Genomic DNA, 72,089 nt, shown 5'->3' on the forward strand with positions numbered 1-72,089 from the left:
CAATGTACTTTTCAATAAGATAAATTCTGATTTGGCTTACTTTGATGTGTCCTGGTCCAAGAATTGAAGGTTTAGAAAAATCCAATGAAGAAGGTCTTTGAGACTTCTTGCTACTCATCAAATACTCTTCTTGAATTTTTGCCAAACCAAAAGACTCATTGAGATTCTTTGGATTAAGCATTTTCATAGGTAGCCTGACTTCATCTTTAAGACCACTAAGGAAACAACTCAGTTTATGGTTCTTTGACAAATCCCTAATTCTGTTAGAGAGAGCTTCAAATTGCTCCTTGTAATTAACCACATTACTTGTTTGTCGCAACTTGGTTAGAGCCTCCATTGGATCCCCATAAGTAGAAGAACCAGACCTTATCAACAATGCTTCCAAAAAGCTCTCCCAACCGACGAACACACCTGTTGCTTCACAATCTTGAAACCAAATTAAAGCATCACCATCCATATGGAAAGAAGCCATCAGAAGCCTCTCATTAAGTGGAGTTTGATAGATATTGAAATACTGATTAGCTTTGTACACCCAGGCTACAGGGTCATCTCCTCTGAACCTAGGAAATTCAAGCCTCACACTCTTTGACAAACTTGGTAATGGCAAAGTAACAGCATGAGACATTAGGGATGACTTTGGTGATGGAGGTTGCTGTGTCTTTTCTTTAGCTTCAGTTAGCTTCTACAAAGCGAGGCTAATGGCATTCAATTGTTGGGTGATTTCTTGAAGAGAATGGGCATGGTGGTTAGTGGTAGTTCTTAAGGAAGCAATGGATTCATTGATGTATGAAGTAGATCGTGTTTCCATCATGGTCATAGGAAAGAGGGCTCTGATACCAATTGTTAAGAGCTTAGCTAAACCAGAAAATGGAAGAAAGGAAGAAGATGATGGATATGGAGATTAGAGAAAAGAAAGAGTGTTGTTTTGAGGGAACTACCTCCAGAACAGAGCAGGGGTTAAGGAAGAGAAGAGGAAGTTACTGAAATGTTCTTTCTTACCCTTTCTCATTCATCAATTCAGCTACATACAGTGTACAATCAATCCTCATAAGCTGTCAGTAACTAACTACCTCCTCCCTTAACTAACTCCACGTCATTAGTACTATCTAACTAACTAACAGACTTAACTACCCAATAGACTTGACAACAAACTTGAGATACAACACCAATACTACACCACAGGTTACATTACAACTAAGAACACACTAAGCACCATACAATCAGGATCCTAACAAAAACCCATACATATAAACACATGAATATCACTTCCAAAGCTCATAAATCACAAGAATATCATTATCAAAGCTTAGATTAAAAGAACCCTAAGGAAAAGCATAAATCCCATAAAAAAGATTAGAAATCTTTACCTCAAATAAAAGGGATGAAGATGCTTAGAGGTTCTTAAGGATTTTTTGGTGATCTTGATAGAAAAATGATGGTGGATATGGTGGTGTAGAGTGTACTGGTGGGAGAAAGTGAGGGAATGAGAGGAGTGTTTGAAAAAAAAAAAAAAAAGAAGAAGAAGAAGAAGAAGAGAGAAGAAGAAAGAAAGAAAGAAAGGTGAATGGCACTAGCAGACCTCTCTAGTAAATGGATAATTGGCTCGAAGCCCGCTGCACGAATGTGGGCCCTTATATCTATAGTAAGGACCCTATACCATACCGCCACACAGTTAATGTTTCCCCTACCTGAAAATGGGGGCAAAGTCTGCAAAAGGATGAAAATAGGGTGCTGTATTTGTATTTGGATAAGAAATAGATGAAACGAGAGTTAAAATAGGGTTCCTGACTAGTAACATGTGCACGCAAGCTTGTGTCTACATACACAGGAACTAGGAATGCATACATACATTGGAAAACGTGTACGCATAATCTCAAGAATAGATACGCGTACACATGAACAGGTCTGCATATGCATAAATCCTGGCCGCACACACATGAATGCAAGCTACATACACAAGCTCAAGTCCACGTATGCATGAACATAGACAGTAGGTCATTCTTCAACATTTTCAAGCATGCTTAAATCAAAAATCATCCTAAACATGTTCCTACCCCTCCTAAGGTATCAAGTTTTCATCTAAACCCATCCTATAGTAAAACCCAAGTATTTACATGTCCAAAAATGGATTAAAACAAAAGATCAAAGGAAAATGAGAAAAGTTTGAACAACTTACTAATCTGGTCCTTACACCCTCTAAAAGATGATCTTGTGGCCTATATGTCAACAGAGGGGACTCATTCAGCCTCACTGCTCCATTCCAGCGTGTGAGGTTGAAGGCATTGCTAGAAAGCACATAGGAGGTTTTCTTGGACTTAGGTGCCATGGACAAAATGAGAGAGCTTGGAGGGGGAGAGAGTTGCAGATGAGATGATTGAAGAGAAATGAGTCAGATTGTGAAAGGAAGTGAGAGGGAGGTCAAGTGTTTTTTAGAGAGGAAAGATGGAGGTTAGAGAGATGGAGAGAATGTGAAGAGAAGAGGGAGATAAAGAGACAAAAGAAAAGAAACGGTTGGTAATCGTTGGAGAAAAATGAAGTGGCGAGAACACATCTAGTGGCTAAACTACATGTAGTTTAGGCCCCCACTAAGCTACATGTAGTTTAATAAAAAATACTTTAAATATCCCCTGTGGGTTCCCAGAAGGTAGGAAATAGAAAAGACAAATTCAAGAGTGCGCCAAAATGATGGAAATACCCTCAGTTGGGTAAAGGACACAAAGACCCTTAAAGCATCTCCAATGAAGGGAAAGTATCCAAAGTATCCCTTAGTGGATCAGAAGTTACCAAGGAAACACCGCCGTGAGTTTAAATCATCAATTCCCTAGTAAAGTACAATATCATGGAGGGACTCCCCCGTGGGTCCGAGACATGAAGACAACCCTTTCGTGAGTTGTGAAGAAATTTCAACATGGAGTAGATAGGACCTCCCGTGGGTAGAATCAACACAAGTTCCCCAATGAGCCATGAAGAAAAAAAAAGAACAAGAATTTTCCCCCAGTGGACCATGCATTACCAAAGACTTCCTTGTAGGCCGTAACCACCAACATGGTTCTCAGCAACTTACCATACCTAGTAAGCTACATACCAAGGAGGCTCCCCCGTGAGTCACCAAAACTTCTCAAAAGATCATACTCTCCAATGAGTCTTTCATCATCCTCAGTGGATTCTTCACTTGAGACTCCTTTGTTGGTCGGAACAGCAAGGCCACTCATGCACACATCCTACAGGAATTCAGACATACGAATCCCATGCGACTTTGCGGATTTGCACCCGCCCCATGTATGCGTGCTATGTGCCGTGTGTGTGGGTTGGGCCTGAGGTGTACGTCAAAACAAAATGTTTTGTCTCTTATTCTTTTGATTCCGTTAGCGAAGTTCACTAATCAAAAGAGGGGTATCTGTAAACACCGCATTTTGTACCCCTTACGACTGGGGCCTCCATTCCCCAATGATGCCGAAATTCTAAAGGCTAAGGTTGGTTTAGGGCCCAATCAAATTACAAATTGATTTGAGAGGTGTTAAAATGGAAAAAATAACTTTTTATGAGCAAATAAATCTAGTTTTGGAAAGTAAAATGCCAAGGAAACCCTCGGCCTATGTATACAGGTCTAATGTATGCGCATGCATCAGTCTAGTAATATGTCCAATATGGGACTCAAAACTCATATTTCATTAATATCCAATCAATCTAGGATATCAGAAGGGGGTATTGGGTCTCTGTCAAGTGTGAAATGTTTTATGCCTCCATGGAGCGGAAGTATTGTTTTGAAGGAGAAAACTATATTACCGCATCTTGTATTTTTTTTTTCCCCATGAATAGTAAAATTCTTTCAACTCTATGAACGTAGGCAAATTGCCGAACTACATAAATATTGTCTTGTGTGATTGTTTTTCTTTGGTGCATATTTTTTTTAATCTATTTTTGCACCTTACAGATCTGAGAATTTCGTGTATATTCCTTATATAATCTATATCCTGTTTCTTGAAATTTAGACCCACACGTGAATGTGACTTTGCATATTTGTGTTCATATAGTAAAGGCTGTACCGATTTGTACAACAGTACCTGAATTTGTCTCAAGAGCTGTTGTACATAAGGAGTTGATGTTATGTTTAACCAGCCGCCTTAATATCATAATCGAAGTAATCAGATTCGAATCTATTGTTTTTATTCCTCTTAATTACAATCTGAAATAATTAAACTTAAGTTTCCAGAGAACATGGTTAGTGCATTGTATCAAGAACTTTGGGCTGTAAGATTCAGTGAATGGCTTTGCTTTTAATTATATTTTCAATATCATACACCCTTGCATGGTTACAATTATAGCTTTAAATATAATATCAAATCACAATTAGCACAATAAGATCCAGCCTTCTCTTAATTAGTATTAATATGTCCTCCGTTATTAGAACATGGTGGTCATTGTTTAGAAAAAGAGATGCTTTTTCTTACTACACTCTAAACTAAACCAACACCTTTAAATTATTGTTGATCCTCAAAATAATTATGCAAATAAAAAGAGTTTAAAATCCTCCCGCCATGTATACCTTAAAGTAATTTACTAGTTCTAAGAGTTAATTAAGTCCATTCTCAAAACATGGTGGTTTCACCACCACTTTTAAGTTTTATTTTAATATTCAAAACCCACATTCACACGAGAAAAGAAGACTTGCTTTTACTACTCTCTAAACAAATCAACAGTTCGAAACTATAGTTGCTCCTCCAAAATAATGGTGCAAATAAAGACGTGTGAAATGCTCGGACCACATCCTCAAGTAATAAAATAAATTGTAATAAACTTAGTGACAAAATATTTTACAATTTTTACACAAATATTTATGTGATCGATTATGAATCTATGATAGGTGGATAATAAAAATAGCATGGTGTTTTGTTTTTTAATTTTAATTTTTTTTAATTATTATGCAGGAAAAATAGCATTGTGGCAAGTTATTATAAACAGATATTATTTTAATAAGGATAAAGTATAGCTACAAAATTGGTTGTAGTCTAAGGTTACAATCTTACTCAATGTCACACCCCGAACCCAAGTAAGAGCTAGGCACGTGACAACAGTCACACACTTATAAAGTTTACACCCTACAAGTGTGTAAGGCCCTCTTAAACAATTAAAGAATTATCCTCAAGAAAATTTCATCAATAAATTTAAAAGTATCCTCAATAAAGAAATTCTCAAAAGATCTCCAAATAATAATCTTCCAACATCAAATAAAAATAAACTAAATCCTTTAAGTCTGAAGGATTACACAAATGGTAATCTTAAAACATAAAAGTTCAAACCTTATTCCATTGATTTCCTAAACTTCACTCATGCGCACATCCCAGCAGAAGCCCAAACATATGCTACTCTTCCTGATCAAAATCTAAAAGGAGAAAGAGGGGGGGTGAGTTGATGAAAGTTCAAATTGTAAAAACACCTTTGAATATTTAGACCCCCAATTTACAAATTAACCAATTCAAGCTTTATGTCAAACAACTAGTGTGCGGAAAATGAACAAAAGCTATAAAACAAAATTGGAAAACAAGCTAAGCCAATTTAAAATCACAACCCACAGCAGATAATAAAAGGCAAAGATAAAAGGGAAGGAAGATGCAAACACAAGGATAACACGCGATGTGTTATCGAAGAGGAAACCGAAGCCCTCAGCGTAAAACCTCTCCACCGCCCTCCAAGCGGTAAGTAATCCACTAGAAAATGTAGTTGGGATACATGGACAACAATAGACCCTCCAAGCCTAATCTACCCAGTGCACCTAAGCCCTCCAAGCTTCTTGCTCCAACAAGGTTACGCCGAACCTATTTCTTTTCTAGCTTCCCGGATTCCGCTACTTGACCATAGAATCAACCAATGTAAATTGGTTCCTTCCTAACTGCTTCCCAGAACACCAAACAGCCCTCTCACAGTAATGGATATGGTGAGAAAAGGTTTTGGTAAAATGCCTCTCAAGGGTTTAACAATGGAGGGGAAGAGAGTTGAGGAATTTGAAGAGACTCTTATGTAAAAATTGTAGATGAATCAATCTTGTTTTACTCTAGGGTTTCTCTCTCAAAATTCTCTCTAAAAGCTCCCATTCTTTTGTGGGTATAAGGGGTATTTATACTGGGGTGAGAAAAGAATGTGAAACGTCAGGTTTTTCAAAACAGGGGTGGCTCGCGGCTTGACTAAGTCGCGAGATCCAGCCGCACGATAACAGAACGGCCAGTTGTCCTATTTTGTCCTGTAGTGCTCTAGCTAGCATGACGCTTCAACTTCTGGCATGTTTGGCACGTGTGCTGCTTCTGGCGGCTTGCAGCCGCGAGTCACCTGCGAGATCCAACCACAAGACTCTGTTTTCTTGCACACTCTTGAGCATTCAACACTCTATCTCACTCACTACCCTTACAACAAGCCCACCTAAATACAGGGTTACTAATTGCTGAAATACAAGCAAATTTGGCACGGAATAAAGTCAATAAAATGGTTGATTAAATTCAACCTTACAGTTGACAACTCAATAAGTAACCAAAATTCGAATAAGTTCTATCCAACAATAGATCTGTAAAGTAATAACATGTAATATGAATCTTCAAAGGTTATACTATGCTATGGGTTTTCAAAAATAGCTAAAGAAGTTTCATGATCTTAAAATAATACTTTGTAAATAGATTACATATTTTAATCTTACAATTATATCATAGATGGTTTAGGAAGTAATTAGTTTTCCATATATCAAAAGTTATAACTTACAATAGGGTCCAAAAATACATAAGCAGTTTTAATGACTCAAAATAGTTAAATATTCAAACGTAATTCATATTATTCACAATCTTATGACTATGGTCACGCTATATCCCCGTGACTGGGCATCAAAGTACCAATGAACAACCCTCATTGGTTTGGGTATCAGAATACCAATGAACAACCCCCATTGGTTTAGGTATCAGAATACCAATGAATGACCCCCATTGGCTGGGTATCAGAATACCAATGAATAACCCCCATTGGTTTGGGTATCAGAATCAATTCATAGTCAATTTGTCCATAATCATATATATGAAATCATAGTTTCTAACAAAAATATATCTTATTCAAGTACATATATATACATATATAATCATATTTTCAGTATTCAAATATATTTGTGATATTTCTATATTCTATACTTTAAATCAATATAGCTAAAGAAACAATTAAATAAAATAAATCTTATATTCAATGCCCATATTTATTTGTGGAATTTCTCTATTCTTTACTTGAAATCAGTAATACAATAGAAATAAATAGTAACAACTGTAAACAATTTTCAATAGTTAAATTATGCAGAGATAAAACTGTAAGGTTGAATTTATTCAACCATCTAATTGGTTTTATTCCGTGCCAAATTTGCTTGTAATTCAGCATTTAGTAACCCTGTGTTTAGGTGGGTTTGATGTAAGGGTAGTGAGTGAGATAGAATGAAGTTTGCTCAAGAGTGTGCAAGAAAACAGAGACTCGCGGCTTGGCCTCGCGGGTGACTCGCGGCTGCAAGCCGCCAAAAGCAGCACACGTGCCAAGCATGCCAGAAGGTGAACAGTCATGCTAGCTGGAGCACTACAGGACAAAACAGGACAACTGGCCATACGGTTATCTCGCGACTGGATCTCACGACTTAGTCAAGCCGCGAGGTCAAGCCTCGAGCCACCCCTGTTTTGTAAAACCTGACGTTTCACATTCCTCTCACACTCCAGTATAAATACCCCTTTTACCCACGATTGTAAGAGAGCTTCCAGAGAGAATTTTGAGAGAGAAACCCTAAAGAAAAACAAGATTGATTCACCAACAATCTATATATTAGAGTCTCTTCAAATTCCTCAACTCTCTTCCTCTCCATTGTCAAATCCTTGAGAGGCATTTTACCAAACCTTGTTCTCACCATAATCATCACTGTGAGAGAGCTGTTTGGATTTCTGGGAAGCAGTTAGGAAGGAACCAATCTTCATTGGTTAATGCTACGGTCTAGTAGCGGAATTCAGGAAGCTAGAAATGAAAAAGGTTTGGCGCAACCTCGTTGGAGCAAGAAGCTTGGAGGGCTTAGGTGCACTGGGTAGATTAGGCTTGGAGGGTCTATTGCTGTCCTTGTATCCCAACTATATTTTCTAGTGGATTGTTTACCGCTTGGAGGGCGGCGGAGAGGTTTTACGCCGAGGGCTTCGGTTTCCTCTTCGATAACACATCGCGTGTTGTCTTTGTGTTTGCATCTTCCTTCCTCTTTATCTTTGCCTTTTTATTATCTGCTGTGGGTTGTGATTTTAATTTGGCTTAGATAGTTTTACCAATTACATATTTTAGCTTATGTTAAGTTTCCGCACACTAGTTGTTTGACATAATGCTTGAATTTGTTAAGTTGTAATTTGGAGGTCTAAACGTTCAAGGGTGTTTATACACATATTTGAACTTTCAATTGGTATCAGAGCAGGTACACTTGTTGTGGTTTTATTACCTAAGTGTGATCCTAGACCCCTGTGTTGTGGTAGCTGTTATGGAAAATACCATGCTGAATTATAGCTTAATTATTTGTGAAAATGACTCTATGCATATATTTGAAGGGTGTTTTACTAATGATCTTGTAGAGTTGTTAAAAACTAAGAAACATGCTAGAGTATTTGTTCACATGCTGGAATATTTTGAAAATCAGAATCATGTCTTACACAATAGCATATCTGAATCTAAATCATTGATTAAGAAATATAAAAGAAAGAATAGAATGTTGTGTGAGATGATTGAGAGTCTGAAAATGAAAAGTCAATCTGAAAGAAGCATGAAAACTGATAATGAATTTGTGTTTGAAGGTCAAAAATGTTTGTCACATGTGAGCTTATTTGTGCATACCTCATTGAAGGTGTTTAATGCATGTTTGTGGTATCTTGACAGTGGGTGTTCTCACCATATGACAGGGGATAAGTCATTGTTTAAGACACTAAAAGAAAAGGTTGGTGACTATGTGACCTTTGGTGATGGAAGTCATGCTCAAGTCATAGGCAAAGGAACCATTGAGATACCTGGTTTACCGCTATTGAAAGATGTGTTGTACATAAAAGGGCTGAAAGCAAATCTGCTGAGCATCACTCAAATTTGTGATGATGATTTCCTGGTACAATTCTCTAAGAAGGGATGCTTGATCATCAATGAAGATGGGATTCAGGTTTTGGAGGGAAATCGTACTACAGATAACTGTTATGGAATAGTTCCCACGGCACCCATGTCGTGTAGAAGTGCTCGTGTGGATATGTTGGAGCTGTGGCATCACAGATTTGGGCATGCCAACTTCAAACAAGTAGCAAAAGTGTCCAAACTTGAAGCAGTTGAGGGACTTCCTAAGTTTGGAAAGGTGAAGAAGACCGTTTGTGGTGCATGCCAAATGGGGAAGCAAACAAAGGCAAGTCATCACAAGGTGAATGTGATTGCCACTTCTCGGTGTTTGGAGTTACTTCATGTTGATCTAATGGGGCCTACCAAAACTAAAAGCCTAGGGGGGAAGAGATACATTATGGTCATTGTGGATGATTACTCAAGATACACTTGGGTTGAATTCCTTAGAGAAAAATCAGAAGCATGTGAGAGGTTGGAGATTCTGTGCAAGAAACTACAAAACGAAAAAGGGGTCCCTATTGCCAAAATTAGAAGTGATCATGGGAGGGAATTTGAGAATGCAAGATTCGAGTCCTTCTGTGAAAAGAATGGAATCAAAAGAGAATTTTCAGCCCCCAAAACTCCACAACAAAATGGAGTGGTAGAGAAAAAAAATCGAGTGATTCAGGAGATGGCAAGAGTCATGTTGCATAACAAGCAAATACCTCAAAAATTTTGGGGAGAAGCTGTCAACACCTCATGTCACATTGGCAATAGAATATTTTTCCGAGTAGGTACAAAGAAGACCGCCTATGAGATTTGGAATGGAAAGAAGCCTAGAGTGAAGTATTTCCAGGTGTTTGGAAGTAAATGCTATATCCTAAATGATCGGGAGAATCTTGGGAAGTTTGATGCGAGAAGTGATGAGAGTATTTTTCTTGGGTACTCTACTACGAGTCGAGCGTATAGAGTTTTTAACAAGAGAACTAAGACTGTGATGGAGTCCATAAATGTCAAGATTGATGATGCCTTATCTAAGGTGGAGATGATTGATGATGCAGAAGGGCCGAGCACCAAAGAGCCCGATGTTGAGGTAGATGCTCTGGATATAGAAGGTGAAGAACCTACACCAGAAGTAGAATCGACTCCCATCAACCCAAGAATGGAAACGAGATCGATGTCTAGAACATCAAGTCCTCTTACTCCTCCGGAAGTTCATCCTCCTATCTCTCGAAGTGATGAAGTCTCCACAGCAAAGAAGCCATCTTCAAGAGTAATCAAGAACCATCCGGAAAGCAACATCATAGGGTCTCTAGATGAAGGTCTTCGCCTCAGAAAAGGAAACATCCTGTTAGCCAATCATGTAACATATCACTGCTATCTTGCGCAGTTTGAACCAAAAAGGGTTGAAAAGGCTCTTCAAGATGAGAATTGGGTTGAGTCAATGCATGAAGAGCTGAATCAGTTTGTGAGGAATGATGTGTGGGAACTTGCTTCAAGGCCTGAAAACGTTCATGTTATAGGCACAAAATGGATTTTTAAAAACAAAACTGATGAAGATAGAGAGATAATTCGAAACAAATCTCGGTTAGTAGCTCAAGGATACACTCAAGTAGAAGGAGTAGATTTTGATGAATCTTTCGCTCCTGTGGCAAGACTCGAATCCATTCGAATCCTCATGTCCATTGCATGCACTTTGAATTTCAAACTCTATCAAATGGATGTAAAGTGTGCGTTTCTGAATGGATATCTAAATGAAAAAGTGTTTGTTGAGCAAGCAAAAGGATTTGAGGATCCTCACTTTCCAGATCATGTATTGAGATTGAAGAAAGCCCTTTATGGCTTAAAACAAGCGCCTAGAGCCTAGTACGATCGGCTTACACATTACCTTCTAGATAGAGGATTCAAAAGAGGATATGCCGACCGAACTCTGTTTGTCAAAAATGATGAAGATTATCTCCTTGTGGCATAAGTTTATGTTGATGACATAGTGTTTGGGGCAACCATTGAAGATCGTGCCATTGAATTTTCTGAGGAGATGAAGAAGGAATTTGAGATGAGTATGGTGGGGGAACTCACATTTTTCTTGGGTCTTCAAATCAAACAACAGAAGGAGGGTATATTTGTATCACAAGAGAAGTATGCTAGAAACATTGTCAAGAAGTTTGGACTAGACTCCAAAAAACATGCCTCCACTCCCATGAGCTCATCCACTAAACTGAATGTTGATTCTTCTAGAGTAGAAGTAAGTCCTACCTTATATAGGAGCATCATTGGGAGTTTACTCTATCTTACAGCCAGTAGACCGGACATTGCATTCAGTGTTGGCGTTTGTGCCAGATATCAAGCTAATCCGAAGGAATCTCACCTGACTGCTGCTAAGAGAATCATTCGATATGTGAATGGTACTTCAAACTATGGTCTATGGTATTCAAAAGACTCAAATGCTTGTCTTGCCGAGTATTCAGATGCTGACTGGGCTGGCAGTGTAGACGATCGGAAAAGCACTTCAAGCGGTTGTTTTCTATCTTGGTAACAATCTTGTCTCGTGGATGAGCAAGAAACAAAATTCTGTGTCTCTATCTACTGCTGAAGCAGAATACATCGCCGCTGGAAGTTGCTGTACTCAGCTTCTTTGGATGAAGAAATTACTTCATGACTATGGAATTCCGCAAGAAACGATGTGTGTCTTCTGTGACAATACCAGTGCCATCAATCTTTCCAAGAATCCTGTCCAGCATTCAAAATCTAAACACATAGAGATACGTTACCATTTCATTCGGGATCTGGTAGAGGAAAGAGTTGTGTGTCTTGAGTTCATACACACCGATAATCAAAAGGCGGACATCTTCACCAAGCCTCTCGATGGTCCACGATTTGAATCACTCCGTAAGACCATTGGTGTTGGTACAATTCCTTGACTCTCTTGTGTGATGTGTGCTTCACATATTTATAATATGATAAGCTTGTTTGTGTTGGGGCACACACTACTTTGTTAGCTCTTTGTGCAGCTTGATTATTGTTTGTTTGTCTATTTGTGAATACTGTTGCTCCTTATTGTGTTTATTCAATTTTTTTCTTTTATGTCAAAAATCCAATTATCACATAAAAATTAGAAAATCAAAAAGTTTGATTGACATTGTTGAGCTTTTGTCTCAAAACTTGTTTTGCCTTGTACCTTTGTGCTAATGGCTTTGTGCATTTTCGAGCATTGTTTGTTTCTTTGCACTCATATCACTGTGGGAAAAATCTTGAAATCTATGTGATTGTTGTAAATAGATCTTCAAACTTGTCATGAATGATTAGTGAATGGTTATGATGATCTTGAAACATGCATAGACTTGTGTCTATATATCTTCCCACTCTTTATTTTTGTTTTTGCTACAAAGAGCTCACCAAATGTAAATCTCCAAATGAAAAGAGATATTGAGCTGCAAAAGCCTGTCGCACATTCTAGTATTCGACTAGGAAAAAGGGTAAGCGACCTTATATTAAAGTGAATGTTTATTCAAAAAGCCAAAGGCTTGTTCTTTAAAGTGAAATGTCATATATCACTCTCACAATGAGAGATGATTGTCTCAACAGATCAAAATGATCAAATGTTATGTTTGAAAGTGGAGTCAAATGTAAAGCTCCAAGATATGTTATCAAGTTTTGTGGGAGGTCATATATACATATTTCTATAATTGAGATGGGTCACATGATCTAGTGCTAATTGTGTATGCCTTGGTTGAATTGATCATTGAAGCTTCACATTAGACTAAGGACTATCTCATTGTTGATATCCACACACAACACACAAGTTTATGTTCAATAAATGTCATATTCATTTGTGTGATTGTACTTGATGAAATGTGTTTTCACATGCTCAATCTTTGTTAATTCAAGCACAAAAAGATTTTTGAGTGTTTTAGGTGTTTTTGGAAAGTATTTTTTTTGAAAAATCTGAAAATTTCAAAAATCCAGTTTCGCCCTGTTTTGGCGATTCAGTCGTGGGTATGTCAAGTCGCGGGCCTCAGTCGCTTCTTCGCGGGTCTTTTTTGGCGACTTGTTCGCGAGTGGAAAGTCCAGTCGCGAGGGTTACTCAGAGATTTTCGCGGCTCAGCTCTCGACTCACTCGCGGGTAGACCTTCTAGTCGCGAAAAACACTTAGAATTTTTTTTTCAAACTTGTGTCTTTGAGTGTTTTGGCGGCTTGAACTGGCGACTCAATTCAGTCGCGAAAAACGCGTGTTTTGGCAAAAATAGGGACAGTTTTTTAAATTTTTTTGTTTTTCCCTCGACCTTTTTGTGACTGTTCATTGTCTCTCTCATCTGCTCTTACCCATTCACACCGTGCCTCCATTCTTAATCTCCATTTTTGCCTCTTTTCAGCTCAAAATCCTCAAGTAACAGGTATGGGTTTTCTGTCTTGAACTCTATTATACTTGTTTTTGTGGTTTTCCCTCTGGATTATCTGCATTTGTTTGTGATTTTGAGATGGGTTTTTAGCTCGGCTATTACTCTTTGTCCATGCTTCGCTTATGGAACCTTTTGTTTTTGTTTTGAGCTATATTAAATTGTTGGTTTTGTTATTCATCATGTGCTTAGCTAGGGTTTCCTATTTGTTGGTTTCTCATATTGTCTGATCCGCTATTGTTGTGTTGATTCAAAATGATCCTGTGTTGAATGTGTGTTTTTTTTTTCTTTCCTCTCAGCTGATTGTGTGGTTTTATTCTGACCCTCTCTACTGTGTAGCTACATTTGGGCATTTTTGTCCCTCATTGCTATTTTCTGGTCATTTTCATCTAGCTATTAGGGTTTCTTCATTATCCCTAAATTACCACTAACCCACTGCTAATAAAGTCTGTTGGATTGTGTTCTATTATTTCCTCTATTCATGATTCAGACTAGCCATGTCACCATTCAAGAAAGCAGCTGTGAAAGGAGGTAGTTCCAAAGGGAAGGAACCCGTCATTGATGTTGATGATTACCCACCTCAAACAAAAGAGACTCGTTCTTCATCAAAGAGATTCGATCCCAACAAGTTCAGATCCTATGCAGCCTATCAGTCTCATGAGAATTATTTTCAAAATGCTACACCATTACTAGAAAGAACTGTGGATCAATCATCACTTCATGACACTGACATTCTGAAATGGTTTGCTCACAAGGACTGGAATTATCTTCTCTTTGATCTGGATGACGCGTATGAAGATTTGGTAAAGGAATTTTATGCCAACGCGATTGTGGAAGAAGATGAACTTAAGTGCTGGGTTAGGAAAAAGAGCTTTTCAGTCTCTCCTGCATATCTGGCAGAAATCCTTCACATCAATAGACCAATATTTCGACACTCACCGGTCTATGATGATCTTTGTCCTGATGAGGAGCTTCTCAAAGAAAGTCTTGGACAAGACTTGGAGTTCTCACCCAATGGAAAATCCATCAGTGTTTCCTCTCTTCCTCCAAAACTGAGAGTGCTTACAATTGTGATGTTTCACAATTTGTACCCTTTATCAAGCACTGGGTATATGAACCTCGGACATGCTTTGTTTCTTCATGATCTAATATCTGATGTAGAAATTGACATCTGTGCTCATATCTTTCATGTTCTGCACAAAACGGTTCTACGAACTGAGTCTCGAACATGCATTCCTTTCTGCTGTCTCATTTCAAGAATCTTGAAGCTCAAGGGAATTTATCCAACGGCAGATGAATCTCCTCTCTCGAAACCGAGTCCAATCAACATGCGTACATTCAATGCAAGCATTGGACATAGTCGGAAGAGAGCCAAACCAGAAACTTCTGCATCTCATAGTGGCTCTCATTTCAGCACTCTCTCCCTTGATGAAAAACTTGATCACATTGTATCCTCTGTACACGAGTTGAATACAAAGATGTCCAGACTCACAGCTACTCTACACCATCACAGCACTCGATGGGATATGAAGTTTACTTCACTTCAAACTCAATTGGATCAAATTCAGAGAAAGCTGGAAGAGGATGCATAGCCTATTCCATGACAAAAAGGGGGAGTGATAAGCCTGATCAGAGGGGGAGAATATTACCTAAGGGGGAGTGTCTTTGCATTCTTTTTCAGTTTAAGTTGATATATTGTGTTTTTGTAAACTGTTATTTTGTGGTTTGTACCCATGTGCTTTTGTAAGCTTTTAGGGTTAATGTTTTATGCATATTATGTAGGCTTTATGGTTTGTACCTTGCTTAATGCAGCCTTTTATGCTATGTTGAAATCAGTACTTACATCTAAATGTTTTGCATTTTGATTTATGTACTGTCACTCTTGTACCCTTGTAGGATTGTTCCTAGATGCATATACTTAGTGAAAGTTCAAAAACGTGTACAAAAACACTTTTGAACGTTTAGACCCCTAAAAACCAACTTAACCAACACAAGCAATATGTCAAACAACTAGTGTGCGGAAACTTAACATATGCTATAATACGGAATTGGTTAAACAACTATCTAAGCCATAACAAAATAAACCACAGCAGATAATGTAAAGGCAGAGATAGAGAGGAAGGAAGATGCAAACACAGAGATAACACCTGATGTGTTATCGAAGAGGAAACCGAAGACCTCGGCGAAAAACCTCTCCGCTGCCCTCCAAGCGGTAATCAATCCACTAGAAAATACAGTTGGGATACAAGGACAGCAATAGACCCTCCAAGCCTAATCTACCCAATGCACCTAAGCCCTCCAAGCTTCTTGCTCCAACGAGGTTGCGCCGAACCTTTTTCTTTTCTAGCTTTCCGGATTCCGCTACTAGACCGTAGCATCAACCAATGAAGATTGGCTCCTTCCTAACTGCTTCCCAGAACTCCAAACGACTGTCTCACAGAGATGATAATGGTGAGAACCAGGTTTGGTATAATGCCTCTCAAGGATTTGACAATGGAGAGGAAGAGAGTGAGGGAATTTGATGAGACTCTAAGGTAGAGATTGTGGGTGAAACAATCTGGTTTTTCTTTAGGGTTTCTCTCTCAAAATTCTCTCTGGAAGCTCTCTTTCAATCGTGGGTTAAAAGGGTATTTATACTGGAGTGAAGAGGAATGTGAAACGTCAGGTTTTTCCAAAACAGGGGTGGCTCGCGGCTTGACCTCGCGGCTTGACCAAGTTGCGAGATCCAGTCGCGAGTTAACCGTATGGCCAGTTGTCCTGTTTTGTCCTGTAGTGCTCCAGCTAGCATGACTGTTCATCTTCCAGCATGCTTGGCACGTGTGCAGCTTCTGGCGACTTGCAGCCGCGAGTCCACCCGCGAGTCCCAGCCGCGACACTCTGTTTTCTTGCACACTCTTGAACAATCTTCACTCTATCTCACTCACTACCCTTACAACAATCCCACCTAAATACAGGGTTACTAAATGCTGAATTACAAGCAAATTTGGCACGGAATAAAGCCAATTAGATGGTTGAATAAATTCAACCTTACAATCTCCCCCTTTGGCTATTCCGTGACAAAACCCTAAAACAGACTCTAGACTTAACATGTGAGTTGGGAACAGTTGAACAAAACTCACTCACACCTAACTCTAGAAGCTGTGAAGCACTTGAATCATATGAACATAAACTCCTGAAACACAACAATACACCATGATCATTGTAAGCAGAAAATTATAAATGCATATGAAACAGGCAATATGAGATCAAGCAAAGATGGAGTTAATAAACAAACCATGGCTTGATCAACCAAGTGAACACCACAAGGTAGTGATCACAGTGCTCATTCACACTTGGAATGAACACAAGGACATACAAGTTAACAAGCACAAGGCAAGACACTTGTATGCTCAACACTCAACCAATGCATAGCACACAAGGCATATGCATCTAGGAACAATCCTACAAGGGCACAAGAGTGACAGTACATAAACCAAAATGCAGAACATTTAGATTAAAGTACTGATTTCAACATAGCATAAAGGCTGCACTTAAGCAAGGTACATACCATAAAGCCTACAAACTATGCATAAAACAATAACCCTAAAAGCTTACAAAAGCACATGGGTACAAACCAACAAATACCTGAATAACAGTTTTACAAAAACACAATATATCAACTTAAAGAGAAGAAAGAAACAAAAAAAATTAAAGACACTCCCCCTTAGATAAAGACGCTCCCCCTTAGGGTAATATCCACCCCCTCTGATTATGCCTATCACTCCCCCTTTTTGTCATGGAATAGGCTAGTCATCCTCTTCTAGCTTTCTCTGAATTTGATCCAACTGAGTCTGAAGAGAAGTAAACTTCATATCCCATCGGTTGCTTTGATGGTGTAGAGAAGCAGTGAGTCCAGACATCTTTGTATTCAACTCGTGGACAGAGGAAACAATGCGATCAAGTTTCTCATCGAGGGAGAGATTGCTGAACTGAGAGTCACTGTGAGATGCAGAAGTTTTTGGTTTGGCTCTCTTCCGACTATGTCCAACACTTGCATTGTATGTACGCATGTTGATCGGACTCGGTTTGGGGATAGGAGACTCATCAGCCGTTGGATAAATTCCCTTGAGCTTCAAGATCCGTGAAATGAGACTGCAGAAAGGAATGCAGATCCGAGACTCACTTCGAAGAACCGTTTTGCGCAGAACATGAAAGATATGAGCACAAATGTTGATTTCTTCATCAGAGATTAGATCATGAAGAAACAAAGCACGCCCGAGATTCATATACCCAGTACTTGATAAAGGGTACAAATTGTGAAACATCACAATTGTAAGCACTCGCAGTTTCGGAGAAAGGGAGGAAACACTAATGGATTTGTCATTGGGTGAGAACTCCAAGTCTTGACCAAGACTTTGTTTGAGAAGCTCCTCATCAGGACATAGATCATCATAGACCGGTGAATGACGAAAAATGGGTCTGTTGATGTGAAGAATTTCTGCCAGGTATGTAGGAGAGACAGAAAAGCTCTTTTGCCGAACCCAGCACTTAAGTTCATCTCCTTCCACAATTGCGTTAGCATAAAATTCTTTAACCAACTCTTCATACACGATATCCGGATCAGAGAGAAGGTAATTCCAATCCTTGTGAGCAAAACATATCGGAATGTCAGTGTTGTGAAGTGAGGGCAGATCCACAGCTCTCTCTAGTAATGGTGTGGCATGAAGAAAAAAATTCTCATATGACTGATAGGCTGAATAGGATCTGAGCTTATTGGGATCGAATCGCTGTGATGAAGAGCGAGTCACTTTCGGGAGAGGTGTGTCTTCATCAACATCAATTATGGGTTCCTTCCCTTTGGAAGAACCTCCTTTCACAGCAGCCTTTTTGAATGGAGACATGACCAGTCTGTATTATAAACAAGGGAAATGACAGAACACAATCCAACAGACTATATCAGCAGTGGGTTAGTGAAAATTTAGGAACAATGAAGAAACCCTAACAGCTGGATGAGTATGGTCAGAAAGTAACAATGAGGGACACCAAAGGCCCAAATTAGAACTACACAGTATAGAGAGATCAAATATAACCACATAATCAGCTGAAAAAGAACCAAAATCAACACCACATCAACAAGATACCAGACAAGATCAAAGTGAAACATGATAGCAACAGCAGATCAGACAAAAATTTGCTAACCCTAGCTAAGCACATGATGAAGAACACAACCAACAAAATAAATTAGCTCAAAACCAGAAGCACAGGCTACCATAAGCTAAGAAAGGACAACGATGACATCACAAAACCCATCACAAAACCACAAGCAAAAATGAATAATCCAGAGGGAAAACCAAGACATTAGGAAAATTAGAGTGCAAGACAGAGAACCATACCTGTTAGTCGACGATTTTTAGCTGAGAAGAAGCAAACAATGGAGATCGACAATGGAGGCACGGTGTGAAAGGGAAAGTGCAGAAGTAAAAGACAATGAACAGTCACAAAAAGATCGAGGGAAAACAGAAAATTTTAAAAACTGCCCCTGTATGTCCAAAACACGCGATTTTCGCGACTGGATTAAGTCGCCACATAGTCGCCAGCTCAAGCCGCCAAATCACTCAAGAACAAAATTTTGAAAAAATTTTCTAAGTTTTTTTCGCGACTGGAAGGTCTACCCGCGAGTGAGTCGCCAAAACAGGGCAAAACTGTATTTTTGAAATTTTCAGAATTTTTCAACAAAACACTTTCCAAAAACACCTAAAACACTCAAAAATCTTTTTGTGCTTGAATTAACAAAGATTGAGCATGTGAAAACACATTTTATCAAGTACAATCACACAAATGAATATGGCATTTATTGAACATAAACTTGTGTGTTGTGTGTGGATATCAACAGTGAGATAGTCCTTTGTCTAATGTGAAGCTTCAATGATCAATTCAACCAAGGCATACACAATTAGCACTAGATCATGTGACCAATCTCAATTATAGAAATATGTATATATGACTTCCCACACAACTTGATAACATAACTTGGAGCTTTTCATTTGACTCCACTTTCAATCATAACATTTGATCTTTTTGATCTTTTTGAGGCAATCATCTCTCATTGTGAGAGGGATATATGTAACATTTCTCTTTGAAGAACAGGCCTTTGGCCTTTTTGAATGAAATTTCACTTTTAATATAAGGTCACTTACCCTTTTTCCTAGTCAAATACTAGAATGTGCGACAGGCTTTTGCAGCTCAATATCTCTTTTCATTTGGAGATTTACATTTGGTGAGCTCCTTTTAGCAAAACAAAAATAAAAAGTGGGAAGATATATAGACACAAGTCTATGCATGTCTCAAGATCAACATAACCATTCACTAATCATTCATGACAAGGTTGAAGATCTATTTACAACAATCATATAGATTTCAAGATTTTTCCCATAGTGATATGAGTGCATGAAAACAAGCAATGCTCGAAAATGCACAAAGCCATTAGCACAAAGGTACAAGGCAAAATAAGTTTTGAGACAAAACTCAACAAAGTCAATCAAGCTTTTTGATTTTCTAATTTTTATGTGATTTTTGGATTTTTTGACACAAGAAACAAAAATGATTGAACAAACACAAAAATAACCAGCAGTATACACAAAAGAACAAACAAACAAGAAACATGTTGCAAAACAAAATGTGTGCCCCAACACAGACAGATTTAACATATTATAAAAATGTGAAGCACACAACACACAAGAGAGTCAAGGAATTGTACCAACACCAATGGTCTTACGGAGTGATTCAAACCGTGGACCATCGAGAGGCTTGGTGAAGATATCCGCCTTTTGATTGTCGGTGTGTATGAACTCAAGACACACAACTCTTTCCTCTACCAAATCCCGAATGAAATGGTAACGTATCTCTATGTGTTTGGATTTTGAACGCTGAACAGGATTTTTGGAAAGATTGATGGCACTGGTGTTGTCACAGAAGACACACATCGTTTCTTGAGGAATTCCATAGTCATGAAGTAATTTCTTCATCCAAAGAAGCTGAGTGCAGCAACTTCCAGCAGCGATGTATTCTGCTTCTGCAGTAGATAGAGACACTGAATTCTGCTTCTTGCTCATCCACGAAACAAGATTGTTACCAAGATAAAAACAGCCGCCTGAAGTGCTTTTCCGATCGTCTACACTGCCAGCCCAGTCAGCATCCGAATACCCAACAAGACACGCATTTGAGTCTTTTGAATACCACAGACCATAGTTTGCAGTACCATTCACATATCGAATGATTCGCTTAGCAGCAGTCAGATGAGATTCCTTCGGATTAGCTTGGTACCTGGCACAAACGCCCACACTGAAAGCAATGTCCGGTCTACTTGCTGTAAGGTAGAGCAAACTTCCTATGATGCTCCTATACAATGTAGGACTTACTTCAACTCCTGATGAATCCACATTCAGTTTAGTGGAAGAGCTCATGGGAGTGGAGGCATGTTTTTTGGAGTCTAGGTCAAACTTCTTGACAATATTTCTGGCATACTTCTCTTGAGATACAAATATACCCTACTTCTGTTGTTTGACTTGAAGACCCAAAAAAAATGTGAGCTCCCCCACCATGCTCATCTCAAACTCCTTCTTCATCTCCTCAGAAAATTCAGTAGCACGATCTTCGATAGTTGCTCCAAACACTATGTCATCAACATAGACTTGTGCCACAAGGAGATAATCTTCATCATTTTTGACAAATAGAGTTCGATCGGCGTACCCTCTCTTGAAACCTCTATCTAGAAGATAATGTGTAAGACGATCGTACCAGGCTCTAGGCGCTTGTTTTAAACCATATAGTGCTTTCTTCAATCTTAATACATGATCTGGAAAATGAGGATCCTCAAATCCTTTTGGTTGCTCAACAAAAACCTCTTCATTTAGATATCCATTCAGAAAAGCACACTTAACATCCATTTGATAAAGTTTGAACTTCAAAGTGCACGCAATGGACATGAGGATTCGAATGGATTCGAGTCTTGCCACCGGAGCAAATGATTCATCAAAATCCACCCCTTCTACTTGTGTGTATCCTTGAGCCACCAACCGAGACTTGTTTCGAATTATCTCTCCATCTTCATCAGTTTTGTTTTTAAAAATCCACTTTGTGCCTATAACATGAATGTTCTCAGGCCGTGGAGCAAGTTCCCACACGTCATTCCTCACAAACTGATTCAGTTCTTCATGCATTGACTCAACCCAATTCTCATCTTGAAGAGCCTCTTCAACCCTTTTTGGTTCAAACTGTGCAAGATAACAGTGATATGTTACATGATTGGCTAGCAGAATATTTCCTTTCCTGAGGCGAAGACCGTCATCAAGTGATCCTATGATATTACTTTCCGGATGATTCTTGATAATTCTTAAGGATGGCCTTTTTGAAGTGGAAACTTCATCACTACGAGAGATAGGAGGATGAACTTCTGGAGGAGTAAGAGGGCTTGAAGTTCTAGACATCGATCTCGTTTCTCTTCTTGGGTTGATGGGAGTCGATTCTACTTCTGGTATAGGTTCTTCACCTTCTATATCCAAAGCTTCTACCTCAACATCAGGCTCTTCGGTGCTCGGCCCTTCTACATCATCAATCATTTCCACCTTAGGTAAGGCATCATCAATCTTGACATTTATGGATTCCATCACAGTCTTTGTTCTCTTGTTAAACACTCTATATGCTCGACTTGTAGTAGAGTAGCCAAGAAAAATACCCTCATCACTTCTTGCATCAAACTTCCCAAGATTCTCTCGATCATTTAAGATATAACATTTACTTCCAAATACCCGGAAATACTTCACTTTAGGCTTCTTCTCATTCCATATCTCATATGCAGTCTTCTTTGTACCAACTCGAAAGAAAATCCTATTGCCAATGTGACACGAGGTGTTGACAGCTTCTCCCCAAAATTTTTGAGGTATTTGCTTGTTAAGCAACATGACTCTTGCCATCTCCTGAATCACACGATTTTTTCTCTCTACCACTCCATTTTGTTGTGGAGTTTTGGGAGCTGAAAACTCTCTTTTAATACCATTCTTCTCACAGAAGGACTCGAATCTTGCATTCTCAAATTCTCTCCCATGATCACTTCTAACTTTGGCTATTGGAATCCCCTTTTCATTTTGTAATTTCTTGCACAGAATCTCCAGCCTCTCACAAGCTTCTGATTTTTCTCTAAGGAATTCAACCCAAGTGTATCTTGAGTAGTCGTCCACAATGACCATAATATATCTTTTTCCCCCTAGGCTTTCAGTTCTGGTGGGCCCCATCAGATCAACATGAAGTAACTCCAAACAACGAGAGGTGGCTATCACATTTACCTTGTGATGACTAGCCTTAGTTTGCTTCCCCATTTGACATGCACCACAAATGGTCTTCTTTACTTTTCCAAACTTAGGAAGTCCCTCGACTGCTTCAAGTTTGGAGACTTTTGCTACTTGTTTGAAGTTGGCATGCCCAAATCTGTGATGCCACAGCTCCAACATATCCACCCGAGCACTTCTACACGATATTGGTGCCGTCGGAACTATTCCATAACAATTATCCGTAGTCCGATTTCCTTCCAAAACCTGAATCCCCTCTTTATTGATGATCAAACATCCTTTCTTGGAGAATTGTACCAGGAAGTCGTCATCACAAATTTGAGTGATGCTCAGCAAATTCGCCTTCAGCCCTTTTATGAACAGCACATCTTTCAACAGAGGCAAACCGGGTATCTCAATGGTTCCTTTGCCTAGGACTTGAGCAAGGCTTCCATCCCCAAAGGTCACATAGTCACCCACCTTTTCTTTGAGTGACTTAAACAGTGACTTATCCCCTGTCATATGGCGAGAACACCCACTATCAAGATACCACAAACACGCATTAAACACCTTTAATGAGGTATGCACAAATAGGTTCACATGTGACAGACAATCTTGACCTTCAAACCCAAACTCATCATCAGGTTTCATGCTACTCTTAGATTGATTTTTCATTTTCAGATTCTCAATCATCTCACACAACATTCTATTCTTTCTTTTATATTTCTTAATCAATGATTTTGATTCAGATATGCTACTGTGTAAGGCAAGATTCTGATTCTCAAGATATTTCAGCATGTGAACAAAAACTCTAGCATGTTTCTTAGTTATTAATAACTCTACAAGATCATCAGTAAGACACCTTTCAGACATATGCATAGAGACATTTTCACAAACACTTGAGCTACAATTCAGCATGGTATAAACAAAAGCAACAACCACAACTCAGGGGTCTAGGATCACACTGAGGTAATAAAACCAACAGCAGTGTACCCGCTTTGATACCAATTGAAAGTTCAAAAACGTGTACAAAAACACTTTTGAACGTTTAGACCCCCAAAAACCAACTTAACCAACACAAGCAATATGTCAAACAACTAGTGTGCGGAAACTTAACATATGCTATAATACGGAATTGGTTAAACAACTATCTAAGCCATAACAAAATAAACCACAGCAGATAATGTAAAGGCAGAGATAGAGAGGAAGGAAGATGCAAACACAGAGATAACACCCGATGTGTTATCGAAGAGGAAACCGAAGACCTCGGCGAAAAACCTCTCCGCCGCCCTCCAAGCGGTAATCAATCCACTAGAAAATACAGTTGGGATACAAGGACAGCAATAGACCCTCCAAGCCTAATCTACCCAATGCACCTAAGCCCTCCAAGCTTCTTGCTCCAAAGAGGTTGCGCCGAACCTTTTTCTTTTCTAGCTTTCCGGATTCCGCTACTAGACCGTAGCATCAACGAATGAAGATTGGCTCCTTCCTAACTGCTTCCCAGAACTCCAAACGACTGTCTCACAGAGATGATAATGGTGAGAACCAGGTTTGGTATAATGCCTCTCAAGGATTTGACAATGGAGAGGAAGAGAGTGAGGGAATTTGATGAGACTCTAAGGTAGAGATTGTGGGTGAAACAATCTGGTTTTTCTTTAGGGTTTCTCTCTCAAAATTCTCTCTGGAAGCTCTCTTTCAATCGTGGGTTAAAAGGGTATTTATACTGGAGTGAAGAGGAATGTGAAACGTCAGGTTTTTCCAAAACAGGGGTGGCTCGCGGCTTGACCAAGTCGCGAGATCCAGTCGCGAGTTAACCGTATGGCCAGTTGTCCTGTTTTGTCCTGTAGTGCTCCAGCTAGCATGACTGTTCATCTTCCAGCATGCTTGGCACGTGTGCAGCTTCTGGCGACTTGCAGCCGCGAGTCCACCCGCGAGTCCCAGCCGCGACACTCTGTTTTCTTGCACACTCTTGAGCAATCTTCACTCTATCTCACTCACTCTTCACTCTATCTCACTCACTACCCTTACAACAATCCCACCTAAATACAGGGTTACTAAATGCTGAATTACAAGCAAATTTGGCACGGAATAAAGCCAATTAGATGGTTGAATAAATTCAACCTTACACTTAGTGTATTATGCATTGGTTGAGTGTTGAGCATACAAGTATCTTGCCTTGTGCTTGTTAACTTGTATGTCCTTGTGTTCATTTCAAGTGTGAATGAGCACTGTGATCACTACCTTGTGGTGTTCATTTGGTTGATCAAGCCATGGTTTGTTTCTTAACTCCATCTTTGCTTGATCACATATTGCCTGTTTCATATGCATTTTACGATTTTCTACTTAACAATGATCATGGTGTATTGTTGTGTTTCAGGAGTCTTATGTTCATATGATTCAAGTACTTCACAGCTTTTAGAGTTAGGTGTGAGTGAGTTTTGTTCAACTGTTCCCAACTCACATATTAAGTCTAGAGTCTGTTTTAGGGTTTTGTCACGGAATAGCCAAAGGGGGAGATTGTAAGGTTGAATTTATTCAGCCATCTAATTGGTTTTATTCCGTGCCAAATTTGCTTGTAATTCAGCATTTAGTAACCCTGTATTTAGGTGGGTTTGATGTAAGGGTAGTGAGTGAGATAGAGTGAAGTTTGCTCAAGAGTGTGCAAGAAAACAGAGACTCACGGCTTGGCCTCGCGGGTGACTCGCGGCTGCAAGCCGCCAAAAGCAGCACACGTGCCAAGCATGCCAGAAGGTGAACAGTCATGCTAGCTGGAGCACTACAGGACAAAACAGGACAACTGGCCATACGGTTATCTCGCAACTGGATCTCGCGACTTAGTCAAGCCGCAAGGTCAAGCCGCGAGCCACCCCTGTTTTGTAAAACCTGACGTTTCACATTCCTCTCACACTCCAGTATAAATATCCATTTTACCCACGATTGTAAGAGAGCTTCCAGAGAGAATTTTGAGAGAGAAACCCAAAAGAAAAACAAGATTGATTCACCAACAATCTATACTTTAGAGTCTCTTCAAATTCCTCAACTCTCTTCCTCTGCATTGTCAAATCCTTGAGAGGCATTTTACCAAACCTTGTTCTCACCATAATCATCACTGTGAGAGAGCTGTTTGGATTTCTGGGAAGCAGTTAGGAAGGAACCAATCTTCATTGGTTGATGCTACGGTCTAGTAGCGGAATCCGGGAAGTTAGAAAAGAAAAAAGGTTCGACGCAACCTCGTTGGAGCAAGAAGCTTGGAGGGCTTAGGTGCACTGGGTAGATTAGGCTTGGAGGGTCTATTGCTGTCCTTGTATCCCAACTATATTTTCTAGTGGATTGTTTACCGCTTGGAGGGCGGCGGAGAGGTTTTATGCCGAGGGTTTCGGTTTCCTCTTCGATAACACATCGCGTGTTGTCTTTGTGTTTGCATCTTCCTTCCTCTTTATCTTTGCCTTTTTATTATCTGCTGTGGGTTGTGATTTTAATTTGGCTTAGATAGTTTTACCAATTACATATTTTAGCTTATGTTAAGTTTCCGCACACTAGTTGTTTAACATAATGCTTGAATTGGTTAAGTTGTAATTTGGGGGTCTAAACGTTCAAGGGTGTTTATACACATATTTAAACTTTCAAAAACCAATTAGGATAAGGTTACTTACCTTAGCTAGCTCACCACAAAAAAACTTCTCTCTAACACTTCCTCTAAAATCCTTAGATTTCACCTAACAATTTACAAGTACCATCTACTCAATAATCATAAAATTCAAGAAAGACTTATAATGGTATCAGAAAATCTTTCATAATTGTCTGCTTATCTCACACCAAAAATTCTACCTAATCATAATAATTTATATATATATATATATATATATTCTGCCACCACTTATGCCTTACAAGATAAAGCTAGCACCTAGGAGTAGTGTAGTACTATGTCACTCAAGGAATGACAAGGACGTGTACTACTCTTACTTTACAGTTTCCTTCTTCTTCATTTTTTTCCCCCCAATTCTATCAATTCGGGCACAATTTCTTAAACAACCAAACTATGCAAAAAGTTGACCCTTAGACCTCACGCCTAAAATCCACAACTTCCAGCTACTTATTGCATTGGAGCATATATACATAAAAATTTTAGATGCTAAGCACGGAAAAATCTGTAGGTTGTAGCGTCCAATTGACCGAAATATAAATCTAAACTTTTCTTTGTTTGCATCATTAAAATCCTTGAATAAATAAATATTGTAAGGTTGAATTTATTCAACCATCTAATTGGCTTTATTCCGTGCCAAATTTGCTTGTAATTCAGCATTTAGTAACCCTGTATTTAGGTGGGATTGTTGTAAGGGTAGTGAGTGAGATAGAGTGAAGATTGCTCAAGAGTGTGCAAGAAAACAGAGTGTCGCGGCTGGGACTCGCGGGTGGACTCGCGGCTGCAAGTCGCCAGAAGCTGCACACGTGCCAAGCATGCTGGAAGATGAACAGTCATGCTAGCTGGAGCACTACAGGACAAAACAGGACAACTGGCCATACGGTTAACTCGCGACTGGATCTCGCGACTTGGTCAAGCCGCGAGCCACCCCTGTTTTGGAAAAACCTGACGTTTCACATTCCTCTTCACTCCAGTATAAATACCCTTTTAACCCACGATTGAAAGAGAGCTTCCAGAGAGAATTTTGAGAGAGAAACCCTAAAGAAAAACCAGATTGTTTCACCCACAATCTCTACCTTAGAGTCTCATCAAATTCCCTCACTCTCTTCCTCTCCATTGTCAAATCCTTGAGAGGCATTATACCAAACCTGGTTCTCACCATTATCATCTCTGTGAGACAGTCGTTTGGAGTTCTGGGAAGCAGTTAGGAAGGAGCCAATCTTCATTGGTTGATGCTACGGTCTAGTAGCGGAATCCGGAAAGCTAGAAAAGAAAAAGGTTCGGCGCAACCTCGTTGGAGCAAGAAGCTTGGAGGGCTTAGGTGCATTGGGTAGATTAGGCTTGGAGGGTCTATTGCTGTCCTTGTATCCCAACTGTATTTTCTAGTGGATTGATTACCGCTTGGAGGGCGGCGGAGAGGTTTTTCGCCGAGGTCTTCGGTTTCCTCTTCGATAACACATCGGGTGTTATCTCTGTGTTTGCATCTTCCTTCCTCTCTATCTCTGCCTTTACATTATCTGCTGTGGTTTATTTTGTTATGGCTTAGATAGTTGTTTAACCAATTCCGTATTATAGCATATGTTAAGTTTCCGCACACTAGTTGTTTGACATATTGCTTGTGTTGGTTAAGTTGGTTTTTGGGGGTCTAAACGTTCAAAAGTGTTTTTGTACACGTTTTTGAACTTTCAAATAGTTTCACTATTGATCAAAATACTCACATAAATAAAATACTCTAATTCTAAATAAAGTTTAGATTTGACAAGCAGGGATTTTTAGGCTCTTACCTCTATTGTGCAGTCAAATCTTCTTTACTTCAGTATTTTGGATAGTCTCCTCTCTCAAAACATCTGTCAGTATACGCTAACTTAAAATTAGACTATAGAAACTAGGGTTTCAACCTTATTTTCTAAAAACCCCTTAGTAATATTAGCTATAAAAGTTGACCCCATAAACAAATTTACTTAAATACCCCTCCTTTTTTTTTTCTTTTTTTTTTCGGGCTATTACATTCTCCCCCACTTAAAAGAAGTTTAGTCCTCTAAACTTGACATACCTGAGTCCTCAAAAAGATATGGGTATTTCTCCTTCATTTCATCTTCTAACTCTCATGTAGCCTCTCTCACAGACTGGTTCCTCCATTGAACCTTGACATAATGTGTGGTACGACGCTTCAACTCTTGCTCCTTCTTGTCCACAAGTTTAACTGGTTGCTCTTCATAAGTTAAATCATCTCTTAATTTTAGAGGCTCATAATCTACTACATGACTGGGGTTTGGAATATATTTCCTCAACATTGAGACATGAAAAACATTATGTACCCATGATAAAGAAGGTGGTAAGGCAAGCCTATAAGCAACTTTACCCATCCTCTCCAAGACTTCAAAAGGTCCTACAAAACGAGGGCTCAACTTACCTCGAAAACCAAATCTCATAACTCCTTTAGTAGGTGAAATCCTCAAGAACACATGATCACCCACTTGGAACTCTAATTTCCTTCTTCTAACATTTGCATAACTCTTTTGCCTACTCTGAGCTATTTGGAGCCGCTCTTTAATCACTTGAATTTTATCTATTGTTTGCTATACAATCTCAGGACCCAACAATCTTCTTTCTCCAACATCATCCCAACATATAGGGGACCTACACTTCCTACCATACAAAGCCTCATATAGTGCTGCTTTAATACTTGCTTGGTAGTTATTATTATACGCAAACTCCACCAAAGGTAGATGTTCATCCCATGAACCTTTGAAATCAATTACACAAGCTCTCAGCATATCTTCCAATGTTTTTATAGTTCTTTCTGAAAGTCCATCTGTTTGAGGGTGAAAGGCTGTGCTAAACTTCAAGTTAGTACCCATTGCCTTATGCACGCTCTCCCAAAATTGAGACACAAATCTTAAGTCTCTATCAGACATAATGGATGCAGGTGCACCATGCAATCTCACTATTTCATTAATATACAATCTAGCTAACCTTTCGAGTGAGAAATCCACCCTAATGGCCAAAAAGTGTGCAGATCTTGTCAACCGATCCACAATCACCCAAATTTCATCTTTACCATTAGGGGTTCTAGGTAGCCCCATCACAAAGTCCATAGTAATGTCCTCCCACTTCCGTTCTAGAATGGGAAGAGGTTGCAAAAATCCAGCTGGTCTTTGATGCTCCGTCTTGACTTGTTGACACACTAGACATTGAGCAACATATTGAGCAATCTCCCTCTTCATGTTATTCCACCAAAAAGTCTCCCTTAAATCCCGATACATCTTAGTGTCTCCTGGGTGTATCGTGTAACTCATGTTATGAGCCTCCTTTAGAATTTCTACCTTAAGGTCTGGATCATTTGGTACACAAAGCCGATTGCCAAACCTCAAGGATCCATCCTCATGAATGCAAAACTCAGATTGAGAGCCTAGATTTATCAAATCTCTTATCTTCTACAACTGTAGATCATTACTTTGTGCAATCTTTATCCTTTCAATTAAGGTAGGCTGAACTCTAAGGTTTGCCAAATGTACCTCTACTTCCTGAAACCGTACTTCTATCCTCATTTTCCTCAAATCTTCCAAGATGTTTTTTTGTGTAGTCAACAATGCTGCCGAATTTCCTGCAGACTTCCTACTTAAGGCATCAGCTACCACATTGGCTTTTCCAGGATGGTAACTAATAGTCAGGTCATAGTCCTTTAATAGCTCCAACCATCTTCTTTGTCTCATATTCAACTCTTTTTGAGTAAAGACGTACTTGAGGCTCTTGTGGTCAGTGAATATCTCACACTATTCTCCATACAAATAGCGCCTCCAAATTTTTAGAGCAAAAACCGCCGTAGCTAACTCCAAGTCATGTGTGGGATAATTTTGCTCATAAGGCTTCAACTGTCTAGAGGCATAAGCCACTACCTTCCCATGCTGCATAAGAACACACCCCAAGCCTTTCCTAGAGGCATCACTATAAATGGTGAAACCTTCACTACCTGAAGGTATGGTGAGAATGGGTGCTGACACCAACCTTCTCTTCAATTCTTGGAAGCTTTCTTCACACTTTCTGGTCCACTCAAACTTAGCTCCCTTTTGGGTCAAGCGAGTCAAAGGCATGGCTAAGTGAGAAAATCCTTCAACAAACCTCCTATAATAACCAGCCAGTCCCAAAAAGCTACGAACCTCTGTCACACTGTTCGGTCTATTCCATTCTACTATTGCTTCCACTTTCTTAGGGTCAACAGCAATCCCATCTTTAGATACAACATGCCCAAGGAATGCAACACTGTCTAGCCAAAATTAACATTTTTTAAGCTTTGCATACAACTTCTTCTCCTGCAATAGTTGTAGTACAAGCCTCAAGTGATTCTCATGCTCCTCCCCACTCTTGGAATATATCAAGATATCATCAATAAACACCACAACAAATTTATCTAAGAAGGGTTTGAACACCCTATTAATCAAGTCCATAAAGGCTGCCGGTGCGTTGTTTAAGCCAAAAGGCATCACCAAATACTCATAATGACTATATCTTGTACGAAAGGCTGTCTTGGGCACATCAACAGTCTTAATCTTCAATTGATGGTAACCAGAACGAAGGTCAATCTTAGAGAAAACCTGTGCCCCTTGGAGTTGATCAAAAAAATCCTTTATCCTTGGTAGAGTGTATTTATTTCGCACTGTCACCCTATTCAGCTCCCTATAATCAATGCAGAGTCGCATGCTCCCATCCTTTTTCTTTACAAACAACACAGGTGCACCCCAAGGGGATACACTAGGCCTGATGAAGCCTTTGTCAAGCAACTCTTGCAACTGTGCTTTTAATTCCCTTAACTCAGCAGGTGCCATTTGGTATGGGGCTTTAGAAATTGGGCTAGAACCTGGTAGTAGGTCAATAGAAAACTCTATCTCCCTATCTGGTGGTAACCCTGACAAGTCTTCTAGAAACACATCCGAATACTCTCTCACTACAGGAATGTCCTCCAGCTTCAATTCACCTTGTTGTATGTCTCTCACAGTGGTCAGATATCCTTTACACCCTTTCTTCATCATACGTCTAGCTTGTAAAGCTGAAATCACCCATGGAGAAGTATATGCCCCGCTTCCCACAAAACAGAACTCAATCTCACCAGGTACTTAGAAAATTACCTTCTTCCTATGACAATCAACTATGGCATAATGGGTAGCCAACCAATCCATCCCAAAGATTATGTTAAAATCCCGCATCTCCAACAATGTTGGATCTGCTAGTAACTCTCTATCTGCTATTTTGACAACACAAGACTTGCAAACACTATCAGTAACTACTACACCCCCAACTGGTGTATCCACACATAATTCAGACTCCATTGGCTCAAATTTAAAATTATGTTTCTTTGCAAAATTAGAAGATATGAAAGAGTGAATGACACCAGGATCAAACAATGCATAAGCATAAGTTGTGGAAACCGGAATAATACCTGTTACCACAACATTAGAAATATTAGCATTCTATTGAGTGAGTGCATAAACCCTTCCTTGGATCTTGGGCTTTTGGCTTGCTCCTTGATTTTGTCCTATTGTTGGTCTTGGGATGGTCTGAACCTCTTTCCATTGGGGACACTTAGCAATCCTGTGACCCCTTTGTCCACAAGAGAAACATGCTCCAATATTCCAATGGCAATCCTTATCTGCATGTGGCCTACCACATCGAGAGCACTTTGGCAGTGCCTTGGTATCAGCACGTTGTGCTCCTTGTTTCTTGGCTTGAAAGCTAGAGCTTTGCTCTCCTTGCCTAGGCCTCTTCTTTTGGTTATTATCTCTATCTGCTTGAGCCTCATTAAGCCCCATCTCCACTAGTAAAGCCTTACTCAACACCGCCCTAAAGGTAGTCAACTCAAAGGGCACAACTCCTTGCTTAATTCGGAACCTTAATCCATCTTCAAACCTTCGAGCCTTAGCTTCTTCATCCACCACCATTGGCGGAGCAAATTTGGCTAACCTAGAAAATTCTGCTTCATACTGAGCAACTGTCATGTTACCTTGTGTTAGCTTAATGAACTCTTTTTCCTTCTGAAAGCGGATGCTCTTAGGAAAATATTTCTCATAGAGTATAGACTTAAATAGCTCCTAAGTCCAAGGCTCAGTCTCTTGGCCATGTTTTTCTTCTTCCAGCCGCCACCAGTCATAAGCATTTCCACGCAACATATAAGCTACATAAGCTACTTTTTCACCCTCAGAGCATTCAAGAACTCTAAATACTTTCTCCATCTCAATGATCCATTTTTCTGCTTCCGTAGGCTCAGTAGTCCCCTCAAAAGTTGAAGGAGACAACCTCTTGAATTCAATCATCCCACCATGATTACGTCGGCGTTGCTCCATCATCCTAGCCAGGTTATCTCTAGTAGTGACCTGTTGTTGGACCACTCCAACCAAGGTCTACATCATTTGGATCATCTCTAATGGCAGGCCCTGGTTGTGCCTACAGTCTCGGTTCCCATCTTGCTAATTCCTACCATTGCTAGAGTTGTTGGGAGTGTTCCCAGTGTTTTTACTGCGAGGTGGCATCCTAACCGCTATTCATTATGCACATAACAAACTAACATGTTATCAAACTTAAAAAAAGAAAGATCAAAAACTCATCTAGTATATATATCATACAACGTATCCCTAAATGCCTAATTTCTACCCCTCTCACCATTTAGTTTCATAAATCAATACCTAAGGATCCAACCTAGAGCTCTGATACCATAAATATTGTCACGCGCCGAACCCAAGTAAGAGCTAGGCACGTGACAACAGCCACACACTTATAAAGTTTACACCCTACAAGTGTGTAAGGCCCTCTTAAACAATTAAAGAATTATCCTCAAGAAAATTTCATCAATAAATTTAAAAATATCCTCAATAAAGAAATTCTCAAAAGATCTCCAAATAATAATCTTCCAACATCAAATGAAAATAAACTAAATCCTTTAAGTCTAAAGGATTACACAAATGGTAATCTTAAAACATAAAAGTTCAAATCTTATTCCATTGATTTCCTAAACTTCACTCATGCGCACATCCCAGCGGAAGCCCAAACATATGCTACTCTTCTTGATCAAAATCTGAAAGGAGAAAGAGGGGGGGGGGGGGGGGGGTGAGTTGACAACTCAATAAGTAACCAAAATCCGAATAAGTTCTATCCAACAATAGATCTGTAAAGTAATAACATGTAATATGAATCTTCAAAGGTTATACTTTGCAAATAGATCACATACTTTAATCTTACAATTATATCATAGATAGTTTAGGAAGTAGTCAGTTTTCCATATATCAAAAACTATAACTTACAATAGGTTCCAAAAATACATAAGCAGTTTTAATGACTCAAAATAGTTAAATATTCAAACGTAAGTCATATTATTCATAATCTTATGACTATGGTCATGCTATATCCCCGTGACTGGGCATCAAAGTATCAATGAACAACCCCTATTGGTTTGGGTATCAGAATACCAATGAACAACCCCCATTGGTTTGGGTATCAGAATACCAATGAATGACCCCCATTGACTGGGTATCAGAGTACCAATGAATAACTCCCATTGGTTTGGGTATCAGAATCAATTCATAGTCAATTTGTCCATAATCATATATATGAAATCATAGTTTCTAACAAAAATATATCTTATTCAAGTACATATATATACATATATAATCATATTTTCAGTATTAAAATATATTTGTGATATTTCTATATTCTGTACTTTAAATCAATATAGCTAAAGAAACAATTAAATAAAATAAATCTTATATTCAATGCTCCTATTTATTTGTGGAATTTCTCTATTCTTTACTTGAAATCAATAATACACTAGAAATAAATAGTAACAACTGTAAACAATTTTTAGTAGTTAAATTATGCAGAGATAAAACCAATTAGGATAAGGTTACTTACCTTAGTTAGCTCACCACAAAAAAACTTCTCTCTAACACTTTCTCTAAAATCCTTAGATTTCACCTAACAATTTACAAATACCATCTACTCAATAATCATAATATTCAAGAAAGACTTATAACGGTATCAAAAAATCTTTCATAATTTTCTGCTTATCTCACACCAAAAATTCCACCTAATCATAATATTATATATATATATATATATATATATATTCTGCCACCACTTATGCCTTACAAGATAAAGCTAGCACCTAGGAGTAGTGTAGTACTATGTCACTCAAGGAATGACAAGGACGTGTACTACTCTTACTTTCTTCTTCATTTTTCCCCCTAATTCTATCAATTCGGGCACAATTTCTTAAACAACCAAACTATGCAGAAAGTTGACCCTTAGACCTCACACCTAAAATCCACAACTTCCAGCTATTGGAGCATATATACATAAAAATTTTAGATGCTAAGCACAGAAAAATCTGTAGGTTGTAGCGTCCAATTGACCGAAATATAAATCTAAACTTTTCTTCGTTTGTATCATTAAAATCCTTGAATAAATAAATAGTTTCACTATTTATCAAAATACTCACATAAATAAAATACTCTAGTTCTAAATAAAGTTTATATTTGACAAGCAGAGATTTTTAGGCTCTTACCTCTATTGTGCAGTCAAATCTTCTCTACTTCAGTATTTTGGGTAGTCTCCTCTCTCAAAACATCTGTCAGTATACGTTGACTTAAAATTAAACTATACAAACTAGGGTTTCAACCTTATTTTCTAAAAACCCCATTAGTAATATTAACTATAAAAGTTGACCCTATAAACAAACTTACTTAAATACCCCTCCTTTTATTTATTATTTTTTTCGGAGTATTACACTCAATATAATTCATATTACTACATATTTTGAAAATCTAACTGTTGAATTGCGTGTTCTTTATGTTCTTGATACACATATTAAATTTTGTGTCAATTAGATATTATTTTCTGTATGATCTATAAGCTTACATTTTATGCATAATTTTAAACTATAAAAACTTGTAATTTAAATAATTTATTAATAACATAATTATTGATCTTTAATTTTATAAAAATTTTGCAAACATGGAGGATATAAGAAGAAATTGTAATCCAATGGTAGATTTGTCAAAATTCAACTCCAATAAAAAGATATTAAGTAAAATTGTAACCTTAAGGTACAACTAATTTTGTAACTAAACTTTGTCATTTTAATAATAACTTTTATATTAAAGTAAAGTTTTATAAGAAATTTTATTTCTTCATGCTCGTTAGGGTCATATTTTTATGTAATTAACATATCTTTTGACAAAACTCATTTTATTTGTAATTCGGTAGTTTTTAGTGTATTCATATTATTGAAGACATGAGAAATACTCAAGAAACACTACAAAAAAAGCTGGAATAGATGATTTCAAGGTTTTTGTTTGTTTTTCTCCTAGGATTTTGACCAGATTTTCATCAACGATTCAACCAATCTAGGCTTTTGTGTGTTTGCCAAGAAAATTTATGAGTTTGAATGCTAAAGTTTGATTTGTTGGAGCTTGGTTTGGTTATTGGGTTTATGGGTTTGGTTGCTTTGCTAGAGATATGGGTTTGGGGTTTGGTTGAAATCTGGGTTTGGGGGTTTGGTTATTTGGTGGAGATTGAATATGGGGAAGAACACCGAGAAAAACACAAAGAACATGAACATGTTATTCTGAAAAAATAATGAAAGGTATAAAAAAAGAATGACATTTAATTAATTTATTTTGTTTAGATATATTTGGTTATAAAGAAAGTACAAGAAAGAAAAAATAAATGATAAGAAAATAAGAATTAATTTGCTAAGAATATAAATCAAATTATGGGGAAGAATCCAAAGAACATGAATTTGTTCTTCCCAAAAAAAAAAAAAAGACTGAAAAAAAATATCATTTTAATTAAAAAAAAGTAATTTTTTTATAATTGAAATTAAAATTCTTTTGTTTTAATTTTTTTATATTTAAATACTGTTGCCGCATTTAAAAAATTCTAAATGACTTTTTTTAATAATATTTTAATGTCTTCATCAGTGTAATGTTAGCAAACAGGACACTTTATCTGCCATGTAGAACTTTTTTATTAATGGGTTGATGGTAGGAATCAAAACTGAAATGATTTTTTAATTTTAGGAATTGAGATAAGTGCAAAATTAATTTGGAGATCAAAATGAGAATTGGCCTAAAATGTAGAGATAGAAATATACAGCTTGAAGCAAAAGTGTTTTACGACTGACTCTTACGGTCTTCAAAAAAGTTTAAAGTAGAAAGGCAAGGTAGATGGCACGTGATATCTAGATCTAGGTGCCTACTTGATAGTTCCTTTGGACCTAGTCTGGTAGAAGGGTAGTGGCCCACTGGGCGCTTGACCCTTGGGGAAACAAAAGATTGGCTCTTGGAGAGGTTTAAAAAATAATAATAATAAGATGGGCATTCATTTGAAAATTTTACTAAAGTTTTGATTTGAAGGGACAAAATGTAATTGGGGGCCACACTCATTTAACTTTCACTAATGACTAATGTGAACGGCATGAAGCACGTGATTATTATTATGCGGGATGCTGTTGTAGTGTATAATTAGTAGATAAGTTAAGACTTTTCATTACCTAAAACATCTGGCTTTGAGTAAAGAAGGCAGCATCTTCTTGTCCCCTCTTCAATGACACAATTACCCTCATTTTCTAAAAAGTATATATACTATAATTTTTTTCTAGAATAATGAAATATGGGTTTCTATAAATAAATAATAATAATAATAATAATAATAATAATAATAACTAATTACTAACTCATGTGATACACTAGAAAGTTATATTATACTTAAATTTAAACAATTCTTTGTTTCATCCTCTTGTACATTAAGATTCTAGTCTCAAAAATTCGTATCTTTGTTATGAAACATTAAATTATTAAATGAAAAATATTAATCAAACTTAAATTAAAATTAACAAAAACATCGTCCATAAACTTAAATTAAAACCAAACACAAACAAATGAAAAAAAAAAATGTCTCATATTAATACAGAGCATAAACTGAGGATTCTAAAAAATGGTCTCAAATTAATACAAACAGTTTATAAACTGGGAATTAAACTGTGCATAGACAATCTTACTGTTTTTTCTGATATTGTAAAATTGTACGTAAACAGCTTCTTTAAACATGTTTACACCCATAGCATCTCAACTAATGACTTATTGGTTATACACGTTTATGCCTTTATGGATATAGCACACCCCATTGACCCAAAACTGGTCTTGATATAGGGTTTTAAGGTCCACCAAGTTCCACACAAAACCAAATTAAACAACATCAACATGAGCATGAACTAAATTTTCAACCAACCCAGATAAATTAAGAGAGCAATAAAAAGTTGCAATAAGTTGGGAGTTAGGTTAGATTAAAAAAAAAAAATCCATAGTTAGTAATTTTTTTTTTTTTTTAAATACTAACTATGGACATAATAATAAAAAAATCCAACAATGAGTAAATCGACATTTTGCTAGTTAGTATTTTTTTTTTTAATGAAGAAATATTTAACTTTTATACTTTTCCATAGTTTAGAAGTGTTGTCTAACATTAAACGTTATTGAGTTGCAAATGCAAGTTACTGAAACCTACAAAATAATTTACAGTTCTTAAATTAATAAAGCAAAACTTTCAATAGTTATATATACACTCAAAACTAATATAAACTGCAAATATATAAACAAAGACCATGATAAGAGGAAGACACACCAAGTTTCAAATTTAAGTAGCAATATGACTTTCTCATGGTAATAACAATACAAACAATTTAAAATATGGAATAATATCAAAATTATAATACCTAATTCCATTATCTTTTAAGTTGAATCCAAACAAATAATTAATTGAAATTAATCCAAACAAATAATTTATCAACCAAAAATCATAGCTTTTAATAAGAAAAAAAAAATCACATGAACCTAAATAAAAAGCATTTAAGGTGAAGAATTAAGATCAACCTACTGAGACGCAAATACCAAAAACCCCAATACTTAAAACTTCAAAATTTTTAGAATCTCCAAATTCTACTTCAGAACCAAACCATATTCAACAAACTTATATATAACATACCAAATAAAAATTTATCGTTCCCTAGGTTGGAAGACATAGATTGCATCTTTGATTTTTCTCCAAAAAAATAGAGATGCTTTATTTGCTATGTACAATATTAAAAAAAAAAAAAAATTCAACCCAAAAACCAAACCCACGATTATCAACGTGAGTCTCTTTTTTTTTTTTTAGTCCTATCATAATTTTTGTTTTTATATAGATTATCAACGTTTGAGTTTGATTTTAAGTTGGACTTGTTAGAGAAATAGAGTTTCATTCCTTGTTAAGTTTTTATTAAACAAAAATAATTTTATTTTAAAAAAAATGATAATGTTGAGTTTGAGTTTAAGTTGGACTTGTTAGAGAGATAGAGTTTCACTCCTAGTTAAGTTTGAACTAAACAAAAATAATTTTATTTAAATATTATGCTAACGTGAAAAATTGTGAAAGTTTTAGAGGTTTCAGTTTTATATATATATATATATATATATAGATAATTGTATCCACAACATGCAAAATTTTGTTAACTCTATTTCTTTCTCTTATTAAAGTTAAAATATCAAGAAAAATAATGCACGTTTTACAAAAATAATTTTTATTAAATAAAACCTCCCATAAGCAAAGTGATCACCAAGTTTTTTATATTAAAAAAAAAAAAAGGCAAAAGTCCAAAACTAACCTTATAACTTTCAACTTTTGTCAATTTAGTTCTCTAACTTTTAGTTTTGTATTTTAGTTCTCTAAATTTCAAATTTTGTCAAAATAGTATTTCATTAGATATCAGTTAAGTAGTGTCATTAAATGAGTCAAAACGACGCCATTTAGGCTCTAATTTTTTTTTTTTTAATAAATTTCGTAATTAAAAGAAAAAAATTGTTATTAAAAAAAAAAAAAAACATTTAAGGGGAACGACATCGTTCCCCTTCCCCTAAAATCAAAACCAAAAACATGATGACTCACTATAGTCCTAAATGAGAAAATTAGGGGAAAATGAGAGAAGTTTAGGTCAGTAGGGGATTTTGAGAGGGAGACTGAGATTGCATCCAATTTGAGAGAAATTGAGATCAATTTGAGAGAGAGACCGAGATTGAGAGAGATTTTGAGACTAAGGTTGAGAGAAAAATCGAAACCAAGATAGAGAAGGTGATGGATTTCTAATACTGAGACCGAGACCGAGATTGAGATAGACTGGTGGGTCAGGGTATATCCCGATAGGCTAAGGTGTACTCCATCTACTCCAACTCTGTCTAAGTACAGTTTTGGGTAAGTGATGAAAACCCAAAAAAATTTATTGTGTTTTTTTGGGTATAGGTAGTAGCAGAACAATAAATTTTGAGTTAGATTTTGCATTTCTGTATTTATTTTCTTGATTCACACAGAGTAGCATAGAAATTAAAATTCAAATTATTTGTCTTCTTGTTCCATTTTTTTGTGTGTGTGTGGGGGGGGGGGGGGGGGCTTTTGAAGGCAAATCTACAAAATCCTTGCTTCATTTTAAATTTGTTGTGCCCTTTTTCTGGGTTTGATATATGTCGGTCGATCATGTGCTAAGCCTTCTATGTGATATTCCTTATGCCCTCTCCTTTTCCCCAAATTTTCTCAGCTAGGGCTATAGTGAGTCATTGTATTTTTTGTTTTGATTTCAGGGGATGGGGAATGATGCTGTTCCCCTTAAATGGTTTTTTTTTTTTTTTTTTTCCTTTTAATTACGAAATTTATTAAAAAAATTAGAGCCTAAATGACATCATTTTGACTCATTTAACGGCACCAGTTAATTGATGTCTAACGGGATACTATATTGACAAAAATTGAAACTTACATAACTAGAATGACAAAAATGAAAGTTAGAATACTGAAATAACAAAAGCTTGATATTAAAAGGTCAATTTTGAAATTTTGCCCAAAAAAATGGTTCAGGGTCAAGATCAAAGGCTTTGAATGAATTTGAATTCAAAACATTAATAGGTGTGAAAGCGACAAGTGGAATACCTATAGCTAAAAAAAAAAAAAAAAAAAAAAGAGCCTGACAAAGCAAGGGAAGAGTTGCCAATGTAAAAGACACAAAAACCACGCATGGAGAGGAAAGGCCACAACAAACATTAGAAGAAAACTCTCCTAATTGAAGTCTAACCATCAAATTAGCTGTCTAGACTTTTTCTTCAAGAGCAAGAGCAAGAGCAAGAGCTTGGAAGATAAAAAGGAGATGGCAGGTGCAAGAAGAAGAGTAGAAATGATAAACATGATGTGTAGTACTGATTCTGCTGTTGCTGGGCGTCCCAATCCTATGCCAAGGCGGGGCCAAGTGAAGGTGGCAATAGTGTTGGGGTTGCTTCACTCTTTCTCTTCCATCTTCTCTCCTACTCCTAGGCCCAGGGCCGGTGCTCACCTTTCTTGACCTCGATCAGCTCTTGTTTACTTGTTTCTCTGAATCTTCAATTAATGTTGAGAAACTTTTAATAGTTTATAGAAACAGGATGTACAATTTTTGTTGTTTTCAACTCCTTTTTATATGTTTTGATCAAACCTTAATTAGGGACCAAGGATTTCATTTGAATTTCTTTGCCAAGCTTCTTTAATATGAAATTAAATTTAGTTTAATTGTTATATATAGGAGGTGTTGATGGTCTGGAATTGAGTCTAATTGGATTTACCATGAAGTGCTTTAAAGCTGTAATAGGGAGTCATCTAACATTTATAACTAATGAGCAGTGAATATAAAAATTCCACTCTAATTTAATCTAAGTGTATATGTGTGTAAATTTCTTTTTGAAGATTTGAACCCCGTCCTTATCCCACACTCCACGAGCACTTATACTTGTAGAGTGGACACACAAAGTTAGTTTTATCTGAATATAACTTAAAAATAACATAATCCAGGACATCTCTGTGCTCAATGTTTGTACGCTACAGACTTCTCCTATTCTTTTTGTTAGATTATATGTTGTGTTGTCTAAACAAACACGATGATACTCTAGCTAAGTGGGCACTTAAATGTAATTCTAATGCTCTTTTATCACAATAACCCTCCTGAAGAGGTGGTCAAAATTAATTACCCTGGAAAGGGGCCAGTGGATGTTTAGATTTCCTCTTATCTTTATTCTAGAGAGAGAGAGAGAGAGAGATCTTAAAAGTTTTTAGGCTAATTTCGTGAAGTTCTTAAATTTATTCATCAATTTTGAAATATGTGAGTTGAACTAGATCACATTATTAAAATTTAAACAAATATTGAGTCATTAACTATTTACCATTTTGGTATCTATTTCAAATTATTGCCAACTTAGCGAAATTCAATCCAGTAGTAGTGGGTTGATATTAACTTGAGAACTATGAAGGAGGTTAATTCTAAAAGAATAGGATTCATATATTTGGGTTTTGCCTCTTTCTTTCTTTTTTTGCTGAATGGGTTTTGCCTCTTTCACCCTTTCTAGTTTAGATTTCCAAACACAACCAACAAGTTCAGTGGAAATTTGTTACCAAAGTCAAACTTAAAATTGGATGCTTTAACAAAATTCCACAAATTGTCTCAATGCCTTAAAAAAAAAAAAAAATAATAATAATAAATATATATCACCAAGAGCTTGCTAGCAAAGCCCTGATTTTGTGTCAACCTATTCTGGAGTTATCTCTGCCGAAGACTAGTGTGGTTGCCCAGTTCATTGCCACATAAAACCTGTTTCTCCAACTGACAACACGTGTAAGATAGGCTGAACGCCAAATCAGCCAGCTTACAAATCCAGCATGGGATACGCCTTTTGCATCCTGTCAAATTGGAAGTGTAATAATAATGTTTTTGTTATTCCAAATAAGATGTAGATAAAAATTTGATTTTTGATTTATAAATTTATTTTGGAAAATGTTAATGAGTGCCTTTAGGGTACTGGTTAAGAATCCAGTTAAAGAAAATTTTTATGAGAAAAGAAAAAAAAAACAATTAATGTTTTGACAATTTTTTTTATTTCCCATAAAAGTGATGTCAAAACCTTTCCTAAAATAGATTGTTAACAAGTGCCCTTAGGGCACTCGTTAGCATGACCCATTTATTTTACCTTAGATTGACGTAGATCCACTAGTGCCTTATAACGGCCTACTGATGCCATGCTTCCAAGATGCTTGTACACAAAAGGTTCTCCAAGAGGGATGCCTTTTGCAGATAATGCCTTCCCCCCATTCTTCTTCCCAATTTTTTTGTTAAACAACTCTGCCAAATATTTACCTTCCCTTTCTGCAACCTGTTCACACATAAATTTATGCAACTTCAAACATTGTTTTGCGTGTTAATCTCCCGCAATCATTGAAGAATTTTGATGCTTTCTTGAAATTCTTCTTTATGTAACAGTGTCATAATTCTTCTTCTTTCAATGAACAACATTTGTTTTTATATTTTTGTGGCAATACCACTAGTTTAATGTTGTGTTTCAAAACTAACAAGTTGAATAAGCAAGTTTCATTTGGAGTCCCACTGCCCCCATGATCAGTGCCTAAGATGATATTTGGAGACAAGAAAAGCAAGTTACTCAAATCCAGTGTATAACATCTATCTTTTCACTGTTTGCGTTCCTTCATAATTCTGACTTCAATAGCATGTTACATTGTCACATAAACTACAATTATCACTTGCCATAAAAAAATAATAATAATTTGCAATAAGCAATTCTTACATTTTGTCTTTACAGGTGGAAATATTTTAAATGGGGAAGTTGTTTAAGTGAAATATGCAATATTGCAAAGAGCGAAGGGAGTATAGACTTGAAAAATGAAGAGTTTGTACAAGTTAAAACAGAAAATCTAACCTGTGCTAGAGCTGGAAGAACTGGCTTGCCTGTCTGTTCAAGAAAACCAGCACAATCTCCAAGTGCAAACACATCTTCCACAGAGGGAACCCGCAACCATTCATCAACACCAATCCTACAATACCCATAAGTTAATTAACACCATCCATAATAGATAACAAGGGATTCCTAATGCACATACCTACCATCCATAATAGATAACAAGGGATTCCTAATGCACATACCTTCCACCTGGGGACTCGGGAAGATTCAGCGATTTCACAAAATTGGAAGGACCAACGCCAGTAGACCAGACCAAAAGGCCATATGGAACATCAGTCCCATCATTGAGAACTATCTTCTTGGGATGCACCTCTTTCACAACACCTCGCATAAGGTGAACGCCACTCTGATGGATAAGTTTTAAAAGTCAGAGATAGTTCTGAGTACCATAAAGAAACACCCTCTAACAAAATCGATTTACCTTGGTTAGGTGTTTTGTTGCATACTGACGTAGACCGACATCAAAGGATGACAAAATCTCATTTGCCTGTTCAAAGAAGAAATCAAAATTAATAAATAGTCATATTTCATCTCTACACAATTGATAAATAAACATGGAAAGAAGTTGCATATAAGAACCTCTATGAGTGTGACATGGATATAATCCTTGACATGAGTATACCGCTCATGAACATCTCTCATTATAAAATCACTCAATTCTCCGCTGAACTCCACCCCTGTAGGGCCACCTCCAATAACAACACAATGTAACAACCGTTTCTTCTCTTCTTCTGATATGCCTGCAATAATAAACTATACATTAAAACTTAAAACTTAAAAAAGGAAAAATATTGGTTAAGAAATTATTTAAAAAAAAAAAAAAAAAAAAAAAAAAAAAAAAAAAAAAACTAAACACCCATCCCTTCAAGAAGCATTTTGATGAAGTTTATCCACAAAAAGGTCTAAATAGTAAATTGATAAAAGGATCGAGGCGAGTATAGGCCCATTTCACATTTCAAATAAAGCATGATGCTTGGAAAGGAAGAAAGAAAATACATTTAAGAAAAAGGGAAAACCAATTGGGAGAACAAACTCAACCTATAGGTTTAGCTTCTCTTATCAAAACACCTCTACTCTGCTTCTCAAAATTAACTAGTGTATTTAAAGGAGAAAGTTTAAGAGGCCTGATAAATAAATCAAGTTGGGCATTTTTATTGGCCAATTATTATGGAGAATCAAAAAGAGCCTTCAAGAGTTTCAAATCTTTTAATAAATAAATAACACTTACCTGGATTTTCAGAGAGCATCAAGTTCAAGAGAAGCTTCTTCCTTATTTCTTGGGCATGGTTCACCTCACGAAGGAAAAATGCATTTTCATACACCCCCTTGATTCCAAAAGTCAAGGGCTCAGCCCCAGCAGCAATGACAAGCTTGTCATAGGCAATTTTAAATTGGTAAGGTTCACTAGGTAATCCACCATTGCTAACGGTCTCACAGTACACCTGATTACATAAAAGCACAGCATTAAATTAATTGTTACAGTGAATTCAGAATGAGCTAGAGGAGACGTGAATTTTCCATTGCCAGAATCAATGATTATGCTGGTACTCCATCTCCACTGTTTTATCCTGTAGTTGCTAAGATGGAAGAGTAGAAATGATAATATGGCTCTCAAATTACAGTTTGAAATAATGTAGTTTTGATACAGAACAAGCAGTAATTTGAACAGAAGTGACACGCATGACCTATTGTGGTTTTGTTGCAAAATATCAATATGTTTTGGGGTGCTGTCATTATCAAAGTTGAAATTGTTGCTTCTATGTCAGTTAGAAGCACATCAATTGAGTGGACCATTACATGTGAAAATTGTGGACAAGCTAAACTACTCCGCCTGTAAATTTTACCATAATGGAAAACCGTTTGCATGAGTATGCACATCTTTAGGTTAATAAATATATTTGGGAATACTATTTATTATTACGTCCCTCTAGGAGAAAAAGAAGAAAACAATGCAAAGATACTATAAAATGTATAAAGGTGGTAGGAACATTCACTTACCTCATGTTTGTCGGTGTCAATGTCAATGCAAGAAGCTAGATAGAAGTGAGAATTAGGACTTGTTGCTAATGCAGACTGTATCCTACTAACAGGTTCAGCAACAGACCGGAATTCCAGGGTTCCAACACAAGTTGAAGCAAGTAAAGGAGTAAAGACCATGTGATTCCTAGGTGATACGCAAACAGCATCATAAATCTTGGTGTCCAGTCCCTTAAGGAATCGACAAGCAGCCCACCCAGTTCCAAGGACAACAACCCTTGGCTTTTCACCAGGCTTGGTTGCTTCTAGTCCTGGATACCTTGGCTCATCATACTCTGAATCAGACACTTCTGCTACCATCTCAGCAGCAGGAGAATGATAATGTGGCATTACCCTTATCCCCCTGCTCCAAAATCTCATGTGATTTACATTTTTAGTGCTGGAAAAGTATGACAGATTAACGTATTCCCTGACATTTTCAAGGGAAGGCATGGAACATTGGCAAGGTGATACACCCTCACAGAATACATCCTCAGTTCTGTTACCGCCAAAGGAGCCTCCTGACCTTCTCAAGCCACTCCTAGCAACCCTTGCCAATGCCATTTGATGAGAGTAGTACCGGGTGTTTATTATAGCAACACCTGATACCCTTTGATCTTATATTAAGAACCAGATTCAAAAGGCTTGAACTATTGAACCTACACCAAAGAAGACAAGAGAAATAAGCAATGCAAATTGCAACTATGATAGAATGAACCATCAACAGGCAGATCTATATATATATATATATATATATATGTAGCAGCTGATTTGAATACTCCCAAATACATAAAGCCAATATGTTGTTAGAGGACTTGTTCAAGCAACACAATTTTAGAAATAAAACAACGATTCTTTCTAAGGCTACTTCCTGACAAGAAAACAAAAACCAACTTGGCTACGCTCATCAGCCGATGGTAGATACAAAGATTTTTTTTTTTTTTTTTTTTTTGGGTAAAATTATAAAAATTAACTGAAGACATAAACAAGAGCTTTTCCTACATAACCAACCACGCTTAAATAGTAATAGGTGCATTTCATGCAACTTACACTTTTTCAAATTACATCAAACATGACTTGATTAATACAATTGTAAAACTGAACAGATTTATGCAATTAACCTCTTAATTCATTCATGAAACGTAATAAATGGCCAAGATGCCCAGAGTCCAAAAAGATGGGAGCTTCATATATTCACAGTCAGGACATGCACACAGGTTCAGTTGGGCATTTCTCACAATTCTGAGCCATGTATACAAGCAACAAGAAAAAAAAAAAAGCAACTTACAAATCCACCCCTCAAAAAAAAAAAAAAAAAAACAAAAACAAAAACTTTTAGAAATGAAGGAGGATTGGCAATTCTAGAGACATAAATTACCAACCATTGGACAACGTGAATCACTTGCTCTAAGCAGAAAGATTGAAAATTAAGAAGAAAAGCAAGTTGGCATCACAGTATGATGATCAAGATCAAGCAGGTATATATATTAAACCAAATTTCACCCAGGTCAAGTTCTTTTTCAAGTTTCCGTAAAATCTGGAGATGGTCCAGAGTGCCTAAATTTACGGAATCTCCCGTGTAATTAGGACTACTAAAAAAAAAGGTTAATAAACGTATATAATAATAAGAAAACCAATTTATCAGGAATATTCTTCGTAACGAAAGATCAATAGACCAAAGGGGATATTATTTTACTACACAGTAACTACGATGAGATATTATTTTTACTACTACGATTCGAATGTGTGATTTTTTTACAAGGAGATCAATTTTTTTTGTTTACAATAAAAAAAAAAAAAAAAAAAAGTAAAATAAGCTACCAAAAATGAAATTACAAGAACAACAAGCATTTTGACAAACACATAAAACACACACCTTTAGGAAAAGGAAAAAAAAAAACCTTTTCACAGATCCTTTAACCAAAAAAGAAAAAGAAAAACATAATACATAGATGTTGATGAACCAAAAAGAAAAGAGCATAACGAGAGATACATTAATAAATTATGAATATCAAGAAGAAAGAGCGTTACTTTTTCTTTTTCTTTTTTTGTATGCAGCAGACGAAGGCTGAAGGAAAAAAGAAATTTGGAACAGAACTGTTGTCCAAGATTGTTGGGTTTGGGCGTGGCGGCCAAAGTGGTACTACTACTTTTAACGTCGACTAATAAGAACGAGTCTTACATACATTACATATATAAGAGAGAGAGAGAGAGCGAGCGACTTGAGACGCAAGAAAGAAAGTGGGAAGTTCGAGGAAGGAAAATGTGTTTCTGTCCGAAGTTGTTGGTTCGGACTTTGGAGTTTGGACACTTTTATTTTTCTACAATGGAAAATATATATATTTTTATATTATATAAATTATAAAATATAAAATTAAAATATCTCCGCGTCGTTTGAAAATTGCAATTTGCAAAGACAATTCTCTTCTTTTCGTCCAAAGTTAACAATGAAACAGCAGTTTTGACCTAATGTTGTTTGACCACGTGAGCTGTACCTGCTCTGCTATATGTGCTGTATCATATATTTTTGGATTGGATCTTTGTATGTTACTATGTTAAAACTTTTACCCTACAGAATTTCTCTAATAATAAATTCATTTGAAAATTATTTAACACCTGCTATTAAAATTAAAAATTATAACATTAATATATATAAAAAAGTAAAAAAAAATTCTAACATTAACAGGGACTCAGAGAGAGTCTAATCCGGCGACTGCATTTGTTTATTCTCCTTCTTTTTGACCCAAAAATGAGAAATTTCGTTGAAAAGACTACCACGACCCTCACAATCGAGATTATTCTCATCCTAACAAATCTTTGAGGTGTTTATTGTATGAACAACTTTTGATGAGAAGAATAACCCTCTTTTATATATATATATATATATATATATATATATATATTATTATTACAATTTTTTAGATGTCATATTCAGCTGCGGCTCCACTTGAATTGTCAAAAAAAAATTTATATAAATAATTATTTTTAAACTAATTTGTTTTGTCTACCCTTCATAAAGTTACTGGTCATCCTACTCAAGAATTTTGGTCCATCCAAAATAAAATAATGCTGCCCTACAATACTTTTGCAACAACTTTACAAAAAAAATTTAAGTGACATGTTGTTACTTGTTTTAAACTATAATAGCTATTAATATTACTTTTTTATTTATATCCTTAAACACCTAAAATTTATCATGAAAATAATCAATATGTAGATGTATTATTTCTCCCAAAAATAATTTTAACCTCCAAACATAATATATAACCCTCCAAATATTACTGTCGGTTTTGTCTTACGTATCAACTATCAAATATCAATCCTCCCAGGATCTCGGGGTCACTATTGTTAATATAAAAGATTTATTCCTAAAATCGTGTCATTAAATTTAAGTGGACCGTTGCCTATATTTATACATTTTGCTGTTGAATTGCAGCCATGGCCCACGGCTAGACTGGCTCCAGCCTCCATTGGAATTTGGACCAGGTTCAATTTCAAAGCCACAACCAAAGGACCAATCATGATTTAGATTTCAATAAAATTAGTCGCTAACCTGTGTGGTGCACAGGATTGTTTTAAATTAAATCAAATGTTAACATGTTCAAGTTTAAACATTTCCCAAATTTCAATTATTAAAAGCTAAATTGGCTTTAATATAAGATGAAACATGTAATATTATGAAATAATATTAAAAATGAGATAAATACAAATATTATAAAGTAATATATTACTATAATCATAATGTCTTCTTACATTTGGTTTAATAAGTATTACAAAAGACCCAGTAAATAGAATAAATATACAATTGTACTTACATCTTCAAGTTTTATCAAATACTTTTCAAGAATGTATTTCCTCCCTTTCTTAGGTTCTTCTCTTTTCTCAACTTCTTCAAGCTACTTAATTTTTTGCCAATTTTTTTTTTTAAAAGGATTTACTATAATATATACCCTAAAAGCATACTTTAGTAAAACCCAATTTGTAATATCTCTAACAATATTTTTGTTACACATATCTCATCTCAAGTACCAAAGTACCTAACATTTGACAACAAATTTTTTTTTTTCATTTTTTTATAACTAACGTTTTTTCACCTCCACTCATTCTCTGTTGCTTTTAGGTTTTATTTATTTTCTTAATCTTCATATTATCTCCTCCACATGCTCTCTTCCAATATGTACTTACATTTCAAAATTTACAAAATAAAAAGTCTTGGCAGTTGGCTCTTTTTACCTTTCGTCATTCATAACTTGATAACCCAAAGCAAATCTCAAAAACCAATAGAGAGAAGCGATAATCAATAGAGAAAGATCTGATAGAAAAAACAAAGAAGACCGAGAGTAGAGGAACACGCAAATACCACGATGAAAAAATTGTATTGCAAAGCTCACAAGAAACAACGGAGAAGAAGAGAAGAGACCAAGATACAAAAAGAGAAGCATCAGATTGGCAAATTTTGGATAATTCTAAAGAAGTATTTCTGGCTTCTGAAGTTGTTGAAGAGTTAAGAAGTTATCAAAGAGCATAAGAGACGTTGGAGAGAAAAAAGTCGGGTTTTTCAAAGCTTTTGTGTCTGTGGGTCTTTAGATGCAATGCGATGCTTTGCTGTTGGTTTGCCATGGGCCTGATCGAGGAGGAGCTGGTAGAGGAGGAACTGGTAGAGGAAGGCAGGGAAGAGATGGCAGAGCATCACGAAAGGGAAAGGCAGAGCATCGGGTTTTAGAAAACTTTTATTACGTTTTTTTTTTTTTTTTTTTTTTTTTTTTTTTTTTTTAAATATTTGTGCTAATGTGGAAATTTGTAGGAGTTTCAAAATTTTCGGTTTATGTATATATATATATATATATATATAGATAAAGAACAAAGTTTAATTACAAAATTAGTTATAATCTAAGATTACAACCTTAATCAATAAAATAAACATTATAACATATTTTGAAAATCTAACCATTAAATTGCATGTTCTTTAGATTCTTAATACACATATCAAATTTTATATAAATAGGATATTATTTACTATATAATCTATAAATTTATATTTTATGCATAATTTTGAACTACAAAAATTTACAATTTAAAAAATTTATTAATGACGTTGTTATTGATCTTTAGTTTTTTTATAAATTTTGCAAGTATGGAGGATATAAGAAGAAGATGTAATCCATTAGTGGATTTGTCAATATTCACCTCCAATAAAAATATATTGAATAAGATTATAGCCTAAAGTTACAACCAATTTTGTAACTAAATTTTGTCATAAAATAAAACCGGTTAGACTGTGGAGCTTATGCCTTAGCCAAGAAAGCAGGAGTTTCTCATTCTTCAGCTTCTTAATAATATTGCATAGTCTTTTTCTTATATATAAAAAAAGGGGGGTTTAGATCTCAATAAAATTAAATTAAAAAAAAAAAAGTTGCATCTTCCTTTTAAATTTCATACAAATAATACCTATTTCAACCAATGATTTTAAGATGATTAAAAAATCCTTTTACTTTTCATTCAATAAAGAAATCTCAAAGATCATACAAAATGGCTCAATGCTTCTCCTAAGAAAAGTCAATATAAATCCTCTAGTTTGCTTTATCCTCTATTAATTGTAATTGATTATATGCCTTCTTCTTCGCATGGCATGGGTCACTTTGTCATAATATCTCGATACCCAATCAAGTAACACAATTTTTTTATTTCTCAAAGAAAATCATAATAACACATTTTAATTTTGGCCTTTGGAGACTTCATTGGTGAGATACCATTCTCACATCTCGGTTAATTTCATATTGCTTCAACCACTTTAAGGGCATATCTCCTCTAATAAAATTGTTAATGTTTTCTATCTTGATCAAAATCGTTGTCTACCTAACTGTGTGTTTGTTTTACCTTGTTTTAACAGCAACCAGGTTTACTAAACTTCTTGAAAAATGCATCTCCAAATGGAAAATCCTCATCATAATTTGTTGGATTTAAAGGATTACAGAAGCCCTGCATTAATGATAGTTGATCATTATTATTATTATTATTTTATCAAAGATAATTGATCGTTATTTGCTCAAAATATATGTTCTTGTTTTCATACATAGGGGCGGCTCCATGTTTAACTCAAGGTAGTCATACGATTAATACTAATATCACTTTTTTACCCACTAATATCAACTTATCACATAAGATTTGTTGTGAAAATATTGTGAATGTAACATTACTCTAAAAATAATTATGGCCCCCTAAACATAATTATTAGAGAAATGCATGTTCATATTATTTTCATAATACTTTCAAAACAAATTCTAAGTGATAAGTTGTTATTGATTATTAGGAATGGGCAAAAAAAAGTAATTTAAGTTGTGAATTTAAATTAGAATCAATAACAATTTACCATTTATAATTTGTTGTGAAAATGTTATGAATGTAACACTTCTCTAATTCTTAAGCCCTTAAACAAAAAAAAAAAAAAAAAAAAAGTTTAAATTATAGCAATAAAAAAAAAAAGGTAAATTACAAAGTTGAAACCTATCCTTTACAACAAGCCCAAATAACAATAGAAACAAAAACAAGATTGCGCAAATAACACTAAAAATAACCTTAACAAAAATAAGACTAAACCAAACAACAAAAACTAAACAAATTATTCAAGAAAAAAAATTTAAAAATAAAAATAAAATAAAAAAGTTCTAATCATTCAAATTTGTAACTTGTTCAACTTATTACTTTAAAAAAACTTTAATTTCATTTTTACTTAAAAATACGATAGCAAAAGAAATACTGTGATCGTGAGTTTTCCTTGTTGGTGTCAGTAGTTATGCTCTTTTTGGCTTTGCAATCGCAATAATTTTGCTCTCTAGCAATTCAACTTGCATTTGTAATAAATCTCTCTCTCTCTCTCTCTCTCTCCATTTTTCTTACTATTGTTATGTTGGACTCTTTCTCACTTTATTACCCTCATCTTAGCATTTTCAATTTCTACTCTATCTCCTATTAATCCTTTTTTTTTTCTTTTTTCTTGTTACTATAAAGAAATTATAATATTTCATATATTTGCATGTTTTTTTTTAATGACGTTGATATATTCATTTTATCTCTTTATTAAATTTTGTATAATTTTTTTTTTCTTAGTGATCACCCTAAAAAAATTCCTAGAGTCACCACTGTTCATATGTCACCAATCATGGATGCAATGATCTCACACAAGTGTTCCAAACTCATTTGTGAAATTTGTAAGGGGGCCTAAGTACATATTGAATGATTTTTTTGTCCTCCAGTCAAAGTCTCATCTTTCCTTCCCTTTATTGGCTCCTTCTCTTTTGTGAGGGCTTGGTCCACATAATGAAGAAGTAATTTATTTATGGAAAAAATACAAATTTGGTCCATACATTTTGGGGTCATATTTAATTTTGGTTTTTACTTTTTTTTTTTTGGTTGAGAAAACCATACTCAATGGTACTTTATTCAAATTAAATTGGAAAATCTAAAACTACCAAATGAAAAACATCAGGTGAAACATCCTCTAGACAACCAACAAAAAGAAAAGTTTAGCTCTCTATGCGGCATGGGCAACAATGTTGCCTTGCCTACTAATGTGAGAGAAGGTGTGGGCTTCGAACGAACTTGAAATAGACATTATGTCTTTAGCAATATGACCTACACTAGAGAGGGAAGAATTGTCTTTAGAAAGAGCTTTAATAACAACCTATGAGTCACCTTTGAAAGTAAGCTGCAAAAAACCCAACTCTGCTGCAAACATTACAGCTCATCACGCTGCCAGAAATTCCAGAATTTCCACCGAGGCTGGTTGATGAATTTTTTCTGCAATGCAGCCATAACTTCCCCAACTTCATTCCGAATCACTATCCCAATACCCGTCTCAGTAGATTTCGGAAATAAGGTGATGCGAATCTCAATCGACACGCTTTGAGACCCAACAAAAATATTGGAATACTTGCCCAAGAAAGCTAAAATTCAGATTTTTGATAGAAACCCTGACCCAACGTTTATAATCGAAATGCGAACCAAAAGTATAAGTGTAACACCTTGACCCAGTGATTATAATTGAATCACGAACCAAAAGGTATAAAGTTTGAACGCCACAAAGAAGAATCCCTGATAAATTCACAGTTCTTGAAGAACCAAAAGAAGAGCAAAGTCTCACATTTTTTCTGATTTTTATTCAATAATTTTCTTTGAAAACGTTTACAGACTTAGGGGCCTATTTAAGGGCTCCATAAATCTTGACATACAAGAAAAATATCTTCTCAAATAACTCCTAATTGATACCTAACCATATCAAGAATCAAATTTGACCTAAAAAGCATTAAATGCACCTAAAAATAAGGAAATAAACCATCTAAACCTAAAATAACGTTTTTTACATAAAAATACCAAAAATAATAAATTACAATAATTAAATAGTAAATTGTGTCGCACATCAGACCCCTCCTCTTGAAACAAACTTGTCCTCGAGTTCATCTTTGGAATCTGAAATCTTCCGCTCCAAATAAACAAATACTTCAAATGCTTTAATAACATGATCCGGTTCTGAAACTTGAATCCTTCATAAAGTGTAGCGTAAAATTTCTTCTCATCTACTTTCAATTTATTTGCAACATCAATCAACACAGGGTTGATAATAAAATTAAAATTTTCTACTCCAAGAAAATCAACATATTGTATAGTCATCTTTAACAAATCAACTGAGACTTGAGGATTGTGAGTTGTGGACTCATCCTCATATTTGACCTCAATTGAATCTTCCACAATGTTTTCAATAATTACCATCTCTTCTTCTTCTTTTTTCACTAATTTTTTTTTTTTTTTTTGAAGTCTTTTCTTTTTTCTTTTTTTGGGAGCTTGGTGCACGATTTTAACCTAGTGCACGTCACAAAATAAGAACAAGGAATAAAGAACGCAAAAGGAACAAGATAAGATGATAACAGGAAACAAAAGATAAAGGGATAGAAAACTGATTTTAGAACCTGTGCTCTGATACCAAATGATGCGAACCTCAATCGACACACTTTGAGACCCAACAAAAATATTGGAATACTTGCCCATGAAAGCTAAAATTCAGATTTTTGATAGAAACCCTGACCCAACGTTTATAATCGAAACGCGAACCAAAAGTATAAGTGTAACACCTTGACCCAATTATTATAATTGAATCACAAACCAAAAGGTATAAAGTTTGAACGCCACAAGGAAGAATCCCTGATAAGTTCATAGTTCTTGAAGAACTAAAAGAATAGCAAAGCCTCACATTTTTTCTGATTTTTATTCAATAATTTTCTTTGAAAACGTTTACAGACTTAGGGGCCTATTTAAGGGCTCCATAAAACTTGACATACAAGAAAATATCTTCTCAAATAACCCCTAATTGATACCTAACCATATCAGGAATCAAATTTGACCTAAAAAGCATTAAATGCACCTAAAAATAAGGAAATAAATCACCTAAACCTAAAATAACGTTTTTTTACATAAAAATACCAAAAATAATAAATTACAATAATTAAATAGTAAATTGTGTCGCACATCATAAGGCCCCATCAAAATTTACCTTGTCTGCATTACGAACTAGAGGTGACCATCTAACCCGAGGTTGGGCTCATGCCCTCTGCTGTGTCTGAACCCTAGGCTTATCTGAAATTCAGTCAACATGCTACAAGTTGATTCCAATTTTTTGTCTAATGGCAAGCTAGGCTTATTGCAGCGGATCTTAATCCTTCTATACCACACCAACCAAACAACCATAGCAAAAGTCTCAAGCTAAAGAGGTTGCTGATCTACCAAAGATACTATGGCAACAAAAGAATTTATCTGAGGATGATCTTTTCTAATCTAGCAGAAGATTGAAATAAAGTGAAGATCCACACAGCCCCTTAAAGCATGGAAAGTGTCCTCCGGATAGTTTGAGCATAGACTACATAGAGGATTATCCAACACCTTTCTCCTCTACAGATTTGTCCTCGTGGGTAAAGCTTAGGAACACGCTCACCATAGAAAAATCTTTACCTTATTTGGGACCCCCATCTTCCATGTACGGTCCCGAAATAATTTTGGAGGATTTATATCAGAACTTGAGGCTCTATCCCTCCTCTCCAACTCAATTAGCAGCTAATACCTTGTCTTCACAGAGTACTTTCCATCCCTACTTCTTGGCCAAATAAAAAAAATCCTCCTTTCTAGTCACGCACAGAGGAACTTCCTTTATTTTCTGAGCCTCGAATAGGAGAAACATCCGATCAATTTTCTGGTTATCCCACCACCATGTTACTGGATTAATCAATTTTGATACCCGCAAATCATCTGTGGAGCCATCCCGAGGTGAGGCAATTTTTGTTGGAAAACTACTAAGAAGCCAATTATCCTCATAGACCTGGATACTCAAACCATCCCCCACTCTCCATAGCAAACCATCTGATACTACTGGCCTGGCTTTTAAGATGCTTCGCCAAGCATATGATCGCAAAGAGATTTTTGCATCCAAAACTGAGCCTAGTGGAAAATATTTTGCCTTAAAAACTCAATAAAAGAGAGAGGATTGATCACTCAATAAAAGCCAAACCTGTTTTGCTAGTATTGCATTATTAAATTTTAATAAGTTTTTAAAGCCTAAACCACCAAAAGATTTCGGTTGGTAGAGAACAATGAATCTTCTGTTGTTCACCCCGTTGCCCCTACCAAAAATTTCTTATCAACATTGTAATTTCATGGTAGAGATCTATGGGTAGTTTGAAGCAACTCATGGCAAAATTCGGGATAACTTGTACAACGGCCTTTAGTAGGACCTCTCTCCCTACTTGATACAGTAGTTGTTTCTTACACCCTTGTAATTTAGTCCAGACTCACTCTTTAATATAATTTAGGCTCGCTTTTTTGTTCCTCCCTACCACCGATGGAAGCCCAAAATATTTCTCATACTCTCGAACTTTAGGAACACCTAAGAAGTTTGAATTTTCCTCTTTTCTTTCCACAAAAACTGCTTTGCTTAAAAAGATTTTAGTTTTCTCTCTATTTATTTGTTGTCCTGAAACATGCTTATAAAGAGTGTTAGAATTATGGTTAAGTGATTAAACTCACAATTTCATGATAGCTTAAAATTTTGGGACAATCAGTAATTTAACAAAGAGTAGGATTTTTTGAATAGAATGGAGATCACCTATAGTTTCACGACAAAAGATCAAACTATCATCTGCAAAAAATAGGTGGCTAATCTGTGGGCTTGTTCTACACAAAGAAAAGCCTCAAATCTGATCCTCCCTTGCTGCCGTGTGGAGTAACCTATTTAGACCTTCTGAGCAAAGAAGACAAAGGTAAGGGAAGAGAGGGTCCCCTTGCCGAATACCTCTTAAAGGAAGAATATCACCCTTTGGTTCCCCATTTACTAGGATAGAGTAAGAGACCGAGCTAATACACCTCATGATAAGTGTAATCCATCTAACACCAAAACCCATTTTTTACATGATTTGTTTCCAAGAAACTCCACTGCATACTATCGTACGCATTACTCATATCTAGCTTTAAAGCCATAAAAACCATCTTCTTCGCTTTCTAAATTTTTATATGATGTAATGTCTCAAATGCTACTAATATGTTATCAGAGATGGCCTTATCCAACTAAAAAGCACTCTGGGATTCTGAGATCGGATTAGGTAGAACCTGTTTCAACCTGTTTGCAACTACTTTGAAGACAAGTTTATACAGGACGTTATCAGCGCCTCGTTCATATCAGGGGTGACCCGAGTTGTAATTGAATTCAGACTAGCATCAAACCTGGTTGGCTGGTTTGACTTGTATATGGAGTCAAAGTAGTCCAGGATGATTCTATCAATACTCTCCTTATCTTCTTACCACATGCCCCTGGAGTTTTGCAGCCCCACAATCTGATTTTTCCTTCGTCTTTGGCTTGCCATTGCATGAAAAAACTTTGTGTTTCTATCTCCCCATTTTAGCCAAAGAGCTCTAGATCTCTGGTTCCACATTATTTCCTCCCTTACCTGAATTTCATTAATCTCCTTCCTCACCTTCATAATTTCCTCTGCTTTACCATGTAGGCTGTCCCACATTTCCAACTGCTGTAGCCTCTCCTTTTTTTGTTTCAAAAGATAGTTTACATTCCCAAACTCCATCCAGTTCCAATTCTGTAATTGATCTTGACAGCACTTAATTCTGCTCGTGATCCCCTCCATTGCCTCCACCCTACCCGAATCCCATGCCCCTTCCATAATCTCTTTACATCTTTCCTCTCTAATCCACATAGCTTCAAACAAAAACCTTTTCTTTCCTTGCCTTTGGGGTTGTTTGCGTTTAAGCGAGAGAGCTAACAAACAATGATCTGATATAGGCATAGCCACATGCCTCACTCTAGATTCAAGGAAAATTTTCATCCACTCCTCATTCGCCACCATTCTGTCCAGCCTAATCTTTGTTCTCTGCTTACCCCCACGTCCATTACACCATGTAAATTTTTGTCCAATGAAACCCAAATCAAAAAGCTCAGACCTAGTTAAACATTCCCTAAAATCCTCCATATGTTTCAAGTCTCTATCCAACCACCCCAATTTTTCATCTGAGTGAGTGATTTCATTGAAATCACCAAACACAACCTACGACATGGAGTGTTGATTTTTAAGAAAATCCAACAGTTGCCAAGAGGTGAAACGTTTACCTGCATCAGGATGCCCGTAAAACCCTATGGCTCTTCATGGAGTTGTCGCCGAGCTTTCATGAACTTCCACATCTATATGGGAGTTTGAACAGCTCCTAAGTCTGATATCCACCCCTTCCTTCCACATCATAGCAAGCCCACCACTTTTTCCATCGCTAGGAACCGTTATTCCTCGCGTGTACTCCAATTTATTCCTAATCCCCTTCATTTTGCTTTCCCCTATTTTCGTCTCAGCAAGGAAAATCAGCAACAGGTCTTTCGATCTCACCTCGTCGACGAGTGTCCGAACCGCTAGGGACGACCCCATTCCCCGGCAATTCCAAGCCAAGATCATCATGAGGCTTGGCGGTGCTGCTCTGCGGCTACTGCCACTCTGCCAACCATCTGTGCTTCCGCATCTTTCTTGTCTTTTGTAGTCTTTCCTGCTTTCCTACGTTTTTGATTCACTACATTGGGATCAATCTCACATAGTGGTGTAGGGCCCTCCCGTTTTGTACTGACTTGGCCCTTTACTTCATTATTTGAACTCTTATTTCCTTCCTGGGCCAATCTCTTCTAGTGCCTACTGTTTGGGCCAAGTTTTTCAGCAATCCACCCCGTGTTCTCTTCATAAGACAACGCTAGTGGGCCCTGTTCTACCTCCAGCCCACTTGGGCTTAACCATTCACTTGTTGCAGCTGGTATTGGCGCCCTTACATTTTTGAAAATTATCTCCTCCTCGTGGACAGCGCTTATATCACACTGCATACTCTCAGCTACTTCAGTCTGTGCTTTGCCTCGGTCCAAGATATTTTCTTCTATTTTCGACTTCATTTCCTATTGTTTTTCACTCAACCCGTTGACCCTTCCATTTTCATGTAACATCTCTTCCCCCTTTTCCGACCCCCCCTTCTTTTCTGTTTGCTGTGTTAGGGAGCATTGCTTGATGCTTGTCTGTCTTGGTACGTGAGCCCCCACTGCTCCCACTGAAACCTCTTGCCTCCTAACCGGCTCCGTTCTCCCTACCGGTTCGACTCCGAGGTTCCACTGCCTTGTTCCAGATTCCTCGCTTCTCCCCAAACCAAACTTCGTTTGTTCTTGCATATTTTTCCTTATAACATCTCCTTTTAACCAAGCCCCGTACTGTAGTTCCACGTTCGCCATCTGATTGTTACAGTTGGCATTTCCTGGGCACTCTTTCAAGGCATGGCTAAGGAGGCCACACTGGTAGCAGAAGTTGGGGAGCCTCTCGTACTTGAGGTTCACCCACTTGCACTCTCCTCCTTCTACAGTGATCTTTTTTCCCCAGACCAATTTTTTAGTCTCATCTAGGCGCACCCTTACCCTTAAGCAGCTTCCCCAATGAACTCCTACATCTGAGACATCCACTTCCATTACTTCTCCCAGTTTTGACCCAATTGCCCAACCAATTTCCTTCGTCCTGCAGTTCAAAGGGAGATTGAAAATTTGCACCCAAAATGGTGACCACTTCATCTCTATTTCTTTTGGAGTTAGCTTTCCCTCAAATTCTTGCATTAAGATCAACTGTTTTTCATAACTCCATGGGCACATGTCAAGCACCTTCTTCTTATCCTTTCCATCCCCAAATTCTACCAAAAACAGGTCCTCTTCAACCTCAGAAATTTGGACTCCCTTGTTTGGCTTCCCAAGCATTCTCAAGTTCTTCCTCAATGCATCAATATTAATGCATTTATGGGACATAATCTTCATCACCACACAGTTCTTCCCTACTTCCCTTGCAGCTTTTGTGTTGGTAGTATCCAGCTCTATTCCTTCATCTTCTTCTTCCGTGAAGGACAGTTTTTGCCATAGCACTTCAAGCTCTTCTGCCATAGTTTTCCTCCACCAGACCTTACACCTCTTAGGGGGAGAGGACAAAACCACAACCCTCACACTAAGGAGGACACGTTCACTCTTGCAAGAAACTGCAAGACACCCACTGCATCTGCACGCTCAGACGTATGAGTTTTATTGATGTGAATAATGCCCATTTAAGATAATGTATCTCTTAATTGCAATCCCTTGTTTCAAAGGAAGACCCTTTGATTCCAACTATGCCGTCTTTGTACATAAGTTTATTTATTTTTTTGTTTAAGGGGATATGTGTTTTCATTTATTTGTGGCTGCAACTAATAATTTATTTAGGTTGCCTACGTACCCTTGGCGGAGATCAAGCCAATTCGTAGTTTTAAAGTGAGGTTTTAGATTTAAAATCCTCAAATTGATTTTGCCCAATTTAAATGATGGATATTTAAGTCAAATACTTTATATTTAATTAAGTATTGACTTAATTTTTCTTTCGGGTGAGATAATCGGTTTTAATCTCAAGGATAAGTCAAGGACCGTGTTTTTATGGAAATTGAATCAAGGATTCTCTTTTTGAGAAGTTAAATGTCCAAGCAATTTTCCCTCCCTTTCATTTGCTTCTTGTAGGAATTTTAATGATATTTTGATTGAGGTTCCCAAATTTAATTAAGGGAAAGAAAACTCCTTTGAAGCAATTTTATTTTTTATGAACATGTTTTAGGAATTGGAAATTGGAAAATTTTCTCAAATCAAGTTTTATGGTCATTTTATTTTGTGAATTATTATCTCCAATCTTGATTAAGAAATCAATAATCCCAAAGAATTAGTCACAATTAATTTGGTAGAGTTAATGCCTCCATTAATTTGATGGTGGAGTCAAGGACTCCATTAAAATGGTAGAGTCAAGGACTCGGACTCATTAATTTGGGAGAGTCTAGGAATCCATTAAAATGGTAGAGTCGAGGATTCCATTAATTTGGTAGAGTCAAGGACTCATTGATTTGATTGAATCAAGGATTCCAATTAAAATGGTAGAATCAAGGACTCCATTAATTTGTTAGAGTCAAGGACTCCATTAAAATGGTAGAGTCAAGTACTACATTAATTGAGTAGAGTCAAAGACTCCATTAATTAGGTAGAGTCAAGGGCTCCATTAAAATGTGGTAGAGTCAAGGACTCCATTGATGAATTTGATTTGGTAGAACCAAGGACTCAATTAAAATGGCGGAGTCACCATTAATTGGGCAGAGTCAAGGACTCCATTAAAATAGTAGAATTAAGGACTCTATTAATTGGATAGAGTCAAGGACTCCATTAAAATGGTAGAGTTAAGAACTCCATTAAAATTTAATAGAGTCAAGGACTCCATTAATTGGGTAGAGTCTCTTCGTGTATGTGTGCTTCTCTTCTTTTTTTTCTTTTTTTTTTTTGTGTATTTGCCTTTTTTTTTTTTTTTTTTACTTGTGCATTCCTCTTTCTATTTATAGAGAGATTCCAAAGAAGCTGTTCCCTTATTTTTCTCTCAACTGATAAGATCATGGAGCAGTTTTCGTCGGTTTTTCCTCCACAACTCCTAATTTCATGTTGAGCCGTCACCCACTTTTCAGCTTTTTTCTCTTTTATTTGTTTCATTGCTTTTTAAGCTCCTTTTTAGTTTGTGACAGCCCCACTTTTCGACTTTTGAGGCCCAATTTCATCAAACCGTGTTAGGGATGGCAATTTTTGCCCGACCCACGGGTACCCGGCCCAATCCGACCCTAATGGGCCGGGTTTTACTTGGTTCGATTAAGAATAGGGTCGGGTATGGGTTTTAAAAAAAAAAAAACCTGAAGCGGGTTCGGGTCGGATCCAGGTTTTATAAAAAAACCCGAGACCCAACCCGAGACCCGGCTCGGTTAAAAACCCGGTACCCTAAAATTACAAAAATACCCTCTATATATATATATATTCCTATATTCTAACCCTAATCCCTCATTTCTTCACTCTTCAGCAACAACTCACGCCGACACTTACACTCCCTCAATCCTCACTCCTCACCTTAGTCCCAACAACTCGAAGACGGAGAAGTCACGTGCACTCTCCTCTTCGATTTGGTCAAGCCGGTTTTCACTTTCTCAAACCTGAATAAAAACGGCAACAGCTTCAGTACAGTTTTTATCGAGACCGACACCGATCAGTTCAAGCTGGTTTTCGCCAACTGTTTCGAGAACCAGCTCAAGGTTTCGATGGATGTGAGATCGGCGATGTACAATCTCGACGGGAAGAGTCAACGGTGTGACTATCTCTCCGTCGGAAAAACGATTTTGCCTAGGGTTTACTTCTTGTTATCCTTGGGCTATTTCTTCCTCGCCGGACTTTGGATCTCCGTTTTGTACAAGAAGCGATTGACCGTGTTCCGCATCCTTTTCTTCATGCTCGCGGTTTTGATTCTCAAAGCTCTGAATCTCCTCTGTGAAGCAGAAGACAAATCGTACATCAAGCGCACCGGTAGCGCTCACAGTTGGGACGTGTTGTTCTATATCTTCAGTTTCTTGAAAGGAATCACGCTCTTCACGCTAATCGTTTTGATCGGAACTGGATGGTCATTTTTGAAGCCGTATTTGCAAGATAAGGAGAAGAAGGTTTTGATGATTGTGATTCCTTTACAGGTTGTGGTGAATATAGCTCAGGTCGCAAATAAATTTGGGCTTAAATTTTTTTTTTGTTGGGCCACGAATTGGGCCCAATCCCTAAATGGGGCCCGGCTGAGGTGGGTTCGGGCCCCGGGAAAAAACCCGGTATCCTAAACGGGCTGGGTCTGGGCCACGGGTCTTGCCCCGCGGGTCGGGTTCGGGTATGAAAAAACTCGGTCCGAACCCGACCCGTTGCCATTCCTAAACCGTGTTCCTTACTTTTTGGTGATGCCACTTCCCTATTCACTTTTCGGCCTTTTTTTTTTTTTTTTTAATTTGTGTCTATCTTTTGCTTTTGTACTAGGCAGCAGGCTATGAACTTGGCTCATATTATTATTATTATACTTTTTTATATTTTTAAGTACTGGCTAGATGCCAACCATACACAACCACATTTTTTTTAACCTATGCTATAGTTTAATCCTAGCTGCCATGTAGATGCAACACTTTTTATAAAGTAATTTTTTAGTTTCAACAGTTGCCCCCGTGTGTCATGCAAGAATTAGAATTCTTTGTGTGACACGCGTTTGTTAGAAACAGTAGTCTTTTCCTACTAGAACTAGACCTCTTTTTGAGCTTTGATAAGTAGAGGACTCCAGCACTATAAATACTTCACGAGCCTTTGCTATGTTTATTACCTTTTTGCTGTCACTTGTTTTGTTTTGACGTCAATTCGCAGCGTTTAGAAAGCTTTTGGCTCATTAGAAGAGTTCCCATAACCATACGGTTAATTGCCTTTGAGATGTATTAGCACTTTCTTTTAATTTGTGAGTTACCATTTTTTTTTTATCAGCTTTGTGTCTTCACACAACGATTCTGAGTGTATGGTTGCATTCCTGAACCATGAAAGCCTTTGTTTTCTTTTTTTGGTTTGTCCACTCTTTATTTTGATCATGAACGATTAGCTCATTCAATCGTTTAATTTTTATTCGCTCCTGATCATCGCTCCTCTTTCTTTGTTATTTTCAGGCTAGTCGTGATGGGCTGCCGTGGTGACATCAATTGTCAGTGGATGTTTGATGCTGACAAAAACGAACTTAAGAGAAGGGCCATATTACAGGAGATCGGTTCCTCTTAGCCAGATTAATGCTACATATACTGCCGAGGACCCCATTATTTTGGTAAAAAGGAATAATGTACCAAAAGGGTGGTTTACATTTGATTTTAAGGAGGAGGAAGGGGGTGATTTCTCCATGTACCAATCATGGTCAACGGCTTGATGTCGTCACTCTTGAAGTAGTTAATAATGAGAATGATGGTGACAGTATCTTTGGTAAGGTTAATAAAGAATTCTACACATGCCTGTACCAAATAATTCAAGGGAAGACAAAATGGGGGGAGGATTTTAAATTTCGTGTACTGGCCACCTTCAAACCTGGTTTAATGGAGTGGACTTTGTTGATTTTAGAGAAACATAAGGACGTTTTGTGTCAAGCTAATATTTATGGTGCAGTGGGCGTATCTTGTTATCCGTTTGGAGGGCATTTTGTGAATTATGGAGTCCATTAACAAACACCTTGCACCATGCAATGGGCGAATCCAGTCTTAGCTTGTATGATTTGAAGATTATTGGGGGTTTGCCTGCATTGGGTGTCCCTTATGATGAATTCATCATACCCACTAACGAATCCTTGATAGGAGGGAATGACTAATATTCCACAATGGTGGAAGTTTTAAGGATCCATGCAAATTTATGTATTCTACTTGGAGACTCCAAGGTTAGTTGGTCACAGTGGGTTTATTACTTTTATCGGGGGAAAATAATTTATGCAGGCTTTTGAGAAAATTCTACATTCACTTACAAAAAGCAAGTTCGTTCTTCAATGTATGCATTCCCTTTGAATGTTTCAGAAAAAGGGGAATTGGTTGCTTTTTTAGCATTATGGCTTAGTCGTCTTGTCCTTCCTTATGGAAATGACGTAGTGAGGCCAGAAACTTTTTATATGGCGTCCTTAATGGCCGAGGTTGTTAGAATTTCTTTGGCACCAGCTGTATTGGGCTACATCTATCATGGGCTTAATCAAATTGCTCTTAACCCAAAGGGTCCTGGTATGGCTAACACAAATTTTCCCGCGCATTATGTTCTTGGTTGGCTTGGAGAATATATTCCTATATTGTACTGTCGAAGGGTAGCTCATGAATTTCCAGAGGAATATCCCGTTCTTGTTAGATATGCTGGCGTAAAAGCAAAAGACTTCTCATTGGCCCAAGCCCGTATGATCTTTAGATCTTCCACAAGCATTAATGAACGCCCATTTTCGTTTAATAAAAACATAGAAGGGATTGAGGTTATGGATTTTGTTAATACTCCAGACGAACACTTTGAATTCTTGGTGTATATTCGTTCTGGATTATTGCCAGTTCAAGTGGGTCAAGAATTGTGGGTAGAGCCATATTATCCAAACAGATTTGCTCGATGGCTTGGATTTGATCAGGTTGTCCCCGCCAATGTATCCTTTTCCAACTTTTCAGAACGGGAAGCCGGTAGTATTGAACAACTAGCAATGGCACAAAGGATGCTTTTACGGCGTGACACCGGTACGCGTTTTTTTTATCCCAAGTATGTATCATGTGGGAGAATGCTCCTTTCGGTATTGTAGATATTGGGTCAAGTGCTCTGCACCCTATCTGGGCCTTTCAGTCCGTCATGTTCACATGTTAACAAGACAAACTTATCGTCAAGGGGAGACAATTTTTGTCATTGAAAAGATACGAACAGACACTTCGAACATTAGAGGATCTATTCACATATCAGAAATTGATTCTAATCCCACTATGAGTAATAAAAACACTCATCTTATGCACAAGAGTAAGGTCCCGATTGGCAGACAACGTTCCCCATTCGATGATGATGTGAATTTCAAAAGAGCTCGTTATAAAAGATCAGAGGGATCAGATGGCACTGATAGTGGGGAGACAACGCATGCATCTTATCATGACTTATCAATCTCAGATGTAACTGACACTTCACATGAAATAGATTCTCTAGTGCCCTCAAGAGTAACTGGTACTGCACATGAAACGGACCCCCGAGCACAAATGAATACATCAGAAGATGAAAATTTGATGGAAGATCTTGTGGACTATGGCAGTCCTAGTAATCTTGCAAAAGAAGATAGTACAATTGTCTCCATTGAGAATCCCAATAGCATGATTCCCGAGCTTCAGCAGCTCTCTTTGTTAATTGAACATGCAGATAATGTGCCTAACCGTTTGACTGGGCAGTTCATCTTACTATCTTAGACACAATAAACCAAATTTCAAGTTGCTTTACTGTATCAAACACATTCAGTGACGTCTTGCATCATCGTGATTTAATTAATAAATCTTTGTCCAGATTACAAGGCATTGTATCTGGTGATGATTTTGGGAAAGCTACTGTTGACTGGTTTTCTGAATTTATCCATCGTGTTTTGAGCATGGCTGCAACAATGGAATTAGAAGACAAGTCTTTAAAGGAAGACCCAAAGGTTGACTCAATCCGGTTAATTGAATTAACTAAGGCTCATGAAGATGTCCTTACAAGAGATCCCTGACTTGTACTTTGAATGAACTTAATGAAAAATATGGGGAACTGAAAAGTAGAGAATCAGAGCTCCTGGAAGCCGAAGCCAAGATTTGGGCAAAAATGGCTGAGTTGGAGATTAAGTCAACACGTAGTTCAAGATAAGGAAATTTGTTTTTGGGAATGTGTGACTGAACTTAATAAATGATGCTAAGCTATCTACCTATGCGAAAGGGGATCAAGTCAAACCTACCTATGCGAAAGGGGATTGAGTCAAACCGTAGTTCAAAAATGATTTTCAAAAGGGAGATTATTATTATTATTATTATTTTTGAAGATGTGACTGAACTCAGTAAATGGTACCAAATTGCCTATGTACCCGAAAGGGGATCAAGTCAACACGTAGTTCAGGAGAAGATTTTGTTTTTGAATTTTTTTTTTGAAGATATGACTGAACTTAGTAAATGATGCTAAGCTACCTACGTATCCGAAAGGGGATCAAGTCAATACGTAGTTTAAGAAAGGGAATTTTTTTTTTTTTTTTTAAATGTGATTGAACTTAATAAATGATACTAAGTTGCCTACGTACCCAAAATAGGATCAAGTCATCACATAGTTTAAAAGAGATTTTTAAACGGGAGAATTATTTTTTGAAGATATGACTGAACTCAGTAAATGATACCAAGCTGTCTACATACTCGAAAAGGGAATCAAGTCAACAAGTAGTTCAAGGGGGCAGAGTTTTTTTTTTTAGATTTTTTGGTTTTTCAGTTTTTTTTTTTTTTTTTTTGCCCTAACTTTTGCCTAGCTCGCCTTATAAAAAGCTTTTCAACCTAGCGGGCTCTTTTTTTCTTTTTCTTTTTCTTTTTTTGGGAGCTTTTTAATGAACTTCTCATTTTCACAAGGGTAAAAACATTGTCCCTCACCCGTCTTCCTCGGTATCCTTGTTTTTTGGACAAATGCATAAGCATGGTTGTTACTTAAAATTTGGCATCAAGATAATACATGAAAGTTCAAATATGTGTATAAACACCCTTGAACGTTTAGACCCCCAAATTACAACTTAACCAATTCAAGCATTATGTCAAACAACAAGTGTGCGGAAAATTAACATAAGCTATAATACGGAATTGGAAAAACTATCTAAGCCAAATTAAAATCACAACCCACAGCAGATAATAAAAGGAAAGGAAGATGCAAACACAAAGACAACACGCGATGTGTTATCGAAGAGGAAACCAAAGCCCTCGGCGTAAAACCTCTCCGCCGCCCTCCAAGCGGTAAACAATCCACTAAAAAATGTAGTTGGGATACATGGACAGCAATAGACCCTCCAAGCCTAATCTACCCAGTGCACCTAAGCCCTCCAAGCTTCTTGCTCCAACGAGGTTGCGCTGAACCTATTTCTTTTCTAGCTTCCTGGATTCCGCTACTAGACCGTAGCATCAACCAATATAGATTGGTTCCTTCCTAACTGCTTCCTAGAAATCCAAACAGCCCTCTCACAGTGATGAATATGGTGAGAACAAGGTTTGGTAAGATGCCTCTTAAGGATTTGACAATGGAGAGGAAGAGAGTTGAGGAATTTGAAGAAACTCTAATGTATAGATTGTGGGTGAATCAATCTTTTTTTTCTTTAGGGTTTCTCTCTTAAAATTCTCTCTGGAAGCTCTCTTACATTTGTGGGTAAAAGGGGTATTTATATTGGAGTGAGAGAGGAATGTGAAACGTCAGGATTTACAAAACAGGGGTGGCTCACGGCTTGACCTCGCGACTTGACTAAGTCGCGAGATCCAGTCACGAGATAACCGTATGGCCAGTTGTCCTGTTTTGTCCTATAGTGCTCCAGCTAGCATGACTGTTCACCTTCCGGCATGCTTGGCACGTGTACTGCGTCTGGCGGCTTGCAGCCGCGAGGCCAAGCCGTGAGTCTCTGTTTTCTTGCACACTCTTGAGCAAACTTTACTTTATCTCACTCACTACCCTTATAACAAGCCCACCTAAATACAGGGTTACTAAACGCTGAAATATAAGCAAATTTGATACGGAATAAAGCCAATTAGATGGTTGAATAAATTCAACCTTACAATCTCCCCCTTTGGCTATTCCGTGACAAAACCCTAAAACAGACTCTAGACTTAACATGTGAGTTGGGATCAGTTGAGCAAAACTCACTCACACCTAACTCTAGAAGTTGTAAAGCACTTGAATCATATGGACATAAGACTTCTGAAACACAACAATACACCATGATCATTGTAAGCAGAAAATTGTGAAATGCATATGAAACAGGCAATATGTGATCAAGCAAAGAAGGAGTTAAGAAACAAACCATGGCTTGATTAACCAAGTAATCACTACAAGGTAGTGACCACAATGCTCATTCACACTTGGAATGAACACAAGGACATACAAGCTAACAAGCACAAGGCAAGATACTTGTATGCTCAACACTCAACCAATGCATAATACACAAAGTATATGCATCTAGGAACAATCCTACAAGGGCACAAGAGTGACAATACATAAATCAAAATGCAAGACATTTAGATAGAAGTACTGATTTCAACATAGCATAAAAGGCTGCATTAAGCAAGGTACAAACCATAAAGCCTACAGATTATGCATAAAAACATTAACCCTAAAAGCTTACATAAGCACATGGGTACAAACACAATATTATCCTGAATAAGACTAACAAAATATATAAAAGATTAAACCAAGAGTATAAGTTACTAGTTAGAAACAAATATACACCAAAACCACAGTGTATCAAACCCATATAAACATTAAATACCCAAAACATAAGCATATATAAACAATGTCTCTGATTTTGACAACTCCCCCTCAACACATTACTCCCCCTTAAGAGCTGCTTTTCTGCTTCTCATCAACAACAGAAAGAACATCTCCCCCTTTTTGATCGGAATGGCCAAAGGGTCACTGTCCATGCTGGGTGGTGAAGCTGTCAAGTTTTGTAGACAAAATATCAATATGGTCCTGCATGGCTCTCATCCTCTCAGAGTGCTCAGTCTGAACTCCTCTGATCCCATCAAGTCATTCCAGAATGATTTGAAAAACATCTGAAGGTGTATCTGAAGAAGTTGATGCTCTAGTCCTTTTGCCACTCCTCTTGGGTGTTGAGGTTGATGCATGCCCTGCTGCCTCTGCCTCAGTCTCCATTGGGACACCCTCTCCTTCATCACCTTCATCTTCTTCTCCTGGAAGCCTAACACTTATCCTTTTGCAGGTAAGCTTGTTAATTGCAGAGGGTGTGGACATGGGACTGATGTCTTAAGGGATTGGAACACCCTTCTTTCTAAAGATCCTCATTAGCAAACTAGGAAAGATTAGTTTTGGCCTAGAAATTGTTCTAGTCTCATCCACAATAGTGTCATATATGTGGGAACTGATGTCAATGAATGTCTTTTCTTTGAGATCCATCAGAAAGATTGCTCTTGCACAGTTGATTGTAGTCAACTTCTTTATGGGATATAGGTTAAATATCATGATTATTGCTAGACACCTCATGTCCACTGGAAAAGCTGTGGTATTCAGACATTTCCCTTCTCTCTGTCCACCTATCATTTGTTGAACAGTTTCAATAGATACAATCCTATCTTTGTAATTAACAAACTCCTGATCTTCTAATCCTTCAAGCCCTAGCACATCATCAATGACATGTGCATCCAAAGTGAATTCTTTACCTCTAACCCAGCAGCTTAAATCATTCTCCCTTATCACAACATTTGAATAAAACTCCCTAATCAGGGGTTCACACACTACAGGGAGATCACTCAGAAGCTTTTCCCATCCTCTCCTTTCAAAACAGCTGGGGATAAAGGAGTTTCTTAAATCCTCCAAATCTACAAATCTTTCTTGAATAATTCCTGCTTTCAAGAAGAAATCCTTGTATCTCTCAAAGTGTTGAACCGACCTAAAGAGATTAGAATCCATTTTCAATCTTTTGTCAACCTTCTTTGCAGGAGTTTTCTTCTTCGGAGGTGAGGGAGCCATCTGTGAACAATCAGAAGAGGCCACAACAACATAGTACAAAACATGTGTAGAACAAAACAGAACTTTGTTAGTGACAAGGACATAAAAGCTTCCACTCAGATGAACTAAAACAATTAAACCTCATGCTACTGAAATCAACCACACAGATGAACAGGCTTAAAAAGTGGACACACAAGAACAACAGGGAGAATGCAGGGGAGAATTAAAGCAGCAGAGATAGAAAATATCCTAAAGACAATGTGATGAGAAAGACATGACTCATAAATAGTATAGTAAAACACACAGATGCTCTCAATAGATTCACACAATAGAACATGCACATTCAGCACAGTAAACTTCACATCCATAATAGGAACATTTTGAATTAACTCATCAGCACAAGTTCAGATAAAATAAAAAGAAACACTTAGCTAAGCACATGATGAAGACCAAAAAGGAAACAACTAAAATAATTTCAAACTCAAGCAATAGCATCCACAAGCTAAGCATGAACATAGAGCGATAGCCGAAACACAAATCCATCTCAAAAACATAAACAAATGCGAAAAATCAAAGGGGAAAAACACAAAATCAAGTAGAAAGGAGTTCAAGAATGAAAACCCATACCTGTTACTTGAAGATTTTGAGCAAAAAATACGTAACAATGGAGTTTGGAAATGGGAGCACGGAGTGTTTGGGAAGGAGATAGTTGAGAGAGAAAATGAACAGTCACAAAAGTTCGAGGGAAAACTGAAAAAGATTTAAAAACTGCCTCTATTTTTGCCAAACACGCGTTTTTCGCGACTGAAGAGAGTCGCCATAAAGTCACCAGTTCAAGCTGCCAAAACACTCAAAGACAAAAGTTTGGAAAATTTTTCTAAGTGTTTTTCGCGACTGGAAGGTCTACCTGCGAGGGAGTCGCAAGCTGAGCCGCGAAAATCTCTGAGTAACCCTCGCGACTGGACCTTCCACTCGCGAATAAGTCGCCAAAAATGACCCGCGAAGACGCAACTGAGGCTCGCAACTTGACTTACCCGCGACTGAGTCGCCAAAACAGGGCAAAAATGGATTTTTGAAATTTTCAGATTTTTAAACAAAATACTTTCCAAAAACATTTAAAACACTCAAAAATCTTTTTGTACTTAAATTAACAAAGATTGAGCATGTGAAAACACATTTCATCAAGTACAATCACACAAATGAATATGGCATTTATTGAACATAAACTTGTGTGTTGTATGTGGATATCAACAATGAGATAGTCCTTAGTTTAATGTGAAGTTTCAATGATCAATTCAACTAAGGTATACATAATTAGCACTAGATCATGTGATCCATCTCAATTATAGAAATATGTATATATGACCTCCCACAAAACTTGATAACATATCTTGGAACTTTACATTTGACTCCACTTTAAATCATACCATTTGATCTTTTTGATCCTTTGAGACAATTACCTCTCATTGTGAGAGTGATATATGATATTTCACATTAAAGAACTAGCCTTTGGCTTTTTGAATAAACATTCTCTTTAATATAAGGTCGCTTACCCTTTTTTCTAGTCGAATACTAGAATGTGCGACAGACTTTTGCAACTCAATATCTCTTTTCATTTGGAGATTTACATTTGGTGAGCTCTTTTTAGCAAAAACAAAAATAAAGAGTGGGAAGATATATAGACACAAGTCTATGCATGTCTCAAGATCAACATAACCATTCACTAATCATTCATGACAAGTTTGAAGATCTATTTACAACAATCACATAGATTTCAAGATTTTTCCCACAGTGATATGAGTGCAAAGAAACAAGCAATGCTCGATAATACACAAAGCCATTAGCACAAAGGTACAAGGCAAAACAGGTTTTTTGACAAAAGCTCAACAATGTCAATCAAACTTTTTGATTTTCTACTTTTTTTTTAATGTGTTTTTTGGATTTTTGACACTAGAAGAAAAAGATTGATAAAAAAAAAAAATTAAAAGTATGCACAAGTAGACAAGCAAACAACCAACAGCAAAAACAACAAGCAAACAAACAAACATCGTCGCAAAACATAGGAAGTATTAATGCATGGACATGTTGTAATGCTTATGCATGAGTACCCTTTTTCACCCACACGTCATTTGTGTTTGGGGTGATTTC

The 72,089-nt window shown here is 36.9% G+C and overlaps 1 protein-coding gene and 1 long non-coding RNA gene across 4 annotated transcripts; both read right to left on the reverse strand.

Moving 5' to 3' along the window:
• Nucleotides 1-5,322: 5,322 nt before the first annotated feature.
• On the reverse strand, nt 5,323-35,026 carry LOC126725900 (uncharacterized). The gene is made up of 3 exons (XR_007655631.1): nt 35,002-35,026; nt 26,461-26,523; nt 5,323-5,383 (listed from the first exon to the last, which is right to left on the reverse strand). It is a non-coding gene; the product is annotated as an uncharacterized LOC126725900 (long non-coding RNA).
• Nucleotides 35,027-41,795: 6,769 nt separating this feature from the next.
• LOC126725901 (internal alternative NAD(P)H-ubiquinone oxidoreductase A2, mitochondrial-like) lies at nt 41,796-47,613 on the reverse strand. Of its 3 annotated transcripts, none has more exons than XM_050430912.1 (9): nt 47,339-47,613; nt 45,290-45,966; nt 44,520-44,733; nt 43,871-44,031; nt 43,713-43,778; nt 43,474-43,637; nt 43,250-43,364; nt 42,506-42,688; nt 41,796-42,218 (listed from the first exon to the last, which is right to left on the reverse strand). In XM_050430912.1, the coding sequence occupies exons 2-9, from the start codon at nt 45,869-45,871 to the stop codon at nt 42,063-42,065; spliced, it is 1,641 nt and encodes a 546-aa protein (XP_050286869.1). In that variant the 5' UTR covers nt 45,872-45,966; nt 47,339-47,613; the 3' UTR covers nt 41,796-42,062. The 3 variants fall into 3 exon arrangements, with proteins under 3 accessions (XP_050286869.1, XP_050286871.1, XP_050286870.1); XM_050430914.1 differs by lacking the exon at nt 47,339-47,613 and adding an exon at nt 46,690-46,823; XM_050430913.1 differs by lacking the exon at nt 47,339-47,613 and adding an exon at nt 46,429-46,555.
• Between the last annotated feature and the right edge of the window lie 24,476 nt (nt 47,614-72,089).

This window comes from Quercus robur, chromosome 5 (assembly GCF_932294415.1).
Source record: "Quercus robur chromosome 5, dhQueRobu3.1, whole genome shotgun sequence".
Taxonomy (NCBI): Eukaryota; Viridiplantae; Streptophyta; class Magnoliopsida; order Fagales; family Fagaceae; genus Quercus; species Quercus robur.

Coding starts and splice junctions, on each gene's coding strand:
- LOC126725901 (XM_050430912.1), bottom strand. CDS start 45,871: ATGGCATTGGCAAGGGTTGCTAGGAGTGGCTTGAGAAGGTCAGGAGGC. Junction 43,365..43,473: donor CCCGAGTCCCCAGGTGGAAG/GTATGTGCATTA, acceptor TGGGTATTGTAG/GATTGGTGTTGATGAATGGT. Junction 42,689..43,249: donor TTCTTCCAGCTCTAGCACAG/GTTAGATTTTCT, acceptor ATGTGTGAACAG/GTTGCAGAAAGGGAAGGTAA.